Genomic DNA, 60,948 nt, shown 5'->3' with positions numbered 1-60,948 from the left:
ACGTGGCCAGATTTCATTTGGAAAATTAAGCATTTTCAATGATCACATACTAGCTGATGTGGCAAAAGCCCATCTGATGTGCTAAGAAGAGCATTGATCTTGCAGTCCTAAAATAGATGAATTCTACACTTAACCTTCTAAAGAACATGTTTCCTTATTTGTAAAATAACATGTCTCCCTCAGAGTTTTTGTGAGGAAAAAAAAAGCATTTTGAAAGCACAACATAAAACGAGCTATTGACAAGCACAGATTATCATCACCTCACATACTAAAAATAATCCAAATCAAAATGGTGGGATTGGCATATTGCTGATGGCTTGAGTTCAAGAAGTGTAAAATAACAAAATTAAGTATGGATGTGATCAAGTTAAAAAGGAGATGCAGTGGTTAAGAAAGCAAAAATACTGATATTTTCAAGATACTAAAAGATCTAAAAATTTGGGCATCCAACATATTGGGTAAATCCCTCCATGAAGATCTTGAGAAATAGACAAGAATCATAGCTGATGAAGTAAAGGAAGGTTGCAACCTTGCAGTGGAAGGAATATAACCAACCTAAATATTCTTCCAAAGAACAAAATATGCAATACTTTCAAAATGAGAAACAAATGAACAATTATTGATCCTTTTGAACTTGCTATTAAAATTTAAAAGCATACATACTTTTTTCTAATGCTATTGGATCCACCCACTGCCTGACAGTGGCTGCTCAGGAGCACCCACAGTAAGATTTACATCATTGCAAGAAGCAAAAATAAGCAATACTGTCCAGAGATTTGATTTTTTAGCAACCCATGTGGGTTCCGCTTCCAGCAACAGCTCCTGTGGTATTGAGTAAGTACTTCTCTGCCATGATGATCTTCCAAAATTGAACCCAGGCTACTGGTAGGTAAGCTTCTTTGGAAAATTATCTTTAAACTGCTATACTGGACTCCCCAGAGTACTTGGGAACATTCCAGGTTGGTTGCTCATGGCACAATCAATCACTGGTGGACAATCTAGCTCAAGAGGCCCATCAGCCAGTCGAGCAAAACCACTGTTGGGCCTTCTACATGAGAAGCAGCAGCACCCTCCCTATACCTCCCAGCTTCTGAAGTAGCATGAGATTCAGATCTCCACCCCCCCCCCCCCACTTTTCAAACTAATCAAATCACATAACATGCTTTCGAGAAGTCTCACTTTGTTCTCAACATTTAAAATGAATAAACTTTGAGCAACCTTTAAACAAAACTCTCTATAAACATGTCATGAACACCCTTCCATCTCCCTCACCCCCCAGGCTACTGATTCTGGCTTTCTTGTTCTTCCATCTCCTGGCTCTGAGCATGTTCATGGGCTATCCCCTGTGCCTGAAGCTCTCCTTACTCACCCTTCCTCTGGCTTCCTCCAAACCTCTACAAGAAGCTTTTCCTGATGCCCCCTTGCTGATCACCTCCAGTTTATTCTGTCGATGTCGTCTGCATACCGTTGTTTGCTTGTTGTTTCCCCCTTTGGCTCCTTGAGAGTAGGGAGCTCTGTCTTGCTTTTCTATCCCCAATGCTTAGCACAGAGCCTTAACAAATGCTTGTTGACTTGACCTAACCTGGGGGGCTGAGAATTTGTTTTAAGAATTTAAAGGATATGTTGATATAGTATATTCATTTGAAAACATTTTGATAAGGGATTAATAGCCTTTGCTAGACTCCATGATACAAAAAAGATTAAGAAGCTCTGCTCTAGACTGTAGTCAAGTTAGTCTCCTGCAGATGTAAAAAAACCAATGTGAATTAGGCACTGGCTAATAATATACTAGAAACATCTTTATTTCAAAGACGTTTATGCTATTTCTCTGGTAACAGTACTTTGCTCTCCTCCAAAAACAAAAACTAAAAACCACAACAGTGCTCACTTCTAATGTTCAAGAGATGCTTTGTCTTAAAGTGAGTTACATTAATTCTAATAGTTTAACTGGTAGAATATAATTACTATTTCCCAAAGACTTGTAAACGTAATTCAACGTGTAAAAAGCAATGATTAAACACATGACTTAGGTTCAGTGTAATATTTTATTTTCCATAGTATTAAACTAAAGCCAAGAAAATATCACATTAATTTCAAAAAACAAAACTTACTTTATTAAGAACAAAATAATACAAACTGTGGTACTCTGTAATAGGAGATCATCAATATTTTACATAATAAACAAAATCACCAATATACCTACATACTTAGTTTTCTTTAAACTACATTGAACAACACAGTGAGTGGAAAATAGATTTTAGCCTTAATGGCAGCAAACAAATCTCTTGAAAAAATGTAACATGCATATTTTAGTATTGACTACTTGGGAGATGAAGAGAGCTCTGAAAGCAGTTGATTATTTCCTCAAAAGCCACTTCCAAAACCCATACCATAACCACCTCTGTTTCCTCCTCGAGGGAATCCCCCAGACCCTCTATATCCTCCTCCACCCATTCCTCCACTGTAGCCTCCTCCAGATCCTCTATAACCACCACCTGAGCCTCTGTATCCTCCTCCACTTCCATACCCTCCTTGGTAAGAATTAGTGCCCCCACCGTATCCTCTCCCACTATATCCTCCACCTTGATAGCCAGAACCTCGCTGACCACCTCGACCTCTGAATCCACCTCCATTGTCATATCTAGCCATCTTGGGTGGGCGAGGACCATCTCCATACCTAGGAAAGGAAAACACAATTTTAACAAATACAGAGATATAAACAGAGATAGGATCCAATATGGTCAAACTAATTCAATTAGTGATTAAGTTTTTTTTTTAATTTAAAATACACTAACAAGGCAAAAATTACTACTAGAAAAAAAACCATTAATATTATTTTCTCTTCAGTTCACTGAAACCTCCTGCTGTGCCTACTTGTCAATGCATTATTGGCAAGCAACGAATATGGGCAAATAATATTTTTTGCTGGAAAAAAGCCAAATGCACATAGCAACAAAGTATTCAATCTTGTTACTCATTATCAAGAAGAGAGGTGGTACAGTAACTAGATCAGCCAGAAGGCTTTTTTCTTTTTGTTAAGATTCAGACTTGAGTATGTAGGCACACATTCTGGAAGGGGCCATTGGAGAAAAGTTTTAAAATGCAAGGAAAAAATTAATAACTGGCTACTGGACTAAGAAGCAATGATTAGTTTTTCAGTAACTTGTTCCTTTTTTAAATGTTTTGCACTGTGAAATTGTAAGCTCAAATTGTAGCACTTTCTCAATAGAGATTGGGATCAATATCTAAAAGCTAGTAATAAAGCTACAATTCAAATCAACTTTTTCTGTTGCCTATAAAAACAAGCAACTAGATCACACAATATATGCTTCAGTGTTAGAATAATGAATCAAAAAATGCAAGTTAAATTTATTGCATTCACCTGTTTGATACCACAAAAATATTAACACTAACTTGCTAGCTACTTAATTTGACAATTTTTTTTTTTTGCTTTTTGTGAGGCAATTGGGGTTAAGTGACTTGCCCAGAGTCACACAGCTAGTAAGTGTCAAGTGTCTGAGGCCACATTTGAACTCAGGTAATTCAACAGTTTCTAAATGGATTTTTATAAAGTCATCTGATATCTGAGGCTAGTTACCCCCAAACCCCATCCTCAAACCTTTTTCAGCATCATCACCCTCTCCCCACTTTTTCCTCGAGCAAAAGAGATCTTTACAATTCATTCAGGCTAATCCCCAAGCCCTAAATCCCATTCCTGTCCACCTTTCTCAGGTGCCTAAAACCATATTCAAGTTTCAATCCTAAAAAATTCTTCCCCTTATCCCTCTGAATGCTCCAGCTACAGTCCCACCTGCCTTGTTCCTATCCCTGTTTCTCACACCTCAATGCTCACCCTCTCCTAAGCCCCTTTTCAATCTAGCTTGGGCCCCACCACTCAACAGAAACTGCTCTTTAAAAAGACACCAATGATCTCCAGCAGGCAAATTCAATGACTTTTAACTAGTTCTCATTTTCACTGATGCCTCTAACCACTCTTTTGCTCTCCCTTCTACTTCCTTAACCTTCAGAGACATCATTCTTCTAGTTTTGTTTTTTGTTTTTTTAGGCAATGGGGGTTAAGTGACTTGCCCAGGATCACACAGTTAGTAAGTGTCAAGTGCTTGGTCTAAGGCCGAATTTGAACTCAGGTCCTCCTGACTTCAGGGCAGGTGCTCTATCCACTGCACCACCTAGCTGCCCCGCTCTTCTAGTTTACTTCTCTCCTCATCTGCTTCCTGACCTCTAAAGTGGGTGGTTCCATTAAGGGTGTGATCACTTAGCCTTCTCTCCTTTGGCAATCCGATTCACTCACACCAGCTTCAACTATTTACAAATAACTCCATGTACATTTTGAATCCTGACCTATACAACCAAGTTCACCCTTCCCTCTAAACCTGTTGCTTGCTGTGTGATTTGTCTGTAGCACCATGTAATTTACTCTATGATTGCACATACTGAAGGTAGGTGATCTTTAATTTCTCCATTTTACTTCAAATATCCAATAATTTTGGTCAATTCCACCTTCCCAAATCACGTGAAGTTGATATCCTGCTTTGGTGCCTATCCTCATCATGCTACATTCTTTATGATTTACTTAGACTATTATAATTGCCTCTTAACAGTGAAGTTATCCTGCCTCCCCCCCTCCCCGCCCCCAAATCCTTCCTTCATACTGTTGACAGAATATTTTGTCCAATACACCAATTAGGTGTATCCCTACAAATGCTTTGTATCTTGTGTTCTGAGCACAACACTTACTAAATGTTTGTTATAGTCTACCCTTCTGTTCATGTTAAATAGCACTTCATAAACAATTTCATTTGCTGTATCACTGTGATGACTTCTCTATAATACTGTGCCAACAGAGCAAAAGCTCTGGCAGGTCCTATCTAACTGCAAAGTCTTTCTGACAAATCTTTTAAGTCTTCACATAGCATTCTTTAATTTACAAAAGCACATTCACATATTGATCTCAAGTTACCCTTTAAGATGTACACGGTAACTGTTCTTTAGCCAAAATACAGAACAAAAGCCCTGGATTAAAAATATAGAATCCCTTTAAAGATTTAAAGAAACATTTTTGATTAATCCTAATGCCTACCAATTGAGAAAACAATGTGATTTACTTTCACTTTGTACAGTAATAGCATACAGTAAGTACAGGACATCTTCCCAAATGTCTGGGGTTTTAGTCCTCACCCAGTTACTAATCAATTTAACCCCTCTGGGCCTCAAATCTCTTCAGAGGTGAGTGGCAGGGTGTTTAGTGATAAAACTAGATGATTTTAATAAATGGCACATTGGGAACTTTTGTGACTCTTATTTGATACTTGTCATTATCTTAAAAGAGAAAAACATAGAACTTACCGTGCATTGCCAATCATGAGACTAATACCAGCAGCTGAAGGCCTAGAGATTTGCCGAATCATGTTTAGCATACGCTCATTTGAGGGATCCAAATTGCTGATTATTTCAGGCTCTTTGGTTACTTCAACAACCAGAGCCTCCATGGCTGCTCGAAGGGCAGTTATGCAAGCGGCAGCCTCATGGGACATCTGTAGTCTGATCCTAAATTAAATTTGTAATGAAAATTTTAAATGTTAGAAAAAAGGCCAGAAAAAACCTGGATTTTCACTCCCCTTTATGCCACCTTATTCTAACTAGCCAAGAGTGATACTAAGACTTTTGGTACACCCTCTCTCAGTGTTTTGGAGTGTGCATGTGAGCATGCATGTGCACCTGCACCTCCTCCAGAGCCTTTTTACCACTAAAGGAAAGGGGCTGGATCTTGTGCCCACCATTTTGTTGGAAAAACAGGCTTAAGGGACCATGTTTTATCATTTTTCAATGCCATCCACATTCATGAACTTGAGAAGCTTTAGAAGGGGATCCCAAAGCTCCATTTATTAATGGTTGACAACTACATATCTACTTTTCCCTCTTAGAAGGGGAGTTGAGGGGTGGGGGGCAAACACAAGAATGTGTTTCAACTACTTCATTGCTAGAAGGATGTTATATTACTATGAATTATTACTACTGAAAAAAGCATACTATAAAAGCTGTGCTATATTGTAAAAAAAAAACTTTAGTAATCTCAATAAAATAGCATTCTGGAGCAATTTATCAAGCAGCAGATTGTGAATTTTGCTTTAGACTGATGTTAGTGGCTTTTTTCAATCAAATCTGAGGCATCCTCTTACCAGCCCTAAACTATATAAACATTTAGCTAAGACTTGATACAATCCTGAAAAGTCATACCAGTCATCAACCAACACAATCTCCCCATCTGATTGGACCTTCTTAGAAGCAAACAGGAGCAGCTGTAGGGGGGTCACTAAGGTCATGCCTTTGGCAGAGATGGCTCGAGTGCGGATCTGCAGATGGAGAAGGGAACGGTTTTGATTAGAGGTGCTAAGCAATTCAACATGCTAGGAATTAATAATTCAATAGACCAAAATGAAGCCTGTTAACAGAAACATTTAGAAAATGCCCTTTTCTTACCTTTTCTCCAAACACAAAGAAAGGAGATGGGTACTTCATGTCCTGGCTGCTAAAGGGGCAGTTAACAGATGACTTGTGGATAAGTGCGTTTCGCCCCTCAGTGGTGAGAATTTTCCTCTTTTCCTTATGATAGCAGACATTAGGGTACACACCAAAGGCCAGAAGAGAGATGACAACATCCAAATTGTTATCTGGTCCCGTGTTATTAAATACTTGTGTCATCAGACATTCTGCAGAAAAAAATGGGAGGGGAGGAGGGATGAGAAAGTTGGCTATTTCCCCATATATTTATGTTGTCATCCAAAGTATTCAAGAGACTTTGGACAATGTTCACTGATGTCATTTAGACAAGTTTCTTTATTGCCAGGCATTGAATTATAAGCTAATTTAAAATGAAGTCTTGAAAAAATAAATGCTTATTAATTTTTGAAAGTTTTTAAAAGTGTTAGGTCCTGTATTTTATCACCTATCATTAATTTAAAAGGCCTCTGCTCTTAGAGCACATGAAATAATATTTATAAGCTTTTAGCACAGCACCTGGCATCTAAAAGGCACTTAATAAATGCTTGTTCCCTTTCCTTCTCTCTTCAGATGTCAGTTGGCAAAATGATCCCTTCCATTCTCAGAACAAGAGCTAAGTTTGTACCATGAAAACCACAGCTGAAGAAACAAGTTGATCTGACTTTCAGAATAGATGATTCTGTACTGATTTCACCTATCTTAGACTTAATGAATATGATTAACCCTGATTCTGAAAAGCAATTATGAAAATTCAAGGCCAGGAAGTTAGCTAGTGCTTAAAAAGCTCCTTAGCATGACCTAATAAACCATCTTCTTAAAATCCAAAATATTTCCCATTTGCTTTGCCACCAATCAAATAAGATACCTTCTTTTCTATTAAATAATAACTCTCAGTAGATCTTTTGGAAAACTATTATCTTTTTAAAGGTCTCTTCAGAACAAGGCTCTTTTAAAACCAGATACAGAAAATACTGAGTGTCACAACATATGCAAACTATATTTTGGTTTATTAGATTAAAAATAAACAATTCAATGGCATTAAGAGAACTTTTTTTCAATCAAGACAAAGTATTTAGAGAGAAAAGAGCCTCAATCTCACTAGCCAGCAATCATCTTTCTTTCACTGAATAGCTCACAAGCACTTTGGATCTCACTTTTGAATTATTAGAATTATCTGAATTATTATTATTAGACTGTAAATTTCATGGGGGTGGAAAGGAGCCATTTTGTTTATTTTGTATCTTCCCCAGAAATCAGGACTGAATATAGTGAGATCATGGTAACTATTCAATGAAATGTTCATTCTGCAGAGTTAAGAGTATAAAAGCTCAGGTCCAACTCACTTTGGGGGTGAGGTGGGTGCTATTTTTTTTGGCAACATAAACTATTATAATACTGTGCTAATTCATGCCAGCTGAGAACTTGTCTGTATATCTGAAGTCATTTAAAATTTAATAGTAATAGTATTTCAATAAGTCTAAAACTTGGCAGAGGACAAGCCGATCACTTTTTCTTGGATCACTGCTAAAAAAATGAGTTAAATTTGTTTGCACTCAAGTTTCTGAGTATCATATCCAATGTTCCTCAGAAAAGGTAGTCACAGGTAAGAATATTGCAATTATTGCAGTGGTCTTTCAACGCTTACTTTCACTATGTCAGGGGAGCAGGACTGTGAACACTGGCACTGAGTTCAAAACAGTTCTGAGAAGCAACCAAGCCTGAAGGCACAGAGGGCCCTGTTAAGTCATACACATAATCACCCGATTATTTATCTTAGGAATTTATGAGTCTTAGTCTTACCTTCTGGAAACCCAGAATTAACCAGAATTTCTTTGAGCTGAACTTTTGCTTCCCAAGTCATTCTGAGTGTGGCCATATTGAGTCTTTTGTGTTCACAAAAGCGGATCTCTGCCTCTTCTCCACCCATTCTAAAAGGGGAAAAAAAGACTCAGTAGGATGTGAAAGTGGAACATTATTAAGTTCTCACAACATAAGTTTTAAGACACTCTTCTAAAACCCTTTGCATGCATGGTTCTCTCATTTGATGTCATTCAGAAACATACCTGGCATCGTCCCAGGCTTGGAACACTGACAAAAGGGCCACGTGATCTGAAAACCTATTTCCAGCAAAATTGCGGTGGACATAACCCAAGCGCTTGCCTTCACTGATAAAAGGCTCTGGGAAGCAAGTGGCAGCAGAAATGGTACACACGGCATCACCCACGCTAAAATGAAGCAGAGAGAGAATTGGTTGGGAGCCTTGTTGTCAGCAGCCATAACAGACCTAACAAAAATGGGTACATGGAAGCTCCCTTTTATCAGTGGCCACAATTTTTCCACATAACACTTAAAATTATTGTACTATCCCTCCCAAAACCCACTGTTGTCAAGCTCAAATAAGATAATGTAAGGCAATATGTAAAAGGCAATGAGATATTACTGAACATTACAGCTTTCCTTTTTCATTTCACCTCTTAAGCAAAATGGACCTACCATACCACTTCAACACAACCTCTTTTTGATACATATAATTTCTGAATGACATCTCTACACCTCATTTCCCTTCGGGCGGCACAATTCTGGGCCATCTTTCCCTTCTCCACCAGGCCTTAGGAAAACCTCATCAACCTACAATATCCCATCAGCCTTGGGACTACTCCACTTCATCACCACCCTCAGTGCCTCTGACTGGAGGGTGGAACTATGAATTAAAACCTTCCATTTAAGAAGGGAGCCTAGGTCAGATCATCTCATTTCTCAGCAGGCTGCATTACTCTGGGCTATCTCTGCCTTCTCTACCATGCCATCAGATGAATTAACCCTGTCCCCTCTTTTAACTTTTGTATACTGTCTTTTCCTATTAGAGTGTAAACTCCCACAGTGCCTGAAACATAGTAGGTATTTAACATTTACTGACAGATTAACTATTCTTCTGGAATATTTAGTATTCTTTTTTTTTCTTGGGGCAGCTACATTCTCTCTAACTCAAATAATTCAGCTCCAATTGCAATCATTCATTTTTCCCCACTTACTGAATATTTAAAAAAAAAACAAAACCCAAACCTATCAGTACAGCCCACTTATGAATATGATATAGCTTTATTTGCCCTTATAAGCCATGTAACTGTGTCCAATTATTCTTCCTCACCACCCCCTTACCCCCTTCCAAGGCATCCTCTAACCTATTTTCCATTTAATTAACAGTGACAGAATAGAAATACTTACTAGAAAATACAACCCATTATCATCATCTTGCCAAGGCGGGGCTCAATTGGGAGTTTAGCCAGGATCCTTCCAAGAGGTGTCAACTCATCATTAGCATCCAGTGCATCAAGCTCTGTAGGGAAGATATTTTTGTCAGCAGGAATAAAATGAGTAAACTTTAATGAAGCAAGACACAAATTCTGCTATGCAGAACAAAAAGCTAGGTTAGTATTTTCTAGAAAAACAAGTTAAAATTTCTTCATTCATCAACCTATTAGATACTTACCAAACAGAATGAATACTTTATTAAACTTTTATGCAAGTAGTCCATATTCTAGTACTTGTTCTCCAAAGTGAAATTCCTTTACTATACTTGATGCATGCTTAATTTTTGACATTATAGTACTTACAACTATTCATACCAAACACAGGCCAGAATGGCTTAGGACTGTTGGTTCTACAGAGTAATGAGTGCCCTGCAAACTTTTACCATTAATACTTTCCAAAGTTACTGGCTAACATGAAACGACCAACTAACAAGAATAGATACCGATACCTCTGAGGGTGTGCTCGGCTTCAATCACAGCATCCAAAGGCGGCGGTTCAATTGCTTTGGCCAAGAACTGACCGATTCCTCCTAAACGAAGCAGTTTGATACTCAAAGCAATTTCATGCAGTGGTGTTCGGAACATTTCAGGGGTCATGTGAGTTTCAAGTCTAGGAGAAATACAAAAATTAACCATTAACTTTACATCTATATGTGGTCAACACCTTGGGAGAAAGGGCCCTCTTACAACTTTAAAATTAGCCACCTTCTCTTCACCCCTTAACTGGCATTTTATTGTTATCCTCTAGGGCGATGGGTTCGTCATGTGTGTTACAGTCACCACCCCAAACAACTAAAATGATTCACTGGCTTTTCCAGTAAAAGTTCTCATTCAAGAATCATCAGAGCTTCAGGTCAACTCCTAACGCCTTTAATTACAACAGCAGAAAGCTACATGTAAGAGATGTAGAAGCAGTGAGGTTTATTTTCAAGCTTTGCTCGGTGAAATATGATGGGGTTCCAGAGACATCCTTGGGGTTAAAAGAATTATATAAATACCAAACCTTCTGAACTATATTGACATCTCCAGTTTCTACTCCCACAGTCTTAAATTATTAGAAAGATACTCTTAAAAAAAAATAGCTGGAAAGGTGATTTTCAAAACCGCTAAACAACTGCTGACATTTTAAGTAAACTCATTCTGATAAGTAACTGAAAATCCTAAATTATCTTAAAATCTCATATGTTTTATCATTATGTTTACTATATACTAGAAAACCTGCAATTCCTTGTCATGCTTTAACAGACTTTTATGAGTTGCTGTAACTAAAAAAAAATAAATCACTGAATGATCAACCTTCTGGTAAAGTTAGGCTGATCAAAAGATAAGAGATAAGCACAAAATCTTTAATCAAACCCTTACTCAAATGATTTTTGAACCTGGTAAGAGCTGTCAGAGCCTGTGTTCTGCTGGTATGGGCTTTAAGAAACTAGAGTCACTGTCATTTGAAAACAAGAAATAAGAAAAGTTCCATTTCCCCCCCCAGGTCAAATGCAGCAAGTCTACCTCATATCTGATGTTCAAATATTCAAAGATGGTATTTCCAACTGACAGGTAATCAAAATTTCCCTGGAAAAGCAGCACTACAATTTAGAGTTATACTCCCCAAAATCACTAAACCGAATGACCTTTTCCTCAGTGGAAGTGCTAGTAGGACCATACCCTAAGAAAATTAAAAAAAAAAAAAAAGCTCCATATGTAAGAAATACTTATATTCTTTTCATTGTATAAGACAGAACTAAAAAAAGTAGATGTCCACTAATTAGGAAATGCCTACATAAAGTGGTAGATAAATATAATGAATGAAGTATTACAATGCTTTAAGAAATGATAAATGAAGTTAATACAAAGTAAAGCAAGCCAGAACTAGGAAGACAATATACATAATGCCTATAATTTAAGTGGAAAGTACAACAGCAAAACAATCAGAATTGTAGCTAGGTGGTACAATGGATAGAGTGCAAGGCCTGGAGTCAGGAACACCTGAGTTCAAATCCAGCCTCAGACACTAGTCTGTGACCCTAACTTAATATGTTTATCTCAGTTTCCTTACCTCCCAAGGAGGTAACAAATTTGAGGAGCAAATAAGATATCTGTAAAGTGCTTAGCACAGTGCCTGGCACATAGTAAGCACATGTGAATGTTAAGTATTACAGAGTATTAATTGAATGATACAAAATATAGCTAAGCTTGTCCCTAAAGAAAACAAAGAGACCTCCCCTGCTCCTTTGCAGAGATGGAGATCCACAGGTGTAAAACACTCCATATTACGTCAGATTTTTAAAATTTTGCTGAATTATGTCTTTTTTTTTTTTTTTAATTATCACAATTTGTATCTTTTGGAATAAGGGAAGAGAAAAAAGGATTACAGCAGGAAACATAGGTGACAAAAACAAAAGACATAAATGTTTATTTTTAACAAGAAAATGAGGTGCTGCCAAATTTTAATGAAGTCTAATCCCAAGAGTTATCAGAATGCATCTCCCTCTCTTTGTGGGAGACTATGGATGTGTAACTACACAAAATGTTAGACCTGGGTGATGTACAGGTAAGATTTGCTGAATCATTTCTTTTTTTTTATTCTTTAGTATAAGGAATAGCACTCGAAGGGTTGGTTAGAATGTTATATTAGGAAATGTAGGTGGTGTAAAAATAAGCTATCAATTAATTTTAAAATACTAAAATACCCTATTAAATCAGTAGCTGCTATCATAGAACTTGTGGATCCTGATTTTTTAAAAAACCTCACATTTGTACAGCAGTTTAGTTTACAACATACTTTTATATAACTCATGTAAGTTTTATTGTGAAAAACACTTTTTAATCGTCTCACTTGTTATCATTCAATATGTCAGATGTTCCTTTTCAATTTTTTAGTATCTTACAACACATTCTTAATGAAGTGCTTTCAATATCTCACAGAAACATTAAATTTTCAGGTATTAAAATAAACTGGAATTCTCCTAAATACATATAACATATGGCTTTACCTATCATAACGAGCTCTGCTACAGAGATGAAAACAGAAGCCAGGTCGAACACGACCAGCTCGTCCCTTCCGTTGTTCAAGATTTGTTCTGGATGCCCATACTGTAGCATAGTTGGTCATATTGTTGTGTGCAGTGAACAGTTTCACTTTTTGCCTAAAGATGAGAAATAACCGGAAGTTGGAAACACTAGTTTTCAAAACATTACCACATTATTTATTTGTGGTTAAGTCATTCAAGGTGATGTCCAAATAACCACAATTATACAGGATGCCATTATTTATAATTCCTTAACTAATCCAAGAGAGAATTAGAAATTAACCCTTTATTTCTCCAGTACCCTTTAACACCAAACCCCATTTCCTATAGATCTATAGGCTAAAGCCATTAGAAACAAACGCTTTTACATACCCACTATAACATACTGCTCAGAGACAAATTAGGAATCATAATGGGAAATCTGCCTGTCAAAGACTTAGGATCCTACAGTGGCAATACAGCTAAGACCTGTATGATAAACTAAATGGAAGATTATTGACCTGTGTTCTAGACATATAAATTTGTCTTCAGGACAAAAGCAATACATTAGGAACTCACTTGCAGGAGTCAACAACATAAACAACATCATTAATGGTAATGCTGGTCTCAGCAATATTTGTGGACAAAATAACCTGTGAAGGAAAAGAGTTAAATGGATTTTGATTCAATAAACATTAAGAACCTACCAAGAGCACATTATTTTGTTAGATACTTGGGTAAGAGTCTTGAAAAGAGGCAATATTCTATCAGAATAAACAACAAATAATGAAATATAAAACAAGATTCAGCGTGATAGAGAAAATAAATTCAAAGCATTCTAGGATACGCAGTTGTGGGAAATAAGAGAAAGCTTTGGAGAAAAAAATAGCATCTGATCTGAGCCTCAAGGAAAAGAATTCTGAAAAAGATGAGGAAGTACATTCCAGACATAGAGGAAAGTCTTAAAAAAAAAAAACACATGAAAGCTGAAAATATTAATTTGAATTTGGGAAACAAGTAATAGTTTGAAAATAATAAACATTTATAAAATGCTTTAATATTTGCAAGGTGCTTTAAAATACTCCATTTTATCCTTCACATAGCCATCAAAATAGTCTTATTAGGCAATATTACATAGCAACAAAATTCAGGGATGGATAATGTAATAAAAATAATACTAATACCTAGTAAGACTATTTGTGAAGAATAAATTAGCGAAGACAGCTGAAAGGGGACCACAACAAAAGTTTGTAAAAGATGAAGAGCCTAAAGTATATAATTACTTTTATTATTATATTTATTATAAACTGTATGCCGTCAATTTTATTATTCGATTTCTACCTTGGTTACTCCAGTTGGTACTGGATCAAATACTTTTCGCTGTTCTTCTCTAGGAATCTGAGAATGCAGGGGCAGAATCCGATACCGGTGGCTTCCTAAAACATAAATAGGAGACACTGAATCGAAACCAAGAATTTGATTTAAATTTCCTCTCCTACTACCTGCATTTTCATACACGCTGAACTTCAGTCTACAATTCCAACTCCGTCTTTTCCACATTCAGTTCCCAATGACTTTCCCTACACTGTCTGAAACACAGGCACACACATACTTCTCTACTGTGAGACAAGTGAAAAATTAAGACAGCCATACCAAAATGGGGATTCATTTCTAAATGCTTCTGCATAGTATATATCAAGTTCCAGCCAGGAAGGAAAACCAGCACTGCTCCAGGAACATTAAGTGTCTCAATGTACTTCAGAAGTGCCTCAATAAGTTCAAATGGAGTTTCCTTCTCATTCATCTGCGCCATGCAACGCTTTGTTTCTGGACCATATTCATCACTGCAGATTAGGTTACAGTTTGCCTGAAAGATATGTTTTTTTTTCCCAAAATTATAATTTATCAATACAGCACTGTCCTTTTCCTAGAATTAGCAGTTATCAAAATGATGGGGCAACATAATCTAACTAGTAAATTATGCCCATCTGACTATAGCCATTACTTTTTTTCCCCTTCAATTTTAAGACTCATTTTTGAGGACTCTTAGATCTTTTTGATCTTTCAAACCTAAGCTAGTTTGAAGGACAATGATTCATACCAGGGGTGGGGAACCTGGGGCCTCAAGACCACATGTGGCCATCACAGAACAAATGCCCTTAATAAAGGATTTGTTCTGTAAAACTTGGACTCAGTTAAAAGGCCACACATGAGGATCTTGAGGGCCACATGTGGCCTTGAGGCCCCAGGTTTCCCACCCCTGATTTAAACACTTCCTGTGAGAGTGAGGAATATTTATAATCAGTTCTCTTTACCTGGTGGTTGATTCTGATTTTTCTAGAATGTCACACAAAAATTCTTTTAGATTCTGAAATGTCTAACTATGACTTCCTTCTACCAAGTGAAATATATTCCCCTTTGAGGCTTTTTTCACGGAATCATTTCTTTCTCTAATGTTTATAATTATGAACTACTAGCTATTGTCTTACATCCTTTCTTTTTTGTCTACAATCAGAATTTCCTCCTAAGTGTTTGTAGTCCAGCTACAGACTTCATTATCATCCAATTAAAACTTGTTCCTCCAAAGTTACCCCTTATTAAATAAAATGACTTCTTCTGGATTTTCATCCTATTTGACCTGTCTGCATCCTTTGACACTGTCAATTATTTTCTTCTCTTCAGATTTTCCTGACACTGCTCTACCTTGGTTTGCTTCCTACTTGTCTGACCATTCTTTCTCAATTTCCTAGGATGGCTATTCATCTAGACCATGCATGACTATTAGTTGCAGATGTACCCCAAGTCTCTGGTCCTAATTCTACTTTTTTCTCTATACTGTTTCCCTTTGTGATCTCATTTGTTACCTTGAGTTCAATTATCTCTATGGAGATGATTCTCAGATTTTATTCAGTCCTAACCTTTCATGACCTCCAGTCTTTCATCTCCAACTGACTATTCAACATCTTGAACAGGATTTCCTATAGATATTTTATACTTAACATTTCCAAAACTGAACTCATTATCTTTTACCCTAAAGTATCCTTCTTCCAAATTTCCCCATTACTATTTAACGAACTACCATCCTCTCAAGACAGCCAGGCACAAAACCTAGGAAAGACCCTCAACTTCCCACTCATATCCTAAATATCCACTTTGTTGCCAGGTTCTGTCAGTTTATTTGTAACATCTTTCCTCTTCTCTCTACCCACAGAGATACCACCCTAGAGTAGGTCCTTATTACCTCACCCGTAGATTACTGCATAATCTTCTGCTCTCCTTTCCTTAAGTATCTCCCCATTCTAGTCCATCACGTACTCAGCAGCCAAGGTGAACTTTAAGTAACTCTGCTATCCCCCTAAACTTCAGTGGCTTTCTATTTGCTCCAAGATTAATTATAAAATCCTATTTAAGGAAAAATATTTATAACAGCTCTTTTTGTGGTGGCAAAAATCGAAGGGATGCTCATCAGCTGGGGAATGGCTGAACAAGCTGTGGTATATCATTGTGATGGAGTACTACTGTGCTATAAGAAATGACCACGGGTAGTTTCAGTAAAACATGTTAAGACTTAATATGAACTGATGCAAAATTAAATAAGAAGAACTGACGGATCATTGTGCACAGTAACAGCAATGTTGTAATGAAGACCTAGCTATTCTGATCAGTGATCCAAGACAATTCCAAAGGATTCATGATGAAAAAATGCCATCTACTTCCAAAAAGAGAACTAACTTGGAATGTAAACTGAAATATAATTTTCTCACTTTATTTTTCTTGCTATTTTTTTTCCTTGGGGGGGGGGGGGGTGGGGAAGATTTGGCTAATATGGAACTATGTTTTGCACGATTTCAACAAGTTATCATTGATACCGTATTGTTTGCCTTCTCATTGGGTGGGGTAAGGGTAGGAGAGAATCTGGAACTCAAAATTTAAATACAGTGTGATAAATAAATAATAAACTGAAAGAAAAAAAATCCTATTTAGCTTTTACAGACCCTTGCAACCTGGTCCTTTGCTAACTCTTTGGTTTTCTGACACTTAATGTCCCCCTCCCCACCACAGTGATCCACTGATGTTGAGTTCTGTGCTGCTCTGAAAACAGGACACTCCATCTCCCAATTACCTGTATTTTTTCAGTGGCTGTCCCCCATGAAATTTTCTCTCACCACACCTCTATTTCCTGACTTCCTTCAAATTTCAGCTGAAATCCAATCTTCTACAAGAAGCGTTTCCTGACACACTTCAATGTTAATATCTTTCTTCAGAGATTATCTCTAATTTACCCTATCTTGTTTGTACTTAGTTGTTTGCATGTTGTTTTTCCCACTAGACTGTAATTCCCCTGAGGGAAAGGAGTACCTGTTTTATTTTCCCCAATCCCCAACACTTAGCACAGTGCCTGGCATGTAGTAGATACTCAATAAATGTTTAATGATGATTGAAAAAGTATCTAATTTCTTGATCAAGGTTATTTTGATAAAGTAAAGCTTACAGCACATTACAAATAGGAATCACTGGTCCAGCCTTTCCGGAAATCTGCTTGGAACTTTGAAACAAAGTTACTAAACTATACATACATACCTTTCCTTTTCACCAATGATACCTCTAGGTTTACATACCAAAAAAAAAAGAGGAAAAGAACTTTTATGTGCAAAAACATTTATGGTAGCTCTTTTTGTAGTGACATAAAGCTATAAACGAAGGGAGTCAGTGCTCCACTAATTGGGAAATGACTGAAAAAAATTATGGTATATAAATACTGAAGGTAGTTTCAGAGAAACGTAAGAATTGTATGAACTGATGAGATAAGTGAGTAGAAGAACCAGGAAAACAACTCTGAAAGATGCTGAGATTCTAACAGACAAAAAATTATTTTAATTGATCTGTTACACAGGTTTTTCTTTTTTTTGGAGAGAAGATTTTAACTGAAAAAAATACTGTGTATGGGTATGTATGAAGCCTAAAGAGAATCACAAAAATCCACTTACATCATCATCATCACCACCATCATCATCTTTGTCCTTTTTCTTCTTGTCCTTTGGTGGAGGAACGAACTGGGTCATCTGAATACAGTCTTCCAAAAAATACTCTAAAGGAACAAACAGTTACAGTGTAAAATGACCAATCAACTTTTCAAAATGAAGCTGGTCTGAAGGAATAGGTGAGCAATGTTCATATTCAATGGTCCTTCAATATCCTGCAGTCTTACTCTATGTTCCTAAGTCCAATAAATTGGTTCAATGTCAGACAATTTAATGGTAACTTCTCGATTTTCATCTCCCTGGGCATGGTTTTTTTTTTTTTTGGTGACCCTACTGACTATTCTAAGTAAATAAGGAGAAATCTTAATGCACTTCTAAGCTGCTAAAGCTTACAACTTCACTAAGATTTCTAGGATACCCTGTTGTGTTATGCAGTAAGGTCTGTAACGCCCAACCCCCACCAGCAATGACTTTCAATTAACACCTATGCCTTTCACTCATTGGAAAACACTCAAGAGATACCAAATCATTTACTAAAGAAATCCTTTTCAGTTATTTATGAGTTGCCTTTGCCAATCTAGCGGGAAATAATTCTGAACAGCAATCCTTATCGTCTCAGTTGGTCAAATATTCTGAGACTTTCCTAATTGCCAGGTATCTCAGAATTTGGTATTGATGAATGATTCCCAAATATACTTATCTAGCCCTAATCTGTCTCCTGACTTCCAGTCTTGAATCTCTGCTTATTTATTGGACATTTTCATACTGAATGTCCCATAGTCTCAATATGTTCAAAACTGTACTCATTATCTTTTCCCCCAGCCCTTCCCATTTCCTGAATGTACTAGCTTTGTAGACAGCACCAACCTCTCAGTCACCCAAGTTCAAAACCAAGGGATGTCATTCTCAATGCCTCACTCTCTCTCACCCCTCTTCCACCAAGTCCTGTTGATTCTACCTTCACCTTCCTAACATCTCTCACACCCAAGAATCTTCTGGATGCAGTCAGCTCCAAGGGGCTTCAAGAACTAACTTTAAATTTTCAGTGAGAGCATCTGCACCTTAGAAATTGCCAAATGTGAAAAATCAGGGCTAGATTTATTATTTTGTTGACTGTCTAAACTTATGACAGTAATGAAAATTAAACTTTAAAGTGTGTTGTGCACATTTGCCCATGGAGGGCTAATTGTTAAGCATTTACCAGCACATTTCAGCTCCTACAAGCCCTTGTCTCCTCTGATCATGCCTCCACTATGGTACAGATCTCTTATCACCTCATGCCTAGACCACTGTAATAGGCTTATGATTGGTCTGTCTCTTCTTACACTGTTTCCTCCAACTACACTATGACACAGGCTTCCATGTTGTAGCTCACAAAAAGACACTATCTTCTCAACTGCATTTTTACTACTTCCCATTCTCAGAATTCTCTCAGATCTCCTGCCCTCTAACTTCCTAAAATTCCACGTTGTATGAGGCCTTGTAATGCCGTTTAAATGTAAGGGCCATTATGTTTATCATGTTCAATATCCCATACATATCTTTCCAGCAGGCAATAAATATTTTTTAAGTGCTTGCTATGTGTCAGGCACTATTCTAAGGGACAGGGATACCAAAAGGGGCAAGAGATAGTCTTTGCCCTCAAAGAACACATAATCTGATAGAGGAAACAACAAACAAATATTACAAACAAGCTATATAAAACAGGGGAAATGGGAGATAAGGAGGGATGGCACTAGAATTATCTTTTTTTACAGAGCTGTCTTTCCCACAGACTGCAAGCTCTTTGATAGCAGGGAACAGACTATCTGAAAAAAAGCTTTCTTTGTATTGCCAGCACAATACGAGACACAGAGTAAGTACTTCATAAAAACTTGTTAACCAAAAGCATTCTCCTCTTTTTTTAATTCTTTCTATAAAATCATTGGTTCTGAGGAAGAAGGTGTATACTAGGAATGAAGGGGATATTAAAAACACAAGATTTTTAAAAGACCTTTGTTCAGAGTTATCTATGTGATTTACAGTGCAGTATAACCTAAATTTTCTCAACAAGTTGCAGAATTCAAATTCCCATATGCCTACAAAGCTAACCAATACATTCTTCTTTGTAACTTTTAATCTTTGGCTTCTCAGATTAACTCTAATCTTTTAAAACCACCATAGTTTAAGATTTCATTACTTCACATTTTCCCCACTCATTGTCTCCTAGATAGTGTAGTAGAAAGAATATTGGACTGTGTAGCTGTGTAGCTAGAAGACCTGGGTTAAAAATCTCTAACCACTACGTGAGCAGAGGCTTTTCACCTATGCCTCTAAACAACAGAAAAGAAAAATACTCAAGGGTCCTTCATTACACTATTTATCTCACAAGGTTGTGAAGGGGTGAGAAAATGTTTTTGTAATCTTTAAAATGAAATTTTATGATCAGTGTAACATTAACTCTACTATATGAATTAAATGACTGCTTCCAAGCAGTGGTTTGAAAAACACTTGAACCTAAAAAGACTTTGCCACTTTGCCTCATTCCTTCACTGTGTTCTCTATTTACGTATTTTGTTGTTCAGTTCTGTACAACTCTTTGTGACCACATTTGGGGTATTCTTGGCATACATATTGGAGTGGTTTGCCATTTCCTTCTCTAGCTCATTTTACAGATAAGGAACTCAGTTGAACAGGATTAAGTGACTTGCCCAGGGTCACACAGCTATTACGTGTCTGAGGCTGGATTTGAACTCAAGAAAAGGAATCTTCCTGATTCCAAGCCTGGTACTTTATGTATCCTGCCACCTACCTGCCCATCTACTTACATATGCTGGACATTAATTTGCAATTGATAATGCTGCTCTACAAATAGAAAGCTCTAGTTTTTGTAAGACATAAGGAATTTGTTGAGACTATTAATCTAATCCCTTCTTTTTATGGATGAAGAAACTGAAACTTTAAGTTAGTCAACTTGCTCAAAGTGACAAATAAATCAGGCAGAGCCAGGACTAAGCCCTAGGTCTCATGAATCTTAAGCCACTGGTTCTTAGACATTAGACCACACATGGTCCTCAGTAATTTCACAAGTCAAAATTCTGCTACCATAACACGTATTTCAGAAATATTGCTCTGTAACTGCTAAGGTAATTAACCTTTAACACTGTTATCTTGAATGTTTACCAGTATAAGAGCAACTAGGTGGCACAGTGGATAGAGAGTCAGGCCTGGAATCAAGAAGACTTCTCTTCCTGAGTTCAACTCTGGCCTCAGATACTTCCTAGCTGTGCGATCTTGGGCAAGCCACTTAACCCAAGCCTCATTTTCTCATCTGTAAAAAGAGCTGTAGAAGGAAATGGCAAACCACTCCAGTATCTTTGCCAAGAAAACTCTAAATAGGGTCACAGAGTTGGACAAGACTGAAAAACAAAAATTTATTGGTATCATTATATAATGAAGAGGTTTAAAAAATACTATACACACCCACCCACACCCACACCACTGTATTTTCAATTTAGTAGCTAACCTTGAACTGGGTAAGTTCTTCCAAAGACTTCGATGATAGGACAATTGAAGAAATATTCACAGAACATGCTGGTGTCAATGGTAGCAGACATGAGGACAATGCGTACTTCAGGATAAGCCTGTACTACATCCCTTAATACCACCAAAAGAAAGTCAGTCTGCAGAAAAGGGGGGAGAGAAATGGGAGAAAAAGAACATATCAGTAATTTTAACATCAAAATATATTTAGCTAGGCTACTCTTCTCACTTAAGTCTCTTAGTATTCCTATCACTGAATATATATATTATTTTTTGAAAAAAGTTACAAGATGTCAAAATCAATTAAGAACAATTTTTTGGTGTTTTGCAGGACTGACTTGTAACAAAGCAATGTAGCAACATACTTCACTTCTGGCCACAGTATTTTCAAAGCTGGCCAATTCTGTTGCAATGTGATATCGTGAATAGGATGTCATAATGAATGTATTATTTCATGTCTCCATAAAAATGAGCAGATTTGGAAGAATATCAAAATGAGAGGCAAGTCAAACAAATACGTAAGTCAGGACACACCCAATATGTTTATGGAGATAAATGTTAAGAATTTTTGTCCGGCACAAAATTTTTGTAAGATATTTATAACGGCAGCCATCAAATTGTTGAGGTCAAAGAAAACACTGAAATGCTCAGCCCTTCACTTTTAAGACTTCTTTCAAAATGTCTGCCTTTAAAAACATTTTGAGAAAGGTTAAGAATTTCTGAATTAAGTAAATAGATATTGTGAGGTGAAGAACATAATTCTGAAAGAATGATGATGAAGAAAAATTATATAAAAACTATGTCAAATATTTCATGTGGACAGGGATAGCTTAGATTTGAGATGTCTTAAGACTCCAAGGAAAACAGAAAAAAAAAACCCACTATCACTATTGGTTTTTCTATGTAATCTATCAGGCTTATGCAAAAACTCTGAAATAGATGAGCGACCCTGTGCCTTATTATAACTATAACAATGCTTTCCTAGTCATACTGTGAAAATTTTTGCTAAATATGGTATTTACCACAGAGGTAGAAAGGTAGTGTATGGTGTAATGGGATTAAGAATCATAAAGATCTGGGTTCAAATCCCTCTTCTGACATATAATAGCTGGGTGACGCCAGGCAGTTCACGCAACCTCTCTGTGCCTCAAAGAAATCACTAGGATTTTTATACTAAGCCAGAGAGGAATTGTAATATGTCAGGAGTTCCTATTCCGGATAAAATCGTGGATCCTCTGTGTATGGTTGTAATCTGTTTGATGATTACACTTAATAATGACACTCTCAAAATCAAGCCCATCCTCGAGAACATTTGTCAAAAGAATATGAACTGAACTATTAGTGAACTATATTTAGAGAGAACAGATGAACTGAATATGAAGAAAGAGACATTTTAAAACATGTTCAATTTGGGAATTTGTATATTTGTTACAAGAGTTTTTCTTTGTTCCCTTAATATTAGTGAGGAAGGGAAGGAGAAAACATTAATTTTTGTTATAGAAATAAAATTTAATTAGAACGAAAGGACAGGCTTTGCAGACAAAAGTCTAAAAATATTCTAATAATGCATTTGGAACTATATAGTTTCCAAAGGACACTATTTTGAAAGAGACCATCATCAAAAGGTTTTTTTTAAATCAGCTTATACTTTATGCACCTTTAGAAAATGAGGAAATTTCTACCACAGCTCCTCCATTTACTCAAGCGTCTTGTTTTCTTTGATAAAGTTAGGGATGAGGGAAAAGACTCAAAGTTACTTACATTAATGTCTCTTTCGTGAATTTCATCTACAATTACATGACTGATTCCACGAATGCCTGCTTCTAATTTCCTCAGTAGTACACCTCAAAATAAAAATCAGAATAAATTAAACTGAAATGTCATTGGTTGGTGTTTAAAAGCATACCAACTTTAGATGAATCACATGTTCAACCCCTGCCCCCAAGACACAGCCTAGCTGAGTGACACCAGGCAAGTCACTTAACCTGAATAGTTCAGTTTCCTTAAGTTTAAAATGGGAATATCACCTGACTGACAGGGTTGTTTTGAGGCTCAAATAAAATAACGTGCAGTGCTTTGCAAACCTTAAAGTACTATAAAAATGCTAACTATTATTAGATAACATTAACAACATTTAAGGAAAATTAAATGTGTAATAGTAGTTCCCAATCCTGTGTCTGAACCAATATTATGAACACATAAATGGGCAAAAAGCACAGAAATTCAACTGACAAGAAAATATAAACTGGAAAAATCAAAGTCTAAATGAAAACTTGTATTAAAAAGTACTAGGATGCCCCAATTTAGTCAGTTTCAATTTTTATTTTCTCTAAGAAAGAATTAATAGGTTTATTATATGTCCTACTAGTAAAAAAATCATTTAACAGAATGAGAGCTGGGAACCACCTCAGAGGTCAGTCAACTTATAAGCTAAAAAAAGGATGCCTTCTACAACATACCTGATAAGTGGCGATCCAACAAAGGCTTTGCAAAAAGACCCCAAGTTACTCATTACCTCAAGTCAGCCCATCCCAATGTTAGCTCAAAATGACAGCAAGTTATTTGAATGAATAATACATTCTTTATTCCCAGATGAATTCCAAACCAGCGGTACCGACACTACTATTTCCAACATCTTTTGGTATTGTAAAGTATAAAATTTTGTAGAGTCAGAAACCTTGGGTTTAACCCAGCTGTCACTTATTCCCTCCGTTGTGTGACCTTAGACAAGCAGCACAACACCTCTGAGCCCCAGCTTTCTCATCAAGTGAAGGAACGATATGAGATAGGTAGTACATGCCTGTAATTCCTGCTACCAGAAAGGGCTGAGGTTACAGATCAACTTGGGCTAGGAAATGACCAGTTAGGGTCACACCAAGTCTGGCACCCATGCAGTGAGCCCTGTGGGGAGGGGTGAAGGAGTACACCACCAGGCTGCCCAAGGACAGGTTAACAGGTCCCAGTCAATAAGAAATAGAACAGGACAAAGATTCAAGAAAGGCTACTGAACGTGCAGCCTGTGAGATCCAATCATCAAGTCTCAAAAAAAAAAAAGTGAGGGGGATGGACTAGATGATGTCTAAGGCTCCTTTCATCTCCAACTTATTATTCTATGACATTGTTCTCCATATCTCCTGGGCACACACTACAATTTAACTATCAGACAATGGCAAGACAAAGCTAAAGATTCCAAAGAGTTGTTACAGACCTACGGTACAGAACATAATACTGGCATGAGGCCGGGGAAGCACAGACTCAAATCGTACACTGTAGCCACAGCTCTTCCCAGGTTCTTCTCCTCTCTCATAAGAAACTCGTTCTGCCACAGAAACAGCACTGATTCTCCTGGGCTGAAGAAAGAAAAAGCAAAATAAAAATTAACTTTATTTAATCACTTTGCTTCAACTGCTAAGTATTTCAGAACTATTAAAAATTTGCTGCAGGAAATATTAAGGAAAATGAGATACAGGACAAGAGAAAAACCCCTTTGATGTACACATTTTTTTAAATGCAAAAATCATCTAGCATTAATCAAAGCACCATGCTTCATGTTACAAAGGATTCTTTTCCATGAGAAATCCCAGTGAATATGCCAAACAAATAGTCCTTGATAAGCCATGACATTTTACCGTTAAATTTATAAACGAGGGAACAAATATGAAATGCAGAAATTGAGAACTGAGGTTTATGGAATTTTTGAGTGGCCCCAGTGTGGTCCAACATAAATTAAGAAAAGGACAATCAGGATATGTGACTCCCTCAAACCAAAGGTATGGTTCATACTATAGAAGGATATTATGGCAAGACCTTTTCTGATATTGATAATTCCTGCCTTACTAAGAACACTGATCTTTTAAATAATTTCTCTGAGATATCTGAAGTCAGGATGACAAAGTAGTATTCTCTCTGGTAGAATTTGTCCAATTGCGCCTGACCTAGAAGGATCAAGTCTTCCTAGTTAAGTTTTCCAGATATAATGCCAAAAAAAAAGAGATAAATGAAGTATTTAAAAATAAGCTCAGAAGAAAAATTCAGAGGGGATGGCTAGCTTTAGGGCTTTATAAAAAAGTTGTATACAATAGAGATTTGTGGTTTAATACACATATCTTTTTTGTTTGTGCATAGAAATGCTCACATTGGTGTTTGTCAAACTCAGAAAAAAGTTTTCCCCCTAAAGACCTACATGTCTCATTTGACTTTCAACTACTTAAGTCAAACATATTACAGCTTTTCCAAAAACTAATGCTGCAGTAATAATTTCACTGTACTTACACTACTTTAAATGACATCAGGAATCATTTCTTGTTGATATGTATTAGGAGGGACAGCAGGAATTTGAGCTAGTTAGAGTGACCAGGATGGTGAAGTGTCTGGATATCATATCACACGAGTAATGGATGAAAGTACTTAGTAATGTTTGTTCTGGAGAAAAGGTGGGTAGTATTTTTGTGCAATCCTCAAATACCTATTTATTTTATAGCTCCAGGGATCAAAAACAGAATCAGTGGATGAAATACACAAATTCCAACTGAATGTCAAGACAGAACTGCCCCAAACTGGAATGGGTTACCTCATCACTGGAAGTGCCCAAAAAGGGTGAGTGATCCCTAGTTAGCATTCTTTTTCCTCAAGTTTCACGTTTTTGTTTAAATTTTGTTTGTTCAAACATAAAACAAACTTGGGGAAAGGGACTACTGCTTTAATTGTCTTTGTGTATTGAGTATTTTTTAACTGGAAAGAAATAAGAGTCCCTCAAGGGCCAACTTAGATGCCTTTCTTGATGAGGCATTTTCTATTTCACCTTGCCTCATCATTTCTTATAGTCTGGGGATCTCTCTCCTTTGGCTTTGGACTTATCTATACCTCCCTTATATCATTTACTTGTAATACAATGGTTACCTTTGGTAACCATTAGAATATATAAATATGTTGAGCAAGACTTAGTTATTTATCCCTGTACTCCCAGTTACTAACTCAATGTCCTGAAAAGAAGTCACTTTTAGAATTCATAGGACATTCAATCAAATCTAACAACATACTCTGAAATGGTTAGTAGTAATACTAATATGAAAGCAATTAACAAGACAATGAAGCACGCTGCAAGAGGCTCAGCATTTAAAGTTGCGTGTAATGGGGACAAGTAAAAAAAGAATTATCTCCCTCCCTTAGTTGAGGATTGGTTTCAACAAACTGAAGTGTTTTTAATCCTAAAAGGATTTTCTATATTCAGATAGGATCCAAGGCCCACATGCAAAAAGTGAGTCCATTTCTGCATATAGGTTTTCATACATTTAAAGATAAGCAAACATGAAAGACTCTGCCCGGAACCCTAATTAGATTTTAATACTGAGACACGCCACTTGGCTTACCTTACCTGAGTCACTACTATGTTACACTCCGCTGCACGGTTGTTTTGAATGCATTCATCCAGAATATACTGAGGAACCTGGGTAGTTTTGCCACATCCAGTGGCACCACGAATAATGACAACTGAATTTTGATGGATTGCCCTCAAGATTTCATTCTCAAACTTCTTAACAGGCAGCATCTCCCTCTCCTGCAGGATCTAAAGAGGAAAAGACGAGGTAGGCTGAATAATCTTTTACCCTTGGTTTTAAATCAACACATGGACTGGTACAACTCCCATCCTCTCTTAATGGCTGGTACCCAAAACAAACTAGAGCATTTAATCAATGGAATGACAGATCATGTAATTTCACTAATAAAAAACTCTTTCTATATTGCTGAAGAAACACCTTATCACCTAATCCTGTTGGTTAAATTCCCAGAAAAGGGAAGAATCCCAAAGTTAGAATGCAGTAATTTCCCAGGATGCTCTATAATAAAGAGCAAAGCACACTACTTTGTACGGATGTTTACGGAAATTCTAAAGCCCAAATCACCACATTATCTAAACACATTTGGAGACTTACTGCCTGTAACTCATGATCCTGTTCTAGCTGGTACATGAGTTCATTCTTCAGGTCCATGCTTATTTGCTCAGGAGTGGCCTGGATAATACAATAAAGAAACTGGTCACAAATGGCAATAACTTCACTAGAAGGCTTTACAAAAATAAATAAATAATGAAAATAAAAATTTAGATTTAATTTCCAATGAAACACTCAGCCTTCAATAGTTTCTTTTCTAAAATCCTACTGTACTCACATAAGCCAAAGGGCCTTCATCGATGTTGCTACTAGTCCATGGATTCCAGTTAGACTGAGGAGGTGACCAGGGAACAACTCCAACTTGGTTCTGTCGCTGTGCTGGTTCAAAGGTAGCTAGTTTGCCAATATTGAGTATGACTGGATAATTAGGATCTTCAGGCTATGGGTTCAGAAATAAAAATCATCATGTGCTTATGGTGGTTCACCTGATGAAATGTCTTGCATTAAAGTAAAACACAAAGAACTCATACTTACTGGGGGCTGGATTTCTAGGCACAACTCCTGAACGACATTTTGCAGCTGATGTTCTAAGTCGTGAGATAGGTGAACTGTGTAAGGTTCCACCTGTGAAAATGCATTACAGTGACGATGAACACCAAGGCTCACAGAATATACTGTATGATCTATTTATAATGTACTTTGTGAACATAATTTATTCAACAAATGCTTATGCTCAGAGCCAACTCCTATATATAAGAAGTGTTTGTTAATACTCTTGTGGCAATCAATAGGGCCAATTTTATTCTGGGACAGTTCTTACAATAATATTCTTTTTTACAGTCAAAAACTTACTTGTTGGTTCTTTACCAATCCCCAAGAAGAAAAAAAGGGGGAAAACTGGCCCTCACAGTAACTGAAAGTCAGAGATCACATATGTGGAGCAGGAAGGTACCTTTTGTGGTCTTCTAGTCCAACTCCCTCGTTTTATAGATGAGGAAACTAAGACCCAGAGATGTTAAGTGACTTATTTAAGGTCACAAAGTTAGTAAGCAGCAGAGGCAGGATTTGAACTCAGATCCGATTGTAAATACAACTTTTAACTGCACTACATTCTTGAATGGTGATGGTCTTATTATGAATGAGATAGAACAAAGAGATATATAGAAAACTCCCATCTTCTCACTTCTATAGTACTCACCGTCTCTCCTTCCTTCTTCTTTGTCAACCCAGAGTAAGCTTCAACAACTCCAAGATGGTAGAGCTGCCTGACAAGGGACAGTGCACAAGACTGTGCTGCCAGCTTTTTATTCGAACCATGTTCACGTGCAAAAATCCCTGTAACGTAACAGCATACTTGTAAGATCCACAAAGATACTGTTCCTGGGCCAGTAACTAGGATCTACTATGTTCAGAACCACCATTTAGACAGTATTACAAAGAATACAGCACAGGAGAAATGCCCTTTTCTAACTATTTTACCAAAGCTTGTTAGATAACTCCACAGTGTAGTACCACCTGAGATATAAAATATGATTTATATAAGTAAGCTGTTTTCCTAGTTCAGATCACTACTATAACATAAAGCATTTAAAAAAAAAAAGGAACATAAACATAATCCACTTAGTGGCCAGATTAGTTCAATTAACCCCGGTAATCAAGATGGAGACAGGTATCAAATCAAGTGCAGGGGCGCTGATGCTTAATCTATTATTTGTTTCAAGTTAGAAAAGAGTATATAATATTCTTCAAAAGCCATTCCAAAGTTCTATTCTAACAGAAAATTCTTCCATGTAACTAATTTAAATAATATAAGCTCTTGATTTAAAGAATCAGTTTTGATAGGAGCCTCAAAAGATCACACAAACTCCCTCAGATGAGGGAGATGAGAAGAGTCTTGGAGAGCTTAAAAGACTTACACAGTCATACTTACTAATTACTATTAGAATTAGAACTAAAACACAGACCACTTGACTCCCAATCCAGTACTCTTTTTCATTTACAACTTACATTCATGTAATGCTTTAAAATTCACAAGAGAATTAGTGAGCACAAGTATATCTAGATTACATGTGAAACTGAGGCTCAAAGAGGTTAAACGATTTGCCCATGGTCACAAAACTAGTAAATGTGGTAACTTCATCCCTTGAGATCAATCAGTATGTTTAGCATATAATAATCATATTATTAATCTCTTTTATCAAGCAACCCCAAATTATCTGGTATTTGTTCAAAAGGTCTGAATTCTCATTCTTTCTTTACATTGATGGCCTTCAGCTGAAGTTTATGTTATACCATGGCAACATCAACTGGTAGGGACAACTAGAGATATTTTGGATCATTTCAAAGTTGGCACAGAGCAGGCACTTATGATATAGCGCCCACTTATAACTGATCTCAGCACCTCACTTATCTTTTCTGTCCCCCAAACTGCTAACTCAGTCATTTCTTGTCCACCACCATCGTTATGCATTTATTCTGAATTTTTAAAAATCAAATAGACTTAACCCAGTTCAACCCCTCTTTCCACAGATGAAGGAAGGCCTAAGGAGATTAAACACTCATCATCCAAGGTCCTAGCTGGTTAGTGGCAAAGCCAGAGCCTTGAGAGTAAAGTGTGGGTGGTTTTATTTTACTTCTCCTTGAACCACATGTGACTTAATTATGACCATACATGGAACCAATTTATTCAACTCCATTTGTATTGAGACTACCCACCAAGTCTCAGCAAACCTTATAAAACTTAAGGTCATCTGAAAACTTAATGAGTATGTGTTCTGTCATGTTGAAATAAAAAATTTGTGGCAATAAAAATAATCCAAAGAGTACTTTGTCTAAAAACACTTATGAATTTGGGAAAGAATATCATTAGCTATCAAACAGAAGAGGAATTAGCTGGCATGGCAGGTTTAAAATGTTTAATGAGTTGAAAAATCCTGGAATTTTTCAATGGGAAAAAGGAAAAAATCCAAAGAGGGAAGGTCACCAAGAAGCATGTCAACTTAAGAAGCGCTTAAGGGGTTGCAAGTGGAAAAAGTTTAAGAAACCCTGAATAAAGAATCGAAGGGGAAAAAAATGTCTTAATACCAGTCTTTTTCTTAAAGTCACTGCATTAACACTAACAATCATAAATGTAAACAGCTAATTTCTGCATAATTACAACATGGACAAAACTGAGAGGATACAGGGAATGGGACTCTTAAATGGAAATTGTTATTACGATTATCAAATCCCAAGAATAGTCTAGTCAGAGCTGAGCATCAGTGCCTTACACTTGTATTCACAAATTCAGTACTTGCCAATTTAGTAGAATCTGATCCTTTATGTCTTCAAAAGCAGTTTCTATCCCTCATTCTTAATAATTTGTCATCAGTACTGGCAACTCTCTCTCCATTCAGCTTAAGTGAACTGTCGTCAATCAGCAGTTAGTTACACTTAATTTAGGTAGCTGTCTCTCTAAGCCCTTGCTGACCAAGGTGCTGTCACTTGATTCCTTTTTTATTTCATCAGCCCATAAAGAGAAAATTCTCAAATTACAGAAACTCAAAGATCTCTCTTCAACGCTATATTAAGTAACATTGGATTTTGTTTCACTTAAGGCAATTCCTCTCAAAAATTTTGCCCCCTTTGCTATTACGGAATGTTTTGCACCATCTATAGTAATCTTGTCAATTCTTTTCTGTAGTCAATCTGCCTAAATAATCAATTAAAAGAATGACTTTGTGCTCAGAGAGGGTAAGATAAATACATATACCCTCAGATTTTTCCTTCGAAGCTGGCAGATTAGTAGATATGAAAATCTGAAACACTGTCATCACTCTCTCTGCACTGATATACTACATGAATGATATATTCATGGCTGTTTCAACATGTAACGAGGTTCCAAGGTATCTCTGAATTTCTATATTAAATAGACTACTACAGTACATAGAGTAGTCAATGATGATAATAAAGGTCAACGAAGTCTTTTAATGAGGCAGCATAACAAAACAGTTGAGTGCTGACTTGAAACCTGCAGAACTGAATTTGAACCCTTCCTAATATGGCCTACTTTTGCGACCACAAGGCAAATCTCTAAACTTCTTCGAGCCTCAATTTTCCCATCTGGAAAGTAAGGATGGTTAATACCTATAGTACCTACCTCACAGGATTTTTTGCAAGTATCAAATGAAATAATTTATGTCAAGTAGTATGTAAACCTTAAAGCAATATATGAATGCCAGCTATTATGAACTGTTAGTACCAGTATAAAGGAGCAGAGGAATAGAAGCACTTACTTCTGCCCAGCTGCTTGACATAAATGGTCATTTCTGCAATAAAGCTCCTGTAACAATACATACACAGACAAGGTTAGTGATTCCACTACTAAAAAAGACTGAACCCAGGGTTCCCCAAACAGCCAGGCTTTCCAACTGCTTAGGCAAATCTTGGCAAAACCCCACTGTAAAAAATTTACTCCTGTTCAACCCTAGAACAAATTATGTGCATTAGCCTCAAATAATACAACACAGTACAAGACAACTATAGTCTATATGAAGAGCCAAATGCTCTTGAAAAGAAATTATCTGAGTTTTGGTTCTATGTTTGTTTACTCCAATCCGAAAGAAAAGAGAGTAGCCAGCAAGGCTTCAGCGCAAAATGAGCTTTCCACATGGCCTGAGACTAAGGAATAAAAGCAGGCTGACAATTCTTCTGCTAACGCAGACTGTGGTTCTTTCAACAAGATTCCTCGGTATGATACAGCCTACTATTGACTGTAGCAGTGACCTGTTTAGAGACAAAACACATACTCTCACACACGCACACACCCACACAGAGGCTGCACATCAGTGGCTCCAAGAGAGACAGGATTCTGGGATCTGCCTGCAGTTGGAAGTAGCCCTTGATAGCACACAAAGCACCAGTAATATTCCACTAATTTAGTGTCCTGGAGAATAAAAATAAAAACCAATTTCTAGAAACTATTTCTGAACTTGCTAAGGAATTACAGGGCATCAATCCAGGGTTTAAAGAAGCTGCCCTCTGAAAACTTTTCTGGCACTTTTCCTACTCAGGTGGGACCTAGCCTTGACGTTGTGCTGTAAATAAAACAGGTTTCATGAGGCTTTAAAACCAATGTTAGACTCCTTCCTGTACCACTTGTGAACTGACCTTCAGGCACAGCGGCTTCATGGGTCAAAGGCCACTGGCTCTCAGGGGCACAACATCCACCCTTTCATTAATGACACCGATGCCAGTATGTTTCTCAGCCAGGCTTATAGTCAGCACTCAATCTCATTCTCCTCCACCTAGGGGGAACAGCGACACCAGAAATCAGTTTACAATAGTCTCCCATGTGATTGCTTAGTACGGCCTAAGCAGCAGCACATGTGTGATTAACACAGACCTCTGGTGTTGCTGTCTGCTATGATTTTTATATAGGACATGAGGAATCATGCCCATGATTGTTAGCGGATCCCCCAAATTGTTTATGTCTCCCATTTGCTGCCTCCAATTCTTAAATTCACATTCTTCGTATCAGAAGTCACTCATGAGATGTTACGAATCCATATTTATACAACAATGAGCTCCAATCAGTCTTGTATACCTTATTAAAGCTATCAAGTGTTAAGCTCAGTCAGTTCTGATGCAAAGTAAATTTTCTTTCTCCTCCTTGGAGAAGAAATAAAGCATCAAGAATGAAAATTCACTTCTTTCTTTTACATACCTTCTATTCCAATGTTATTTTTAATTTTCTGATACCAGAAAGAAAATGTTTTGAATTTCTTAGGATTAACAAAACATTTGGGGGGAGCCATGCTTTCAACATAGCATTTAGATGCTTTTTATTAAAAAATTTATTTCAATTTTTCTTTTGTGGTTGCTATATGCATCCCAGGGAGTCATATCCACAAATTTAATTTCCCTTGCCTTTTTCAAGGAAAACCTTTCAATGTACGAATTTTGAAAAATTTGAAAGACATCCATTATTATTGGATATGCCAGAGTGTTTTTTCATCACAACCTCCCCATTTTCCACAATATGCTGCTCCCCATAAGAGTCTAATCCATACGAGCCTTCCTGGGAGTAATAATTAATACACCCTGGAATGCTCTCTGGAAGAACAGCAAGCAGGCTGAGAAACATACTGTCACCACCACAACCGCCTCCCCCTTACATTCACCATTATAACAATACTGCCACACACGGGAGGCCTACAGCATAGATGACTTTAAAATAACCTTAACCACAAGGCTTCACCAAATCTAGCTTTTATAGTTACAAATCTGATAATCAGCAATAGATTTTTGAAAAGCATTCAATATCATTAGCAAGACTACTGAGGGAGATGCCCTAAAATCCTCATGAAAACAGCCCAGCAACTAACATAGACAAAACCATAAAGCCCCTACATATGCCAATTGAACACACATGCAAAAACAAGGCTTTCCTTAATCACCTTTCAAACAAGGCTCTCAATTTCAACAGGGATCTTTAAGAGGACTGGCCACTGTGAAAGTGGAAAATATTGAAGTGCCATTTGGTTGCACATTTAGGTGCAATCTAACCTATGTACGGGAAACCTCAGATGTTAAAAGAAAAAAAAAAAGGATACCACTTTAAAGGTCACCTCTGACCATCTAAAATGGCCAGGCTGTGATGAAGGTCAGTGGAAACCAACAATACAGGCATTATCTTTATAAATCTTTTAAGTCAGCCAGGACCAAACCATTCAGATCCACCAACTTTGCCTTCCAATCCCCCAAATCAGCACCTTGAAGGTCTGACATCACAGACAGCATTTCTGCTGAGAAATGGACTTCTATCACATCTAAAGTCATGTTTTCCAAATGCCCGACATGACAACTTGAACCAATGGAAATTCTTGTACTAAGTAAATTATCTTATCAAATGTCACCTTTGCTGATCCAGAAGCCAAACCAGCCAACACTTACATAAAATAGCCTTCAACAAAACTATCCCCTAAACTTAATTCTAACTTACTATAAAAGGAAAAGAGCGAAACAAGCAAACCTGTTGTGATCAGGACCCACTTGGGTGTATTTATATTCTCCCTGGACCTTCTCCTTTTGGAAAAATTGGTTCAGCCGAGCCTTAGCATTTTCCAAGGTCCAGTTTCCATGAAGACCAGCATTTAAGTCCACTTCTTCTGATTCTAGAGTCTAAGGATTAAGACAATCACTGCAATTATATGTGGCCACTATTGTTAGCTACGTAGTCCAAGTTTATATTCAAGGTTCTGAATAGTTTATTATTGTCAAACTGAAAGTTTAGGACATTTTAAATAGTATACAAGTTTTAATCTGGTTCTAATACGCAGTTAATATCATACAGAAACATATACCTAGAAAAAAATTTTTTAAATCACAAAATGAAGTTTTTCATCATTCTAGTTTATCAATTAGACAATTCTACCTTCAAAGATAATAGCATAGATTAGGAGAACAGTAAGTCTTTAAAAGGTTATTTTTTAGAATAGCCATAACTGTTATTGTCTATTACCAGATTCCAGTTTCCTAATGCATTTCCACAGGACTTATCAACCAAGTTATAACCTGGTTGGAATCTGCAATGATAAGAATACTAATGAAATCAGATATCTTTTATGCTTAAATCTGGTTGAATGCATATTTAGTACATTATGTGATTCCTCAAATTGCCATTTAAAAGAATTACCCTATTTAATCTACAAATATCATTAATTCTTAGCTAAGACCTTTCTTAAACAGCTTAAAAGATTTAAATTGCACTTCTAGAAATGGAAACCACAGAAGCTGGCTTACCGCTTGTACTTCTTGCTCCTCCTTTCTGGAGTAGTAATCCTTTAAGTTGGCTCCACGATCCCATGTGCCACCAGGACCAGTACCAGGGCCATAACCAGAGCCTCCAAGTCCTGGGGTACCATCTATAAGGAAAGAAAATCATTACCTTTCAGAGAGTGAAAAAATGGGTAGTTTTTTGAATCGTTGCATTAATAATCTAGGATAAAAAGCAATTAGGTGTTTCAAAGAGAAAATTAAATAGTACAGGAATCCCAACAGAGTAATTCTAACCTGTGTCATATATTTGGAGGATGGGAAAAAAGAAAAGGCAAGATAGAGGACCACTGAACCTTTGGAACTATGCAACAGATTCTTCCCAGAGAAGAATCTTCTGAGGAACTAGCAGCTCTTGAGCTCCCAGGAATTAAAGTGTAGATCCACAGGTACCCTCAAAACAAATGGCATTCAGTAATACTCTGAAGAAAAAAAACAGTGGCAAGAAGTGATCTGTGCTGAGGGGATACATTTAAGAAGCCATGTTAATGTGAAACAAAGCAAAATGTGCTGTCTTTCTGAGGCAATTTATGAAGGATAAGCTAGAAAGCCTCCTTAGAATTGTCACACTTATAATTACCTAATTGTAAGGAAATCACAGAGGGATAAATCATACAACAAGAAGCTAGAAAGCACTGAAGGGAAAAAGAAAAACTTTAAGGACCAAGGTGATATTTTTACCACTGTAGCAAAAGGTCAAGATGAAGTAGATCAGGGGCAGCTAGGTGGTGCAGTGGTCAGGAGGACCTGAGTTCAAATCCAGCCTCAGACTGATGACACTTACTAGCTGTGTAACCTGGGCAAGTCACTTAACTCCACCTGCCTCACCAAAAAGCAAAAAAAAAAAAAAAAAAAAAAAAAAAAAAAAAAAAAAAAAAAAGAAGAACTATGAGGTGAAGAGCTGGTAAAGACTGTACCTGGAAATGGAATTTACATTTTGGTCTATGATTTGATATACAGAAAATAAGATCTTTGCCAAGTATGAAAAGCACCTGACAAGGGCCAGAAGAAAGACATTTTCCTAGAGTATCTAGACAATCTAATCAAGAGGCCTTCATAATGCAAAGGGAAGGAAGAAAACCATCCACTTGTCTACCAAGCCAGATACTACTGAGTAGCAGATAGAACAAAGGAAAAAGAGTACCAGTAGATAAAAGTAGTAATTCACAAGTGATTGCAATCTAGGAAGGGAAGAAATGGTCTCAGAAACATATAGATGGTAATCCCAAACACCTTGGGGATACCCCATATACAAATAAGCAATAAACAACTTTTCCAGGAGGTAAATTTGACATCTCAGGAACAATGAAACTTTTAAATGATTGGATTCCTAACTAGGAAATGGATAAAACCTTATTGAAAAGGCAGAAGTTCAAGAGGTGACAGGGTAACTTAAGATGTGTTCTTGAGGAAATTCAGAAGCGAAAGTGGGAATCCACGAAGACAGCAAGACAGAAGAAACAGATGAGTACAAATGCAGTGCAGTGTAGTTAAAGTACTAGATGTGGAGTTAGAATTTCTGTCTGATTCATGGATCTGCCACTTACTGCCTGTGTGACATGTATGGAAAAACATTTATAATTAATCAACATCTATTAAGCACCTACTGTGTCAGGCACTGTGCTAAACTCTGTGGATTAAAAAAAAGAGACAAAAGATAGTTTCCACTGTCAAGGAGCTCACAATCTAATGGGGGAAGATGAGAAATAAATATATACAAACAAGTTATATACAGGATAAATTAAGGAAAGTACTAGAATTAAGAGGAGGTTGAATAGCTTCCTGTAAAAGATGGGATTTTAGATGATACTTGAAGGAAGCCAAGGAAGGCAGTAGACGGGGAAATAAAGGGGGAGAGGATTGTAGGCATGGGGGAAGAGCCAAAGAAAAATTCCAGGAGTCAAGAGATGGAGTGCCTTGTTCATGGAACAGCAAAGAGGTTGGTGCCACTGGATTGAAGAGTACATTTTGGGGAGTAAGGTGTAAGAAGACTTGATGGAAAAGTAGGATGGGCAAAATTCTGAAGGGTTTTATACACCAGAAGATTTTGTTTCATTTGGGGGGCAGGGGATGGCGGCAACAGGGAGCTACTGAAGTATGGAGGTGACATGACTGGACCTGCACAGTAGGAAAATTGCTTTGGTGGCTGAATGGAGGATGGACTGGACTGGTGAGTAACTTGAGGCACACAGATCCACCAGCAGGCTCCTGCAGTAGTCCAGCTGAAAGGTGATGTGAGTGCAACAGGGTAGCAGAAGTATTAGAGAATGTGAGTATCCAAGAGATATTGTAAAGGTGATAGTGACGGGCCTTGGCAACAGATTGGATGGGGTGGTGGTGAGAGAGAGTGAAGAGTCAAGGATGACACCCATGTCATAAGCCTGAGGGACTGAGAGGATGGAGTTGCCCTATAACAGGGAAGGTAGGAGGTAGATAGGCTTAAGCGGGGAAAGATAGTATGTTTTATTTTGGACAGATTGAGTTTAAGATGTCTACTGGACATCCAATTCAAATATCTTGGAGATTTGAGACTGGAAGTTAGCAGAGAGGTCGGGGTAGGACAGGTAGATTTGAGATTATTAGAGATGGTAATTAAATCCATGGCAGCTAAAGAGATCCCCATTATAAAACAATTAAGAGCTCTCCAAAAGTGGATTACTATGTTTTGGAAGTAATAGGTTTCCATCGAGCAGGTACTCTTTAAATGGGAGAGTAAATTACCATTTGGTGAAGAATGTTGTAATGAGAGTTCTAGTTCAGATTTGGCCTGGACTAATTGATCCTGAAGATCCTTTCACCTCATTCAGTGATCTATTATTAAACTACTATGTATAAAGCACCATGCCAGGCCCTATCTTACAGAAAATCCTTAATTCACTGTCTTAACACACAAGTGTTATCCTATCTGTTGCCCTTCTAAGTAATAGAGACTTTTTTTTTGACAGCCAAAAACAAAGTTTATTGAAGATTCGCCATATCAGCTAGACTCTTAAGGGGTCTGAGCATCTACAGGCTATTGGCTAAATTGTGAAAATCCATGCCTGTAATAGAGACATTTTGAGAAAGGAGTATTTTTATAAGGGAAGAAGATACATACATACAAATTTATGACCCTTACCTGATTGCAGAGACAGATGAGGAGGAAGAGGTCCTCCCAAACTAGATGATAAATTTCCACCACCACCCTCTGCTGAGTCAGTTGTATCAGTAACTGGGGGTGCTATCTGCAGAAGAGAAAGCTATAAATTTAAGTGCCTCTAATTTCATAAGGAATAGCAAATCCTTTAAAATCCTGGCTTAGAAAACTCTCGTGATTAATTTTTATGACAAATTTTAACTTTTCCTAGTTACATTTACTGGTAACAATATTAACTATGTACAGTATCTTGGAAGACTAACATTCTGGACACTCCTGCATCCCTCAATGTGGTTAGCAACTGCTACAAAACAAAGGGGGTGGGGGTCAGTTGAGATAATCTATTGTATTATGAAGCAACTTCTTTAAAGTACCACTTTAATGTAATGGACAGGGCCAAATCCACTCCATAAACAGATTTCAAAACATAAAAATCACTGTCTTGTATTCAAGCTCAGAGTGACATGATCAGAATGGTACAGAGAAAGATAAATGGATTAGTAATGTGAGGAAGGAAAGTACTAGAAAGTAGAAAGAATAATTAGGAGGTTATTACAATAACTAACCCAGGCAAGTAGAGTTAAGGGCCAGAATTAGGAAATGCTATGGTTAGAGTATGTTAAGAGTAAAGGAAGAATATAAGAAATACTGAATAAGTAGAATCTAGTTTGGGGGTGAGGGAGAGAAAAAGAAGAGTAAAAAAATGATATCAAGATTTCTACTCTGGGTGACTGGAAGGACAGTGGTATCACACAGGGAAACAGAAGCTAGGAAGGGGGTTGGGTTTGGGAGGATAATGATGATAACTATATTAATAAAGCTGGAGAGGGGTAATACTTAAGAAAGATACTTAAGTATCAACAAAAAGGAAAGAGAATGGAACAAATGTTTATCCCCAACCACGTTAAATATATGTACAGATGTACAGAAAAACCCAATAAAGGATTACTATTTTGTTCATAATAAAAGTACCTTTTACTAACTTATTTTTTTCATAACGAAGCTCTTAATAAAGATTGTCATGATAATGTGTAAAACATAAGAGAGGAATTCAGGGATTTCCTCAAGATCCCAAAGCAGGTAAATGCTAAAGTAGAACAAAATTCAAAACTTTTGAAACCTAGTTCAGGACCCTGCTGCTGTTTGTAGCAATGCTAAAGTATCCGAAGGAAAATTTTTAAATGCTTGAAAGTAGACAAAATTAGTATCCTAGAGTTTCCCCATGTAATTGGACAAAGGTAATTTTATACTTACTCCAATAGCTGGAACTTCTTCACTCTTAACTTCATTCACTCGAACCAAGTAGTTAACAAAATCTCTGGCAGCATTACTCTGAGCATCTTTCTTATTGGTGGAATTGCCCATACCAGTATAATTAAAACCTTCCACTCGAACCTGAAACAGAAAAAAAAAATTACTTCATAGAATAAGTAATAAGAATAAATATAATGATAATAAAGAATGCGAACGTTAGTAAATGCTAACAATAGCTAATCTCTAGAATAGCTCTCTACAAACTTTGTCTCTACAAATCCTTGGCAAATATATAAATTCACCGTGTAAGTGCTTAAATAATCATGCACAGCATTTGGCTAGGGGAAAAATTACCACTAGTCTAGATCCTTTACTCATGTATTAGCATATTCAGTACCAAAATTTGGATAATTCAGTGAAAGAAAGCTTCCTTTGTATCTTACTAAAGCAAGCACTTATGTATACAATAATCAGAAGTCTCCAACTCTTGAAGTAGTTAATAGACCAAGTCAGCACATAGTTGACAGACTGCTGCACTTTCATTAGTCTCAATTCCCTTGTTCTGTCCTACTGGTATGGACAAGGGAGTCTCCTGTCAATATTTAAGTATGTCTAAGCTGGTATCCCAACACACAGTTCAGCAAGTAGACACAGACAGGACAGACACCTTACCCACCCCCACCCCACTTCCTTCCCTTCTTTGAATAGAAACTTCATTTCTTATAGGTCACATAAACCAAAATCGTATTGTTTTAGTACCTCACACATGAATTTCTGTCTGTTCTTATTCCCCACTGCTCTTATTTCATAGGTTGGAGTCATTTTCCTTTTCCCACACCATGCATACAGGAAATTTTTGACGTCACCCATGATGCAGGTGTCTTGTTAAACCTTGAGAAAGAAAATGGCAAAAATGTAAATAAATTCAAAACACCAGTAAAATGCATATCACTGTCATACACAAAGAGAGCAAGGTACTTTAACATACAAATAAATACAAACTTGGCATATTTTAAAAAATGTATATAAAACATTGTGTTATTCGACTATGTGCTTTCATTCTGCCTTAAGACTTAAGCTAAAGTCTATGCACAAATTTAGTAAGTTAATATTATATTTAGGTCATTAAGTACATGAACTACAGATGCTGGACAACTAGTAAGCTCCTGCTCCAGTGTAATACTAGAAGTCCCATCCCTTTCACACTCCTGAGTCATCAGAAACACATTTACTGAAATAATTTTAGTGTGCTTTGGGAACCAGAAAAAGGATACCCATGGTACATCATTTTATATTACGAACAGAGGTAAAGTAGCCAATTGAAAATTCTGTACTAAAAGACACTGGATCTAATTTTCTCCCTGGCTGAGATGCCTTGGGCAAATCACTTTAAGCTCAGGGGGAAAGGGAGGCACTCGATTATTTCAGAAATCCCTTTTTCCAGTTCTATGACCCATTAGCTTACAAGTAATCACCCTTTAACTTGTTTGTAAATTCGAAATTTATATAAGAGGCTTTCTTCTGGGTAAATAATATTTTCATGGTGGTCTCCACTACTAACGATACAATGGTTTCTTGCACGCCAAAAATCTGGCCCCAAAACACAGGTATCCGAAGATGCTGAGAAATATGCCTTTCTTAAGTTACTGGTAGAGAATAGTTACACCATGGTCTTAAAATTATCATTTGCATCTGGTTAGCTACAAAACCTGTGGAGACCAGGGCTTTTGACCCATAACACTGTTACAAAATTAATAATAAAGAGCTTGACCAACGTATGTGTGGTCCATTGCAAAACTAAACCTACTGACCTAAAGATTAAAAAAGCGCATGCTGTTTAAGTGGATCATGGGTAATATTCATGTCTTAAAAAAAAACAAAACAAAACAAAACAGTACACAGCGACCAAGACTGAGAAAGTAGGAAAGTGACAGTAATCACAGTTATAAGAGTTTGTTACCGTGCGTATGTTATAGAGACTAGGAGCTCATGGAAACAAACAAGGGGTCCTGTGCCATAATGAGATTAAAAAATACACAAGTTTGAGTTTCTATCTGGGGGAAAGAGTAGACGGCAAAGGTACCTGATTCCCAAAACACACGTCCACTTCTCTCACACAAACTTGAGGTAGTAAAAAGGTTACTTAACTACGTGAGCAAAGTTCCTTGACGGCGCATGCGCAGAGGCACGAGAACGCGCATGCACAGTAACATCCGGGACTCTGCGAAGGCTACCCTACCCCCACCCCTCCTCACCCGCGCTTAGCGACAAAGCGGTAACAGCAAAGAAGCAAAAAAATAAACCAAAACAGTCCCCGCTCACTCATCCTCACCACGTCCAAAGGCAAGAATGACTCCCCTTTCTTACCGTCTTTCTCCCCGTGTTTCCAAGTGCTGCTCTTCCGAAAGTCGCGCGTGGTTCAGTTCCTTTAGAGAGGCCCCACAGACACACGCAACCTCCCGCGCGCAGCCCGTCGCGAAATGGCTCCTACTGCAGCGGAAGACGGGAAGCGGAAAGAAAAGTTGCGCGTGCGCTTAAGTGGCATGGGGGCGGGGAACGTGACCAAAGACGCCAAATACGCCGGGGTGGGCGGGGCTCGTTGGAGAGTGAAGCCAATAGGGAGAGCTATCGTCGTGGGTGGGCGGGGCTATCGCTCGGTAGAGCCCGTTATTTCTCTGGAGGCGGGGCCGATGTCCGTTTGTGGCCGCTGCCTCCCTTGGGGGAGGACTTTGGACATCGGACCCGAGTCTCACTGCCGCCACTGAGGCCTTTTTGTTAGCATTAAGATTGCCTTTGATAAGATTGCGTGCCACGTATTGTGCGAAGAGAGGCCAGGATTTTTCGTGGAAAGAACACAGGCCTAGGAAAAGGCCAACCTGGGCACAAGGCCCAGCTCTGCAGCGAATTCATCACGTGACCTTGGGCAAGCTAGGCCTCAGTTTCCTCTGACCACACTGTGGGGGTTGAACCAGATAATCTCCTGGGTTCATGTTTTTTTTTTTTTTTCCCCAAGCTAAAACAGTAACTTTAGGGTGTTAACACCAGAAGGCACGTTAGTGATGAAGTAGGCTACCCTTTCCCTCCCCATTTCTACATGTAAAGAAACTGAGGCATAGATAGGCTTTAGTGACTTGCCAAAGATGCAGAAAAAGGATTCTAATTGTGATCCTTTGGTTCCACATCGAATGTAGTGAACTGCATTAGGACGTCTCCTTGATAGGACTGAATTTTCCCACCTATTTCAAGGGACCAATTCAGTCATATAAAAACATGCCTGTGTTAAGGACTTAACTCTGTGCTGGGAGCTGTTCAGGTGCTTGAGATGGAAAGCCAAGGACAAGATAGTTCCCGCTTTGAGGAGTTTACAGCCTACTGGGAGGGTAAAAACTTGTGCAGAGCTAAGTTAATACAAAAGATACCAAAATAAACATGGACTGATTTTAGTGAAGAGAAAAGGAAGAGCCTCTTGGAGAATATGGCACTTTAAGGTAACCCTTTAAAAGAGGCAGAGGTGAGGGAGACAAGGATTCCAGGAATAAGGGACAGGAGATGGAATATCTTGTACAAGGTGACAGCAAGTAGGCCAAATAACAGGAACATAGAGTTCCTGAGAAGAAGTAAAGTGTAATCAGCCTGGAAAGATAGGTTGGAGATAAACTGTGAAGGGTTTTACTGCTAAATATCTACTAAATACTGTAAACTATTGTGACTGCAATAAAAGGAATAATGTTGTGGAGTCAGTTTATGATACAGACACAAAAACCCCAGCAAAATGCTTTTAAGAATTGTAAACAAGGAAAATAAAATGAAGACAGTGTAAAAAATAATAGCCAACTCTGAGAACAATTATCTTTGCAGATGTCCTATAATTCTTTTTATCAAATCCTATAATCATGATGAACTAATTATATTACAATTTTGAAGAAAATAAATTTATTCACTTATATGAAAGAAGTTTTCACTACAAAAGCTAAATAAATGTACATTACTGTTCACTCTTATTTAGGTTAAAGAGATAGTGATAAGTAAAAAAATATACTTTTCACTTACATTTTTCTTCTAGACATTAGTGTAGGGGAACCCCTGTATTCTGAAGTTTCATAGAATAAACTCTCAGAGGGACCAAAGAAAGGTCGATCTTTTGATTAGCCCCCAATATTGAAACCTATTGCCTTAGGTGCCTGAGTAGTTAATGACAGTATATGTCATAGTTAGTCTTTGCAGACATAGAGGACTGTATACATAGAATATTGCATATTAACATAGATACTTTTGACAAGTTTTTGAATTTTCCCCAATTTTTTCCCTCTTATTCTTTGTTATAAGGGATGACTTCCTATATATTAGGAAATATAAGCAGCATTAAAACAAGAGCTATTAATAAAAATTGTATTTTAAACAATAATATTTTGCATGACTGTGAATGGATCTATTTGGTTAGAAGAGCTGTTTGTTCCTCAAAGAACAGAACTAGGCTCAATGGGTAGAAGTTAGAAAGAGGCAAATTTAGGCTTGATGTCAGAAAAAACTTCCAAATAATTATAACTATCTAAAAATGAAATGAGCTACCTCCAGAAGTGGTAGATTCCCTCTCCTTGGAACTCTTCAAGCAGGGAGAATAAAGTATGATGACTTTTAAGGGATTAGAACAGGGGTCCTTAACCTTTTTTGGTTAGGGCCCTCTTTGGCTGACTGTTGAAGCTTATGGGCCCCTTTCAGAATAAAGTCTTTAAATGCATGAAATAAAATACATAGGATTACAATGGAAACCAATTATATTGAAATACTACTATATTTTTTTAAAGGTCACAAACTCCAGTTAGACTCTGGCCTTTCTGAAGACATCTCCAGTTCCAGCTACACAGCCAAACAAAAAAGGCTTCTCTTAACCACATGGTTAATAGACCAGTACCAGTTCCAGAATGTCAGTGTGAGGTCAAGTTTTTCCAAAGTATTTCTATTACATGTCATGGTGCCACTCTGTGCATATTCCAGTCATCTTACATATGTAAAACATTTTGCAAACCTTAAAGCATTATATAAATGCTAGCTATTAAAGACAATGCAGAATATCATATGATTGAGAAAGATGCAAATCAAGTATGAAGTGAGGTTGAAGATGGAAGACTAAATATTTTTTCTGATCCCTACAACCTCTTAAACCTCTCTAAAACAGAAATTATGTACCAAAGATAAAGCAACTTCAGCTGTTCCCATGCTCTAGAATCCAAAAGAAGAATAAAAAACTGTTCACTCAGCATCCTTCCCCCACCTCCCATGCTACTGGCAGTGAGGCTACTAGGACCCAACACAGACTTGCAACAAAACCTAACTCCAAACTTTGGTTGTCGCTCCCCCCCACCCCAACTCCATTTTCCCAGTGCTTTGGGGACCCTGGATCCAGGTTGCATAAGTTTGCTTGGACTCTGACAGCCAGTCAGTATAGTGGGAGCCCTTCAGAAGCAGAAGCCTGCTGGGGGGCATGACAGACAGTGCCATGGCAGACAATCCTGCACCACCAGACCACAAAGCTCTGTACTCCTAGTGTCAGACCAGAAAACTGAGGAATAGAAAGAATGGGACAGGACGCCAAAACAATATACTATGTGTGTGGACGTACTGTGTAGCATTCTACTAACTCACAGAGAAAGAGCTTGGAATCCAGCTGTGGCCATTTATGTCAATTCAAAGGTCACTCGGGGCAGAGACCTAGGCTTATGAATCATGAATTGCACAGTGTGGGAGGAGGCTGAGTCACTTTGAAATCCAGCCCTCAAAGAAACTACCACCAGAGAGGGCAGAGTCAGAAAGTAAGCAGTAGGTGAAAATAAGGGGAAAAGATGGAAATGAACTTAGGATGAAGAAAACTCAAAGACCATGAACATAAGAAGATAAATCAACAAGGAAAACATTAACAACAGAAGGAAACATTGCTTTTAGATAGAGTAAATTAGTTCAGGCATCTATGAATAAATACTATAAAACAAAGGAAAATGATCCAACACTTAATGAGACAGAAGACCTTGTGGAATGTAAGGAGAACATGGAACCACAACATCCTGGTCTTGAATGGTTCAAAAGAGAAATAAGAAAGCAGAATTTATGGCTTGTATAGCAAAAATAATGGTCAGAATAGGAGAACTAGTATCTGTGATCGCAAGTATCACAAAAGAAACAAAAGAGAGAAAAATAAAGTGGAAATGCAAATATGCAGAAATGAAGGACAATCTAGAAGAAGAAAAGCAAAAACCAATCACATTAAAAGAAAATATGCTCACCATTATGTAAGAAAAACATACTGATCTTGAAGACAGGCCATGTAGAGACCACCTAAAGATCATAAGTCTCCTAGAAGAACACAGTAGGAAAAAAAAATCTTCAATACTATAATGCAGGAAATAATAGAAGAAAACTGCCCAGATTTTCTGAGCATAGAAAATGAAAGAGCAATTGAAAAAATCCACAAATTGGTCACCTCCAGAAAAAAGTCCTAGGCTACAAATTCCAAGACTCAGTAGTTAAATTTGACACTTCAATTCAGAAACAAGTTCTGCAAGTGATCAAGAGAAAGATCTTCAGATACAAAGGAAAAGAAAATTGGATAACACAAGACTATTCTGTACTCACCACAAAACACAGGAAGGAATGGAATAGTGTGTTCTGAAGAGCAGTGGAGCTCAGGATGCAACTTATGGTGACCTACACAATAAATATTGGCTTAACCATAAAATTAAAAGATGGACATTCAATAAGAAAGAGATGTGTGAAACATTCTTCGAAAGAATACCAAATCTGAAGTGATTATTTGCTTCTCAAATACCCCAAACAACAGAAATGCAGGAGGAATGAATAAATGCAGCAATCAAAGAAAGCAACAGCAACAGAGTGACAGTAGAAATGCCAGTATAAGACTTCTTTCTAAATGTTCAAAAGAAAACAGGGGTGTCAGTGGGAGTCCATGAGAAGGAACAGTGAAAAGAAAGGGTTGGGGCATTATGGACAGAATCTGCTATAGGCATAGAGGGACCTTTTTTTTTTTTAAATATCATAAAAAACATCTATCTAAAGCCAAAAGGAAACATCATCTACAACGGGGGATATATTAGAACCTTTTCCAATAAACATGGGAGTGAAGCAATGATGCCTACTGTTTCCACTAATATTTGATATAGTTCTGGAAACACTAGCTGCAACAGTAAGACAAGAGAGAAATTAAAAGCATAGAAATAGATAAAGAGGTGGTAAAGCTATCCCTATTTTGCTGATGATATAATGGTTTACTTGGACAATCCTAGGGAATCAGCAAAGATACTAATTGAGACACTTAATAGCTACAGCAAAATTACAGGCTACAAAAAAAAAAACAACCCTCAAAAATGAACTACAATTCTACATAATAATAACAAAATCCAAGAAACAATAATAGAAGAGGAAATCCCATTCCTAATACCTACAAAATGAATTAAATATTTGGAGATTGACCTACTAAAGCATATAAACAACGTGTACAGATTCAGTTACAAAGTGCTGCTTAAAGAAATAAAGAACAACTTAAATAGCTGGAGGAATATTTAGTGCTCATGGCTAGGGCATGCTAACATAATAAAAACTATAATACTGTCAAAATTAATTTTACACCTTTAATGCTATGCTAATCAAATTACCAAGGATATTTTATAAAACTTGATAGAAATAATAACAAAATATTCTTTTGGAAAAAATAAAAGATCTAGAATATCAAGGGACATGATGAAAAGCAATGGGAATGAAGGAGGAATAGCACTTCCAGATCTTCAACTATATTATGAAGTAACAGTCATCAATACCATCTGGTATTGTTTAAAAAATGGAGATAGATGAATGGAGTAGACTAGACAAGGGAGAGTCAGTAACAGTGGAACCCAATAACATAATGTTTGATAAAGAGAAAACATAAATTACCTAGGAAAAGAATTCCTTATTTGATAAAAACTACTGGGAAAACTGGAAAGAAGTGTGGCAGAAATTAGGCTTAAATCAACATGCTATACTATATTTCATAATATATTTGAAATGGTTATGTGCCCTTAATATTGAAGACCCCATTTAAAAAAATTGGAAGAGAAACAGATTATATACCTCTCAGAGCAATGGGTAGGAGATGTATTTTTAACTATACAAGAAATAGGGGCAATTATAAAAGATAAAATAGATAATTTTCATTACATGAAACTGAAAAGCTTCTGTACAGACAAAATTAACGCACCTAGGATAAGAAGGGAAGGGATAGAATGGGAAAAAAAAATCTTTGTATCAAATTTCTCTGGCAAGGGTTTAGTAGCCAAGATATGTGTAAGCAATATTTATATGTATATATATATAAAATGGTGTATGTATGCTATATATATATGTATATATGTATGTATACATACATGTATATATATGTATATATAATGACTAATAGCCATTCCCTAATAGCTAAGTGGTTACAGGATATGAACAAAGTTCTCAAAAGAAGAATTGCAAAGTGGGGCAGCTAGATGCTGCAGTGGATAGAACACTGGCCCTGGATTCAGGAAGACCTGAGTTCAAATTTGGCCTCAGACACTTGATACTTACTAGCTGTGTGACCCTGAGCAAGTCACTTCACCCCATTGCCTTGAGGAGGGCCGGGAAAGAAAGAAGAAGAATTGCAAAGTACTCACAGTCACATGAAAGACTCCTCTACATCACTAATAATAAAAGAAATGCAAACAAAACCATGAGGTTTTATCTCACATCCCACACAGTGGCAAAAATGACAAAAAAAGTCAATAGTCAATATTAGAAGGATTGTAAAATGATAGACACACTAATACATTGTTGGTAGAGGAGTGAAATGATACAACCATTTTTGGAAGGCAATTTGAAATCATGCAAATAAAATATTCATACCCTTTGAACCAGAGACTCCATTATTGGGCTTATATGCCAAAGAAGTTATTGATAAGAAGAAAATCTCTGTATATACCAAAATATTTACAGCAGCACTTTTTTTAATAGCAAAGAATTGGAAACAAAACAGATGCTCATTGTTATAAGATTGGACCTGGTGGTCTTAACATTGTCATGATCTCCTTAAGGGAGGCTCTAGCTTATAGAATCAATGAATAGAAACCAATTTTATAAGATTGGGCCTGATGGATTTGAGGCCATTGTGACAGTATCCAGTTAAGGAGGCTGTAAGCTTATAGAATGTACTCATGGAAAAATACTGACAATAATATTTTTTGAAGGTTAGTACAACTGTGTCCCCCAAATAATAGTTTGTCTACCACCAGCTTGTTTTTTTCTCACTGATAACAAACCCCTCAAATAATATTTTGTCCTGTCCTCTGACATACAAATTGGCCAGCTCCAGGGAGACCACCCAGAATCAGAGTATAAGAACCCCACTGTCAGAAGGGCACTTTTGAGCACATCCTTCCTTCCAGCAGGAGCACACTTTCCTGTTGTAGTACCCCTTTTCTGTTGAATCGATGTCTCTCTCTGCATTCCCTAAAGCAGTGCTGCCTTTATGTAAGTTATATTCTGTTAGTATATATGCCTGATTTGTATGTAAAGTCTCCTTTTCTCTCTCCTCTTTCCCCTCTTCCCCATTGTTCATAATAAAGCTTTTCACTGAACTGATTCCCATTGTTTTACATGTTATTCTCAGCACCCAAGATCATTAAGGGGTTATTTTCCCCAGGTTTCTGGCTGGCCCCAAGGCTTTTCATTAGACATAAACTAGGTACCCAGACAAGAACTTAACCTATTGACAACTGCACCTACACTGGGGGAGTATGGCACTATGAGCCCAGTTGTAGAAAGCAAGGGCCTTCCGTCTGCTAATTATTTCCTATTTTCCATATATACAGCTTGTTTGTACTTAGCTGTTTGCATGTTGTCTCTCCCATGAGATTGTGAGCTCCTTGAGGGCAGGAACTGTCTTCTGCCTCTTTTTGTATTCCCACTGCTTAGCACAGAGCCGGGCACATAGTGGATGCTTAATAATTAATTGAGATCCTGGCTCATTGGTATGGGTAACTAGTCTCTGCCTTTTTCTCCCTTGAAATTCCTTGGATATGCTTTGTATTTACTTATGTACAAGTTTTATTTCCACCATAAAATTGATGTCCTAGATGGATGGTTTCCTTTTATGCCTCTTACTTCCCTCTCCATAGCCTTGTACACAGAAGGCATGTAATAAGATCATAAGGTTCTAGATGTGGAAGTGGAATAGACTTCAGAGGCCATGCAGTCCAACTCCCTCGTTTTGTAAATGAGGAAACTGAGGCTCAGGGAGGCCAAGTTTGTTAAATCAAAATTCAGACAGGGAGACCGCTTGTGGAAAGTTACCCAAAGTAGGAGATGGAATAACGTTTATAAGGAAGAGGCCGATTTGACCGGATTCAAGAGCATGGAATTTAGGAAGAAAAGCGGTCAAGTGGCATGGAATGAAGAAAGCAACTATGTCAGAGCGGGCTTGAAGTGCCAAGCCGTGAGTTTTGTATTTCCTCTTAGAAGCAACTGGGGCCACTGAAGATTTTTAAGTGAGGAAGTGGTGCTTTGATCTGCATTTTAGGAATATCATTTTGGCATTTGTTGGAGGGGAGACTGGGGATTGAAGACACCAAAGGTAGGGAGATCAATTAGGAGGCTATTGGAGGGGTATTTTGGGGAAAAGGTAGGGATTCTGTGGACAGAGTGGAGGATGGATAAACATCACGGGCATAGACACCTGCTTGCTCCTGAGAAAGAGTAGTCTGGGGTAGCTATATCTCAGCACACGGTGGTGGGGGTGGGGTCTGTGTGGGTGGGAGAGTAGTATTAGAAGAGGGTGCAAGGGAGGGCCACATTATGTGAGGTTTATAACATGCTTTATGCTTTAACAGAGGATAGGCCCCCATGGCTGCAGCACAGATAAGGCTGGATGAGGGTGGGGCTCAGCCATATTCAGCAGCCACGCTCTCTGGTCCTGAGATTTCTGTTTTTCTCCTTCAGAGCCCAAGCTCCAAAAGCAAGCTCTGGCATCATCAACTCTCCCTTATTTCCCAGCCCTGGGGGCTAGTTTTCCAGCTCCTTGGTTCAGTCTGCAACCTTCCCATCCCCCCTTCTCTTCCCACATTCCTCCCTCCCCACCTCTGAGCTAGCGTGGGGGGCTCCGGCTGTGCTCCTCCCTCTCTCCTCCATCCCCCAAGCTCTGGCTTCCCTCCTTTCCCCTCCTGCTCCCCCCCTTCCCTACCTCCCCGCAAGCCCTAGGTGCTGTCTTCGGCTGGCTCAGCACCCTATCCTAGGCTCCTCTGTCCCGACCGTCCTTGGAGCCTAGGACTTCTGGAGATGAGTTTTCCTTCCGCTGCGCTGCACTGCTTGGCTCTCGCCTAGATACTGCATGTTTTAGTTTCATGTAGGTGGCTCTTGCCTTGCCTGCCTCACATTTTAAGCTATTTTTCCACTTGATATTCTAGCCTTCCTTGCCCTTCAGGTCTTCCATGGAGGCACTCCCTCCTGCCACTCACCACCCCATCGTTCTTTATCCTATTCCATTCTTGGCCTATCTTTGCACAAATGCTACAGGGCATCTCCCCAACTTGGTAGAGGCCTTCCTCCATTTTTCTTGTGATCATATTTTGTGATCACTAGTGGGACCCTCCTGTCCCTTTGATATTTTCCCCCAGCTTCACCCCTTTCTCTGATCGTATATGCCCTTGATAGTTCAGAGCCACTTCTCGGGGCCAGTTGGTGTTGGTAACGTGAAGTGGCTTGCTTACCTAGCTCTTTCCTTGCTCTTCGGCTTGACATCTTGACATTCGACTTGGATCTCAGGTCCAACACTTACTAAGCTATATGACTGGGCATGTTAACAAAGTCTCAATTTCCTCACCTGTACAATGAGGATAGTAAGCTCTTACTATTGTTTAAGGTGTAAGCTTCAAAACTCTTTAAATGTCAATTACACTGATTATTTCAGTCTCTTTTTCTCTCATTTTTCACCTTGTTATTACTGTTTAACCACTTCTTTCAGGAGGTGTGCAGAGAAAAATGGAGGCACTGCTGAAGGTTTTGGAACTAGACTAGAAACAGAAACCTAGTGAGAAGTCTTATAGAGGGCTTCTACAGCAGAGTCTATGCCTGATGATGGGAAGGATCGGATATAATTATCAAAGGGCAATAATCATAATAGCTAGCTCTTTAAATTTATATAGCCCTTCAAGGTTTGCAAAGCTGTATACATGTATTATCTCATTTGATCCTCACAACAATCCTGAGGATTGGGTGCCTCATTTTACAGATGAAGAAACTGAGACAGAGGGTTCTTTGATCTCCCCAGTCAGTGTCTGAGGCATTTCAACTCAGGTCTTCTTGCCTCTAAGGCTGGCACTCTACCCACCATCCCATTCAAGTTGCACAGTTACTAGTAAAACCAGATCTAGAACAAATGAAGAAGAATCTAAAAAAAGTTTCAGTACCACTAAAATAAGAGCAATGTGTTCAGTGTGTGGAAAATAAAAGCAACCTCATTGCATGCTCCCTCTTCCTTTCCCCCTCCCCAATTTAAACCTAAAGGCCAAAGAAATCTTGGTCAAAGGGTAGCAGGAATAACTGAATAATCAGTTATTATTTCAGCCTTTTCAGCCAATAGCTCTATTCTTTTCACCCGAGTAAACCTTTTCCCAGGATTGTAAAGGGGATGGTGTTTGTCTTCCCTTGTTAGATTGTCAACTCCTTGTATCTCTGGTGCTTAGCACAGGACTCTGGCACATAGCAGGTATTTAATAAATGTTTATTGACTGACTGACCAGATTTATAATAGGGAAAGTCACTTAATTTCAGTTACCTCATCTGTAAAATGAGAGTGCTCAACTAAATGGCTTCTAAGATCTCTTTCAGCTCTATAATGATGATTCTCAATATTACTGGAAAACATATAGTATAGTCTGGCAGAAGAGATATTGAAGGAGAGGTAAGGAACTGAGGAGAGGAACTAGAAAACAAGACGTGTAGATTGAGAAAGTAATGCCTCCCTTGAGCCTTCTCAATATCTTCTAACAATAGCGACAGATGTCTAATTGGTAGGATTCTTCGTAATAAAGCTCTCACAATATATAGTACTTTAAAAAGTTTATAGAATAACCTATGTGGTAAGTAGAAGAAGTATTGTTATCTCCATTTACAGATAAAGAAAGGGAAGTTGCAATGTAAGTGGCTTCTTTCCCTAAGGCCACAGGAGGCAATCCCAGGAGAGCCAGGGGTGAGGAGCTCCCTTCAGGCAGCAAGGGTTTCAGGCCCTGGCAAGGCAGGTTTAATGAATATTTGCTGACTCTGATTGACTTGAACTCAGGTCTCTGTTGATTCTGGGACCCTTTATACTAGGCTATGCTCCCATTTATGCCATTTTTAAAAAGTTGTGACCTGCCCTTGAATTCCAGCAAATATCAAAAATATCCAATATCACACTGTGAAACCCCAGGAGCTGAGAAACCCTGAGGGAGAGGAAGAAGGATGCAGCACAGAACCTGGCAAGATACTGAGAGAACTCCCTCAGGCAGGTGAGGGGAATCAAGAGTGATGCAATTTTCTCACTACATTTCATCCCATTAGAGTAGATGGAAAAGTCCTCTTTCCTATTCATTTAATAAAATATTACTTTGAGACTCATAGTAGGCTTTAAATACTTGATTGATCAATTGGTATAGGACTCTGCTTTTTAAAAATATTATTTAGTTCAGGCTGATTAAAAAATTCCCTGAGAAATGTAATAGCACAGTGGGTACATCTCATCAAAGACACCCTGGTGTGACCGGTCCCAAGCCTCTCAGTGTTCAATCTGGTTAGTGAAAGCAATGGCTTTCAAGGCTCTTCAGCTTGGCCTCAGCATTAAGAGTAAATTCCTTGGAGGCTTTCTGCAGGGGCAGCCGAGGTGGACCCATTTGGATTCCAGAGACAAGAGTTATGATAGTTTTTGTCTGTGCGACTCCCAGACCTAGGCAAGGAAGGAAAGCAAGCATGATTAATTCCATCATTCTCTATAGAATGTTTTGATGTCGGTTGAGGCAACACCTGGAGTATCATGTTCATTGGATCACGGAGTTAGAGGTGAAAGAGACCTCAAACCATTTAACTTTGCAGATAGGGAAACTGAAGTGCAGAGCATTAAATGACTTGTCTAATGTCACACAGGTGGAATAAGTGACAGAGGAGGGATTTGAATCCAGGTCTTTACAACTTAAACTTAGGCTCTTTTCACTCTTCACCTATTAAGCAGCACACTTGAAGAAGAATACAATGGAAAGCACCCAGTGGACAGAAGACACTGGATACCGTGGCACGTGATTAGCTGAAGGACCCGGAGAAGAGAAGCCGTGGGGGGCATGGCAGCTGTTCTCAAGCATGTGAAGGACTATGATTTGGCTGAGGGACCAGATGACCTCGGAGCTCACTCAATTCTAAGATTCTGTGATTTTAAAGATCATCCTATCATATGTTCAGAGTCAGAATGTCGAGTGGGAGCAGGAGGATAGAAAAAGTAGGTAGTTGCCTTACCAACAAGAAAGGGCGGTTTGAAGAATGTTTTAAATATACATTTTAGATAAATGCACAATTTGTAAATGTTGAGGAAATTCTGCTCTTCACCAAGGAAATATCCTTACTGTTTAAGGAGCACATGTCATAATGAAGATTCAGAGGCCCTAAGGCCTATTCTGATCCTCATCAGTTGCTATTGTCTTCCTCTCAGGAAGTTACTTTATGCACATTTCATCTTTTTATTTACTTTGTGGTGTACACAGTGTTTCTTTCAAACAGAATGCAGGCTTCTTGAGGGGAAAACTTTCATTTTTTAATCATTGTATTTCTGGTACCTAACACAGTGTGTGGCACATAGCAGGTGCTAAATAAAAGCTTACTGAACGAAAGAATGAGAGACTCTGTACATTTTCAAATTCTTGGTAGTGTGCACGGAAGCTTCATCCCAGCTCTGCTTATAGGGGCTCTTTGGGAAGTGAGTGGTGAGAGGGTAGAGAACTGACAAAGAGGGCAGGGTAACTCATGGCATGCTGACAATGGCCCCAGGATGAATGCCATGGAATAACTTTGAGCACACAGAGGGCAGCATGAAGGTGGTAGACATCTCCAAGGTGAGGACACAAGGATTCAATTATCTCTTGGAGATAATAACTTAACCTCTCTCTTGATCTCTAGTCCAACTACCTAATGGAAATCTTGAATTGGATGTGCCATAGATATCATAAACTCTTCTCTTCCCAACAACTTTCCTGTTACTGTCAAGGGTACCACCATTCTTCCAATCATGGAAGTTAACCCTGGTGTCATCCTCAATGCTTTACTTCCTCTCACCCCTCAATATCCAATTAATTTCCAAATCCTGTCAATTCTGCCTTCACAGCCTTTATGCTCTCTTTTCTCTTTTGACACTGCCACCATGCTGAAGCAGGCTCTCATCACCTTATGCCTAGACTATGGCAATAACCTGCTGGTTAGTTTCCCTACATCAAGCCTCTCCCCACGCCAATCTATCCTCCATTCAGCCATAAAGCCTAGGTCTCACCATGTATCCCCACCTCTCCCAATTTAATAAACTCCAGCAGCTCCCTATTACCTTTATAAGAAGACTTTCCTCATCCCCCTCAATGCTAGTGCTCTCCCTCTGTTGATTAGCTCTAGTTTATCCTGTATATATCTTATTTGCACATGGTTGTTTACCCCCATAAGACTATGAGCTCCTTGAAAGCTGGGATATATTTTTTCCCTTTCTTTCTATTCCCAGAGCTTACAGTACTTGGCATATAGTAGATACTTAATAAGCACTCATTGACTTGACAGAGCTGTGAGAGTACAGAGAGGAGCACCAGAGGACTGACTATAACTATTTCCACTTCAAAATTTACCTATAGCTAGTCTTGGGAGTTGTCTTGAGCAGAACAATAATAGGAGGGAAATTCAATGCTTAGTGTTTTACAAACTTCTCAAAAGTCAGGGATGTTATTTTCTATTTCTCTGCCTTTGTAATGTAATACAGGAAATGGAAGAGAGATGTTGTACTTACCCAGTTTGATGACATAGTTCATAAATCTCTGGATGTACAACTAGAAAAAGTATAAAAAACCTATAATTAGTATTAGCAGTGGATGTTAGCTGCCTACAGAAGAAACGTTATCACATTGTTAGCATCCAAAGATTAGAAATTGTACTTGTCTTTACTTTTGAAAGTTAAAGTGAAGAAAAAGAGACTGAGGGAATGGAATGACGAGAGTAGGGTAGAGAGAAAGCTGCCTGCAGAGCCCATAATCACATATATATATATATATATATATATATACACACACATACATATATACACACACATATATGTATATATGTATATATATGTATGTATGTATATATAGTGTTTTTATATTTATATACATAAATATGACTACTATGTAAATAAAAATAAAGCACTTTAAGGTCTGCAAAGTATTTTACAAGTATTATTTCATTTTATCCTCATAACAACGCTGTAAAGTAGGTGCTAATATTATCCTTGTTTTTATAGATGAAGAAATTGAGGCAGATAGAGCTTAAGTGACTTGTCCAGGGTCATATAGCCAGGGGATGTCTGAGGTTGGACTTGAACTTAGGTCCTCTTGATTTCAGCCCCAGTGTTCTATCCACTGGGCCACCTAGCTGCCCCATAATAACTAAATAGTTGATAATTAAAATATTTGGTTATATAGGAGGCATAGTAAAGTTAGAAAACCATGAGGAAAGTGCTGCCAGTGCCTGCAGATGGTGGCTGAATGGCTGTAGCCGACAGCTAGAGTGGTGTAGCTGCCAGATCAGAGCACACAAAATTCTTTTACCAAAAGTACTTTGATACTATGACAGTAACATCATCAGTCCATAGACAGCCTCCCATCCCAGTGGAAAGTCTCCTGAGCTGCTGTGGCAAAAGTGCTTTCTGAAGCTCTCAGGAGTCCTATGAGGAAAGCTACCTTACAGTATAGAGGAGGTGAGCATTCAGAGAAGCCACATGGCTTACCCGTGCTCTCACTGACAGTGAGTGGACAATCTTCTGGCCATGGGCCTCTGACCACTTGGCTAGGCTAGAGTCCTGTACTTAGAGACTCCAACTGCCATTACTGGGCCTCCATGTCAAAAGAAGGCATCAAAGTAAGCCTTCAGTGAATGAACTAAAGATATGCTTTAGAAAATGAGGATTAAGACACTAAAGATGCCACCCTTAGCCTTTGCACATTATACACAGATCTTGCAGAAATCTGTTTTGCCTCTCCTGAAGGTCTCCATGGCTTTGGGATTCTAAAAGTTCTTTCTTTCCTGTTTCTTTGTCCTCTTTAATTTACATAAAGTACTCCACTAGCTTGAGGTTAGGGCTCTTTCTACCTTTCAGGGAAATAAATTTTCTCTACCTAAGCCTGTAGTCTAGCACCTGGACTTGGTTTCTTAGCGGCCATTTAGTCTAAGTTCTTAGTTAGATTGGCTCGGGTTACTAGCTCTGTGTATTTCCCCCAGGTCCTCTTTTACAATTCATCAAATAAACGTCCCTAAGGCAGTGATTTTCTAAGGCCCTGTAATTACTGTTTTACAAAATAAAAAATATTTTACAATATATAGTGAAAAACAAAAGACAATGACTTCCACCAAGAAAAGTTGACTGTTGTTTCCTCAAAGGGGTCTAGTTAGACCTGCAGAAGACACACTGGTTTTGAGGTTTTCAGTTTTATGTAAGACCAGGGAAGAAAGAAAAGATAAACAGAAATCTTTGGAGGTGGGCCAATTCTGCCATTAAGAAAAGAGTAAGTTGAATAGGGAGATAGGAAAGGAAACAGAAAACTGAAAGGGCTAACTAGCACAGGGCTAATGGAAGAGCTTGGATGTGAGGAAGAAATAAAGTCACATTTTATGTCAACAGGAGACAATGCCATACCTGGTAATTCAAAGCTAAGGAAAGGTCCTGGCGCTCAAAAGCTTCCAACATCTGGTTTGTTTTTTTGCCCAGGTAGTTGTAGGTGCTGTCAAGTAAATAAGAAGTACTAATGATTCATTCAGTAACTACAATGAAAAGATGCACCTCTGTTGTTTACAATATCCATTCCACACCTATCTACATAGCTCTGTGACTGTACACACACACACACACACCCCCACACCCACACCCACACCCACCCCCACCCAGGCTACCCAAAAGGGGAAGTTTTATCTTTATTTATTTATTTATTTATTTTTCTATTTTTCTTTTTTTGTTTTATGCAATTGGGGTTAACAGACTTGCCCAGGGTCACACAGCTAGTATGTGACAAATGTTTGGTCTGAGGCCGGATTTGAACTCAGGTCCTCCTGACTTCAGGGCTGGTGCTCCATATACTGCGCCACCTAGCTGCCCCAGGAAGTTTTATCTTTAGAAGCTGTTTTCCTGGGGTTAGCAATTTCTTTAGTTTTCAGTGCCAGCAACAGGGCTAAGAGATACCACAGCGGAGGAAGAGAAAAAGAAAAAGAGAAAGCAAAAAGAGAGAATGGAAAAACCTCAGAAGAGGAAGAGAAGATGGAGTGATAGAGAAGGAAAGAGGTTGGAGGGAGTTGAGGGTTATATAGTGGGACATGATGAGGTGCCATCAATAACTGCCTAGGGTGTCACATAGTGCAAAAGATACAGCATTTACCTGCCAACTGCTCCAGTCGCTCCCATGGCCAGGGCACTCAGCAGTTGCTATTCAGAAAAAAAGGAAAAGCACTTACTTCTATGTAATGACCCTGACAACATCCCTCCTTCACCCTACCCTGACCAAGCAGAATGCCGTGGGAAGCCTGTGAAGCTTGTTTTGGACCTGGGGCTCCTGATGTAGAGGGAGAACAATTACCTCATCCACCCCAAAAAGGAGATCGAATTGCCGTTGGCTGTTCTGATCCACACATTGTCCAAAGTCTAAGAGATCTACATCGCTGAACTTCAGTCCTTGAAAGGTGGGGATTTCATCCTGAATCCCATCCAGCAGCTCTTCAGCACGAACTATTCAGAACAAGGATTGCTCATTAACCCACATCCTTCTAAGTGATGCAAAATCCTTCTATAAAGTCCCATATATCCCCGGCTCTGTTGTCTGGATCCCTCTCTCTTATTGTCAAAGATTAGGGCTGCTCTATTCAGAGTCAGTTGAGAAACCACCGAAACAAGGTCCTGCGGTATTTCCATGTAGAAACAATTTTATAACAGGTATAGTAGTAACAGGCAAAGGAAGAAGCCACGTGCAGGTTCTTTGGATCTAGAAAGACATTCCCAATTCTTCCTCCTGATACCAACATGACCAACATAGTTTTGTTGAACTGTTATTTTTCAGCTTAGGTGGTTAGAAATTGATAGGGTTCTTTCCTGTCCTTAAATATACAATCCAGTGGAAATATTTTCCAATAATGGCAATAGAGAGAGTTGAACAGCCAGCAGTGGCTACAGAAGAGTAACCTTTTACCGTACTTTGGACTTCCCTTTCTAATGTCCAGGGGGCCAGCCTGGTGTTCTGCTAAGTGAGCACCCTGGCCTTCTCTGGAGAAACATGTCCTTTGACCTCTTAATAAAGCGCTCACTCAACCTGAGGCTTCTTGTTGGCCCCCATGCGCATTACCCCTTGCCCATGAGGGGAGCTGCAATATAGAGGCAACAAAAATAACCTACTCAGAAAACTTTAAAGGAAGCAATAACTTCTGACCTCACTCTTTTCTTCCGAAAATGTGATTTGGGACCTTCACAGTTCTACCCTCACAGAAGCTATTCCCCATAGCTACTACTCTACTTCTCAAAGGAGAGGGTGACCACTGACAGGAAGATGAGCTTAGTCCATTTCTGGCCTTATCAAAATAGACAGAGCAGAACTCAGGCGAAGGTAAAATGCCTGTTCAGCACTTTACAAAGTGGTTCATGTTCGGATGTTTTAAATATTAACCTCTTGGAAGAGCATAGCAGGAGTTATGGGTTATTCTTTCATGTTTTAAATACTTGTTAATATGCACTTGAGTCTGGTCTTTTGTGTTTTAAGCATTTCTTTTGTAGCAAAAGGAACTAGCTGTCCTGTTCTACTTCTTCAAAATTTAATTAAAATTTTTTGGTTACATTTTAAGTTCCAAACTGTCTCCTTCCCTCCCTGTCCTCCACTCCCCACCCCCCACTTCCCAGTAGAGAAGGGCACCATTTGACACAGATATATAAATATATGTAAATCCATACTATGCATACTTCTATTTATTAGTTTTTTCTCTGGAAGTGGATAGCATCTTCCTGTATGGGTGCTTTATAGTTAATTTGAGTATTTATAATACTCAGAATAACTTGACTGTTCATAGTTGTTCTTCAAACACTATTGCAGTTACTGTGTACAACATTCTTGGGATTCTACTCATTTCACTCTTCATCACTTCATACTAGTCTTTCCACAGAAGAATTCCATCACAATCATATACCACAACTTGTTAAGCCACTCTCCAACTGATGGGCATCTCCTCAGTTTCCAGTTCTTTGCCATCACAAACAGAACTGCTACAAATATCTTAGAACATATTGGTTATTTTTGTTTTTCCTTGATCTCCTTGGGAAACAGACCTAAGAGTATCATTGCTGGGTCAAAGGGTATACGTGGTTTCATAACTCTTTGGGAATAGCTCCAGATTGCTCTCCAAAATAGCTGGATCAGTTCACAGTTCCACCAATAGTGTATCAGTGTCCCTATTTTCCCCACCCTCTCCAACATTTGTCATTTTCCACTTCTATCACTTTAGCTAATCTGATAGGTATGAGATATCTCAAAGTTGCTTGAGTTTGCATCTCTAATCAATAATGAGCTAGAGTATTTTTTCATATGACTATATATAGCTTTGACTTCTTCATCGAAAAACTGCCTGTTCATATGTTTTGACCATTTATCAACTGGTGAATGATTTGTATTCTTATGAATTTGACAAAGTTTTCTATATATTGGTCCACACTTAATTTCTGCCAGAATGCTTTCCAGTTTTCCCAACAGTTTTTTTTAACCAAATAGTGAATTCTTATTCCCAAAGCTTAAATCTTTATATCGGTCAAGCACAAGGTTACTATGATCATTTACAATATTGTATATTGTATGTCTACTCTGTTCCACTGATCCACCTTTCTGTTTCTTAGCCAGTACCAGATTGTTTTGATAATTACTGCCTTGTAATATAGCTTAAGATCTGGTACTGCTAAACCTCCTTTCTTTACATTTTTTTTCATCAACTCCTTGACCTTTTGTCCTTCCAAATGAATTTTTTTTGGGGGGCTAGGCAATGGGGTTAAGTGACTTGCCCAGGGTCACACAGCTAGTAAGTGTCAAGTGTCTGAGGCCAGATATGAACTCAGGTGCTCCTGACACCAGGGCTGGTGCTCTATCCACTGAGCCACCTAGCTGCCCCCTAAATGAATTCTGTTATTATTTTTTTCTAGCTCAATAAAACAATCTTCTGGTAATTTAATTGAGATGGCAT

General features: G+C 38.1%; 2 protein-coding genes across 4 annotated transcripts in view; both read right to left on the bottom strand.

The window, feature by feature from the left end:
- Nucleotides 1–2,091: 2,091 nt before the first annotated feature.
- Nucleotides 2,092–41,947, bottom strand: DHX9 (DExH-box helicase 9). 2 transcript variants are annotated; one of them, XM_027868404.1, is made up of 28 exons: nt 41,806–41,947; nt 40,198–40,329; nt 39,439–39,579; nt 38,167–38,272; nt 35,016–35,137; nt 34,246–34,394; nt 31,508–31,554; nt 28,432–28,568; nt 27,768–27,857; nt 27,511–27,672; nt 27,276–27,353; nt 26,717–26,908; nt 24,551–24,692; nt 23,104–23,186; nt 21,326–21,482; nt 17,827–17,927; nt 14,492–14,705; nt 14,180–14,274; nt 13,418–13,491; nt 12,824–12,976; nt 10,283–10,443; nt 9,748–9,859; nt 8,586–8,747; nt 8,323–8,450; nt 6,502–6,731; nt 6,259–6,374; nt 5,368–5,568; nt 2,092–2,677 (listed from the first exon to the last, which is right to left on the bottom strand). In XM_027868404.1, the coding sequence occupies exons 2-28, from the start codon at nt 40,306–40,308 to the stop codon at nt 2,365–2,367; spliced, it is 3,777 nt and encodes a 1,258-aa protein (XP_027724205.1). In that variant the 5' UTR covers nt 40,309–40,329; nt 41,806–41,947; the 3' UTR covers nt 2,092–2,364. The 2 variants fall into 2 exon arrangements, with proteins under 2 accessions (XP_027724205.1, XP_027724206.1); XM_027868405.1 differs by lacking the exons at nt 34,246–34,394; nt 35,016–35,137; nt 38,167–38,272; ... (1 more) ...; nt 40,198–40,329; nt 41,806–41,947 and adding an exon at nt 32,382–32,475.
- A 10,596-nt stretch (nt 41,948–52,543) lies between these two features.
- Nucleotides 52,544–60,948, bottom strand: part of NPL (N-acetylneuraminate pyruvate lyase) — a 53,587-nt gene continuing 45,182 nt past the window's right edge. For both annotated transcript variants that reach the window (XM_027868660.1, XM_027868661.1), the window contains exons 8-12: nt 58,317–58,465; nt 58,119–58,165; nt 57,386–57,470; nt 55,505–55,544; nt 52,544–53,422 (exon numbers count right to left, since the gene is read on the bottom strand). In XM_027868660.1, coding sequence (XP_027724461.1) covers nt 53,271–53,422; nt 55,505–55,544; nt 57,386–57,470; nt 58,119–58,165; nt 58,317–58,465 — 473 coding nt within the window. In that variant the 3' untranslated portion in view covers nt 52,544–53,270. The remainder of the gene's footprint in view (nt 53,423–55,504; nt 55,545–57,385; nt 57,471–58,118; nt 58,166–58,316; nt 58,466–60,948) is intronic.

Source organism: Vombatus ursinus, unplaced genomic scaffold (assembly GCF_900497805.2).
Source record: "Vombatus ursinus unplaced genomic scaffold, bare-nosed wombat genome assembly UNPS02014789.1, whole genome shotgun sequence".
Taxonomy (NCBI): domain Eukaryota; kingdom Metazoa; phylum Chordata; class Mammalia; order Diprotodontia; family Vombatidae; genus Vombatus; species Vombatus ursinus.
The sequence above is the reverse complement of the archived record's forward strand: the minus strand, read 5'-3'. Positions and strand labels throughout refer to the sequence as shown.

Excerpts from the sequence above, each read along its gene's own strand:
- DHX9 (XM_027868404.1), bottom strand. The coding sequence starts at position 40,308 with ATGGGTGACGTCAAAAATTTCCTGTATGCATGGTGTGGGAAAAGGAAA. Across the intron at positions 14,706-17,826 it reads ATGGTGGTGATGATGATGAT|GCAAACTGTAACCTAATCTG; the intron begins GTAAGTGGATTT and ends CATATCTTTCAG. Across the intron at positions 8,748-9,747 it reads ATAATGGGTTGTATTTTCTA|CGTGGGTGATGCCGTGTGTA; the intron begins GTAAGTATTTCT and ends GCTTCATTTTAG.